Source organism: Bombina bombina, chromosome 1 (assembly GCF_027579735.1).
Source record: "Bombina bombina isolate aBomBom1 chromosome 1, aBomBom1.pri, whole genome shotgun sequence".
In the NCBI taxonomy this organism is placed as follows: domain Eukaryota; kingdom Metazoa; phylum Chordata; class Amphibia; order Anura; family Bombinatoridae; genus Bombina; species Bombina bombina.
Genome location: NC_069499.1, coordinates 523401229 through 523473317, shown reverse-complemented (window position 1 = coordinate 523473317; position 72089 = coordinate 523401229).

The window sequence follows — 72089 nt, the reverse complement described above, 5'->3', positions numbered from 1 at the left end:
ACATGCTTAAACAAGGATTACCCCAACAATTCCTCTACAATGCCCAGAATGCCCACAGCCAGCTCCATGTTTTCTTCTGTGAGCTTTCTGAAGTTCTCAATTTAAACAGTAAAACTGTTTTACTCTAATAAAATAAACCTTACAGTTACAAAAATTTTCAAAAAACATTTTGCAAGCATGAATTCAAAGTGTTGCAGTTGCAATTATTGACTTTTTGCAGTGCTAGCAGTTTTCATTTTCTGTCTGAGATGCCATGTAATGGACACTTAACACAACTGTGGCCTCAATCCCAGTCTTTCAGATATCGGTCAATATGGGAAGCATGTTTTTTAGGTTATAAAAATCCAAAATTGAATAGGCAACGAAAAGCCCATAGCTGTGAACAATAGAACATTTCTCAAAATAATGTGTGTGGTTGTTAAATACTTGTTATCAGGATCCAAACTGGGAATTTAACTGAAACTCACATATACAATGGCACTTTCAAATCTCTTAAGGTTACATTATAGGGTGAGATTACATATGCGGCGCAAGCTTCAGTGCAACTGCTCAAACCCACGCTGCCCTTAATTTCACCTCGCATTGGGGTATCCCATAAACCCCGTCAGCTGTTCATAAAGTGCTGTAAGTCAGATAAACTAGCAATGTCCAGAAATGAGCGTAAATACAAATATCTTCAGTCGCCAGTGAGTTACGGCACTTTAGAAACTGCCAGCACCTAAGAAAATTAAAAAAATAAATAAATCTTCAGTAAAAGTCTAACCCGACTCCCAAAAATAAACCCGACACGTAAAACCCCTATATCCACAATCCCCCCACATCACAACTAATAATAAAAGTATTAAAAACCGACAACCATCCGCCAAACCCACACAACGCAATAATCTTAATAAAACTATTAAACCCTAAACCGCCAACCCCCTACAAAGCAAATAACTAATTAAATTACTAAACCCCCTAACCTAAATCCCCCTAAATTAACCCCAATTATCTAAATTAAAAATACTAAGTTACAAACAATTAAAATAAAAAAGATGAAGCAGACTCTCCCCTTACTAGAGCAGACCTAAATGCTTTACCCTCCAAAAAGGATTTTTCAACCTTCATGCAGCAGGTTAGCCAACTAATCAGAGATGGCATGGCTGAAGTTAAGAAAGACATCACGGAATTAGGCAACAGAGTTGTACAACTTGAGGAATATGCTGAGGAGGTGTTGGAATCTACAAATTTGACCACACTGCAACTCCAGCATCAGACCACTGAGATTATACAATTGCAAAATCAAATTGAGGACCTAGACAACAGAGGTCGCAGACAGAATTTAAGGATAAGAGGGATACCAGAAACCATCTTGCCTGCAAATTTACAACAATATCTACAAGATTTGTTTCACTTCCTGCTTGATACAGACCCCGACACGGACATAATGTTAGACAGAGCTCACAGAGCATTAAGGCCGAAACCACAACCCTCGGCACCACCTAGGGACGTTATCCTGAAGTGTCATTATTTCCAAGACAAGGAAAACATCTTGGCAGCAGCAAGAAAAAAATCACCTGTTCGTTACTTAGACACCCCTCTTCAAATATATGCAGACCTAAGTCCCCTCACTTTATCAAAACGCCGGGATGTGGGATTTCTCACAGTGCACCTGAGAAGTTTAGGAGTACCCTATCGTTGGGGCTTCCCCTTCTCTCTGAGAGCTTTAAAAGACAATAAAGAGGCTGTTTATAAAGACCTGGAGGACTTAGACACTGTCTGTACGCAATTAAATATTGCAAAACCAAGGATACCCGCTGAATCTGGCAAAGGACAAGAAGATGGTCCAGTCCAGCATCTACCACCGAAAGCACAGAGACAAAAATGGACAACAGTCCAGAGGAAAGCGAAATCGATGGCTCTGAAACATACGTACAAAGATTCCAGCAACATCGCTCCGCTATGAAGCTACTGATAGCAGTGTTCACAGGACTCTCCTCAATATAGAGAAGACCCAAGGTTATTATTGGACATGATAAGGTATAAATAGACCATTAGTCTAAAATGGTAGCGGCAGATTGTTTGTAGAGCCTTGGCTGTCTTTATCTCTCTTTCTACCAACAGGCTTTTACTACATGATTCCAGAAACTGTTACATAAATTTTGGACATTACTTTTCTTTTTTAAATTGGCAGGAGTAGCAGCAGTTGGTTTGCTGTCTCCTCCCACTTGTAGAATATGAGATTAGTCTATAATGGGATAGACTATATTGTTAGGTTTACTGTTCAGTTTATAGTTAGTAAGTTATTTAATATTTATGTGTTCTTTTTGTTCCATTTACAGAAATTTCTCCTAAATTGCTTAAGTTATTTCTTACAATCACAGAGCTTTTCTCAGAGTCCTCCGGGCTGGGGAGCGATACAGGCGTTTCCAAAAGATGTCATCAAGCCACAAGGTAAGACTACACACCCACATTTGATAAGACACAATGCATAGAAATATAACCATAGTTTCCCAGAACGCAAAGGGTCTCAACTCCCCCTCAAAAAGATCTATTGCCCTGAGGTGGTTTGCTAAGCAAAAAAGCTCAGTCATATTTGTTCAGGAAACCCACTTTTCAAAAACCTTGGAGCCTAAATTCTCGTCAAGGGACTTCCCAACAGGATACTTTAATTCCAACGAAAAAAAAAAATGGGGTGGGTATACTGTTACACCACAACACACCTTTTCAGCTGATCAACACAGTAGGGGACAGAGAGGGTAGAATACTCATAGTAATAGGATTGATATATAATAGACCAGTGACATTTGTCAATATATACGCACCCAACTCAGGTAGGACACCCTTCTTTAGAAGACTACTCTCCCTGGTCCTAGAACATAGAAAGGGTGTGTTGATTTTAGGAGGGGATCTCAATGTAACCATGGACCCCCTCCTGGACACAACTTCCATTAATACTAGTGCAGCTCATAAACCTCCAGACTTGGTTTATAGATGTTTCCGACAACTTGGATTGATAGATATTTGGAGGGTACAGCATCCCTTGCAAAAGAATTATACATTTTACTCACACCCGTGGGCTTCATACTCGCGGCTGGATTATCTGTACATAGATCAATCCAGCTTATCCTTTGTGACAGACTCAGATATCCAACCAACCACATGGGCGGATCATTCATCTCTATTTCCATACATTGGCCAGAAACCCCAGTAAGCCCTTTTATTTGGAGGTTAGATGAATATCTCCTGAACCACCCACTAACAAATAAAGCTTTAACCACCTCAATCACAGAATACTTCCAGTTTAACATGAACACAGAGGTATCATCACTCAACATTTGGGAGGCACATAAGGCAGTGTTCCGAGGGGAGTGCATCAAACATAAAGCTTATATGAAGAAAACATACAACATGACAGTAGACTCCTTACTCTCTAGATTACGAGAACTAGAAATAGAATATAAACAACGACCAAAAGACCCTAACCTTTTAACGCTAATAACTAAAGCCAGAGCAGACCTTAACAATATACTTACAAGGGAGGCACAGAAGTCAGCACTTAAACTAAGAAAAACTTTCTTTTACGAGGGAAACAGAGTGGGATCACTACTGGCAAGGGCTCTGAGCGCCAAAACTGGTCAAACACATGTACACAAAATACAAAAACAGTCTGGGACGGATATCCATGACAGCAAGGAAATAGCAGACAGTTTCAGGGACTTTTACGCAAGACTTTACAATCTAGAACAATTAGACATGCCGTCACATATCAGAGGCATGGAACAATATATACAAACTGCCAATCTGAACCCCCTGACAGAATCTCAGAAAAGAGATCTGGACATGCCATTCACACAAAAAGAAATCCTGACAGTTATCTCCCATCTCCCAACAGGGAAAAGTCCGGGTCCAGATGGGTTCACTAACTCATATTACAAAACTTTCAAGCACATTTTGGCCCCTCACTTATTGTCCTTATTCCAGGCCATAGATAGTGACTTAAAATTCTCACCCGAAATGTTAACGGCGCACATTGCGGTTATATTAAAGCCAGATAAACCACAGGATCAAATGGGTAGCTACAGACCTATCTCCTTGCTCAATTCGGACATAAAGATTTTTAGCAAACTTATAGCAAATCGTATAAACTTAGTATTGAACGATATCATACACACTGATCAGGTGGGCTTCACACCTCGTCGTGAAGCACGAGACAACACAATATGAGCGTTAACACTATCGTCATATGCAAAATTTCACAACATACCGGCAGTAATAATGACAACGGATGCAGAAAAGGCGTTCAATAGGACAAATTGGCAATTCCTTAAAAAAACATTAGAAATATTTGGATTCGGCCCCAAAATGATAGATAGAGTCTGTAGCCTTTACACTTGCCCACAGGCCAGAGTAAGAGTAAATAGCATGCTATCAGACCCATTTTCGATCCAAAACGGCATGAGACAGGGGTGCCCACTGTCCCCCATCTTGTTTATATTGATTATGGAGGTACTCACAGCTCACATACGTGCCAACAAATATATACATGGTATAACTATAGGGCCTAACGAATTTAAAATCGCAATGTACATGGATGATGTTCTCTTCTCTGTCACCACCCCCAATAGCACCATCCCAATGATACTCAGGGAAATTGAGAAATTCTGCACTTTTTCAAATTTTTTAATAAATCAAACTAAGTCAGAAGTACTGAATATATCACTGAGTCCACCAGAATTCCAAAAACTTTCAAGGGTTTGTCCCTTGCGTCTACAGTCAGAGTCAGTCAGATATCTAGGTATCTACCTTTCCCCGAGTCCCTCAACCCTCTTCAAGAAAAACTTTGAGTCCCTATTCAATAATATATCAAGAGATCTGAACACTTGGGCCACTAAAACAATCTCATGGTGGGGTAGAATTCACTCTATTAAAATGACAATACTACCTAAAATCCTATACCTACTAAAAGCCTTGCCAATCCACCTTCCCTATGAGTTCTTGACACGGGTACAAAGACAGATAAACACCTATGTATGGGGCAAGATAAAACCCAGGGTTAATAGAAGCACCCTACACAGATCTACAACTATGGGTGGGGTGGGATTACCAAGAATTGAGGAGTATTATCATGCAGTGACTCTCCAGAGAATTCTGGACTGGCATGGTTCATCATCTCATAAAGCATGGGTGTCTTTTGATTCCCATATCCTACAGATTCCATTTGTGGGAGCAGTGTGTTGGGTCCCCTCGGATTTAAGACCACCACAATGCGGACAATTAAATGTACATAAACACTTCTTTAAGGAATGGGAGAAGATAAAGACCTTATATCCTCATATTTCATCCATTAGATCCCCACTGTTCCCTATAGTTCTCAACACAGAAATGGTGGGGGGTCTGGATAGGGGATTTAGAAGACTTAAGGAATGGGGATACACAATTCCATTATGTAGATTTATTGAGGAGGGGAGATTACTGAGCAGACACAGGTTAGAGACCTCTGCAGAAGGACGATACATACACTGGCTTAAGTATGCACAACTTCAGCATTTCCTACAGACATCACCACACAAGAAGGAGTTCCTCCGCTCTTTGACCCCCTTCGAACAGTTGTGTAACAGTGAAAAGACAATTCAGAGCCCTTTGTCAGTATCACGCCACCTTTTGCTAGAACCTCAAAATACCACATTACCAAACTTCAAAACGAGGTGGGCGCATGACCTTCATGCGGAGATAGATAGGAAAGACTGGCACAATGTGTTCCAAAGGACTAAAAAATCCTCTACCTCCCCACAAATACTCGAAATGAACTATAAACTTTTGTCTCGTTGGTACTTAACTCCAACTAGACTGAACAAAATATACCCTGACTCTTCGCGTATGTGTTGGAGGGGATGCGGGGGACAGGGATGCTTACTACATATATGGTAGGATTGTCCTGTAATTAAAAAACTATGGAAGGAAGTGGAAGTATACCTCCAAAGACTGGTGGGCGACACATTTAAATTAACAGCCAGAATAGCATTATTAAACGACACTACCCACATTACATGTAAGCTGAGATCTCTTAAGTACAGATAGGATTGAATGGAGCTCGTTCATTAATAGCTAGAGCATGGAAGACACCCTTCCCCCCAACTAAGGAGTCGTGGATCGAAAGAACCAATGAACTCATGGTACTAGAAGAGTATGGGTTCCTAAAATGGAACAAGCTCTCCTTCTTCTTAGACACCAGATTTTTATGGGAAAATTTACATTTACCATTTCAAGACACAACACATTGACAAGATCACTACGGTTGGTAGGACTACTGATACATGGGCCTGTCTGTGTGTCCCCCCCCCCGACTCCCGGATCCAGGATTATTCATAGGAGATTCAATGATAATAGGAGAATTAGTCTGTAGGAGATATTAGGTAAGAATGATAGTTTTAATATCTATCAGTGAATGGTTTTAGACTGGAACGCAAGTTAATAGTTAAAATTGACTTTGTAATCTTTGCAGACTTAAGAGTGTACAACTATGCTGTACAATGATTGTTTGATTTTTCTTGTAAACTGAAAACATAATAAATAAAAAAAAAAAAAAAATAACATTACTTAAAAATAAAAAAACCTAAGATTAAATTAATCTAAGATTACAAAAATAAAAAAATTCTTACATTACATTAAATAATAAACCAAATTATCAAAAATAAAAAAAATAAAGCTAATCCCTATGATAATAAAAACGCCCCCCCCAAAATAAAAACATCCCCTAACTACCAATTGCCCTTAAAAGTGTTAAACAGAGAGAGTTAAATAGCTCTTTTACCTTAAAAAATACAAAACCCCCCTCTAATAGTAAATACCCCCCCACACACACCAAACCCCCCAAATTAAAAAAACTAACACTAAAAAATCCTAAACTACCCATTGCCCCTTAAGGGGCATTTGTATGGGCAATGAAGTTAGTTGTGAAGTCTTCTTCCAAGCAGCGATATCTTCTATCTTCTTCCAGGAAGAAGCTGGCGCAGAGCGTAGAGCGGAACTGAAGACTGGTGACTGCAGAACTAAAGACCGGCAACAGTGGAACTGAAGACCGGTGACTGCGGAGCCATGGAGTGTGGAGATCCTCTTCATACGATCACCACCGCACACTGAGGCTTAAATTCAAGGTAAGCGTTTAAATATGGGGTACCTTGCATTCCTAGAGGCTGATTAGTCTTCAAATTCAAATCAGCCAATAGAATGAGAGCTACAGAAATCCTATTTACTGTTCAAATCAGTCAAAGTTATCAACCACTAAACCTCCAGCCTCTCACATCACCGCTACTAAATAAACCCATTAACCCCTAAAATCCCACCCCCCCACATCGCAAAACACTAAATTAAACTATTAACCCATAAACACCCCCATAACTTTAATTAAAAATTACAATATAACTATCTTAACATAAATAAAAACTTACCTGTGAAATAAAAATAAAGCTAACATTAAACTATAAATTAACCTAACATAACTATTCTAATAAAATAAAAAATACTACCAATTAAAAAATCTAAATGACAAATTTAAAAAACCTAACACTATGAAAAAATAAAAAAATCTAAAATTAACAAAAATAATAAACACTAAATTACGAAAAATAAAAAACACTAAACTTACAAAAAATAATAAATGAAATGATCAATAATAAAAACAATTACACCTAATCTAATAGCCCTATAAAAATGAAAAAGCCCCCCCAAAAATACCCCCTCTAGCCTACAATAAACTACCAATAGCCCTTAAAAGGGCCTTTTGTAGGGCATTGCCCTAAGTCAAACAGCTCTTTTACCTGTAAAACAGTTGTGTAACAGTGAAAAGACAATTCAGAGCCCTTTGTCAGTATCACGCCACCTTTTGCTAGAACCTCAAAATACCACATTACCAAACTTCACAACGAGGTGGGCGCATGACCTTCATGCAGAGATAGATAGGAAAGACTGGCACAATGTGTTCCAAAGGACTAAAAAATCCTCTACCTCCCCACAAATACTCGAAATGAACTATAAACTTTTGTCTCGTTGGTACTTAACTCCAACTAGACTGAACAAAATATACCCTGACTCTTCGCGTATGTGTTGGAGGGGATGCGGGGGACAGGGATGCTTACTACATATATGGTAGGATTGTCCTGTAATTAAAAAACTATGGAAGGAAGTGGAAGTATACCTCCAAAGACTGGTGGGCGACACATTTAAATTAACAGCCAGAATAGCATTATTAAACGACGCTACCCACATTACATGTAAGCTGAGATCTCTTAAGTACAGATAGGATTGAATGGAGCTCGTTCATTAATAGCTAGAGCATGGAAGACACCCTTCCCCCCAACTAAGGAGTCGTGGATCGAAAGAACCAATGAACTCATGGTACTAGAAGAGTATGGGTTCCTAAAATGGAACAAGCTCTCCTTCTTCTTAGACACCAGATTTTTATGGGAAAATTTACATTTACCATTTCAAGACACAACACATTGACAAGATCACTACGGTTGGTAGGACTACTGATACATGGGCCTGTCTGTGTCCCCCCCCCCCCGACTCCCGGATCCAGGATTATTCATAGGAGATTCAATGATAATAGGAGAATTAGTCTGTAGGAGATATTAGGTAAGAATGATAGTTTTAATATCTATCAGTGAATGGTTTTAGACTGGAACGCAAGTTAATAGTTAAAATTGACTTTGTAATCTTTGCAGACTTAAGAGTGTACAACTATGCTGTACAATGATTGTTTGATTTTTCTTGTAAACTGAAAACATAATAAATAAAAAAAAAAAAAATAACATTACTTAAAAATAAAAAAACCTAAGATTAAATTAATCTAAGATTACAAAAATAAAAAAATTCTTACATTACATTAAATAATAAACCAAATTATCAAAAATAAAAAAAATAAAGCTAATCCCTATGATAATAAAAACGCCCCCCCAAAATAAAAACATCCCCTAACTACCAATTGCCCTTAAAAGTGTTAAACAGAGAGAGTTAAATAGCTCTTTTACCTTAAAAAATACAAAACCCCCCTCTAATAGTAAATACCCCCCCACACACACCAAACCCCCCAAATTAAAAAAACTAACACTAAAAAATCCTAAACTACCCATTGCCCCTTAAGGGGCATTTGTATGGGCAATGAAGTTAGTTGTGAAGTCTTCTTCCAAGCAGCGATATCTTCTATCTTCTTCCAGGAAGAAGCTGGCGCAGAGCGTAGAGCGGAACTGAAGACTGGTGACTGCAGAACTAAAGACCGGCAACAGTGGAACTGAAGACCGGTGACTGCGGAGCCATGGAGTTTGGAGATCCTCTTCATACGATCACCACCGCACACTGAGGCTTAAATTCAAGGTAAGCGTTTAAATATGGGGTACCTTGCATTCCTAGAGGCTGATTAGTCTTCAAATTCAAATCAGCCAATAGAATGAGAGCTACAGAAATCCTATTTACTGTTCAAATCAGTCAAAGTTATCAACCACTAAACCTCCAGCCTCTCACATCACCGCTACTAAATAAACCCATTAACCCCTAAAATCCCACCACCCCACATCGCAAAACACTAAATTAAACTATTAACCCATAAACACCCCCATAACTTTAATTAAAAATTACAATATAACTATCTTAACATAAATAAAAACTTACCTGTGAAATAAAAATAAAGCTAACATTAAACTATAAATTAACCTAACATAACTATTCTAATAAAATAAAAAATACTACCAATTAAAAAATCTAAATGACAAATTTAAAAAACCTAACACTATGAAAAAATAAAAAAATCTAAAATTAACAAAAATAATAAACACTAAATTACGAAAAATAAAAAACACTAAACTTACAAAAAATAATAAATGAAATGATCAATAATAAAAACAATTACACCTAATCTAATAGCCCTATAAAAATGAAAAAGCCCCCCCAAAAATACCCCCTCTAGCCTACAATAAACTACCAATAGCCCTTAAAAGGGCCTTTTGTAGGGCATTGCCCTAAGTCAAACAGCTCTTTTACCTGTAAAAAAATACAAAGTCCCCCAAAAAAAACAACTTTAAAAAAACCCTAAGCTACCCATTGCCCCTAAAGGGGCATTTGTATGGGCATTTGTAAGGGTATTCAGTTCTTTTTCATTGCCCTTAAAAGGGCATTCAGCTCTTTTAAAAAAGCCCTAATCTAAAAAAAAAAAAAAAAAGAAAAAAAAAACCCATAACACTAACCCCAGAATTTCTACTCACGGTTTCTGAAGTCTGGACATCCATCTACATCCAGGCAGCGAGAAGTCTTTATCCAGGCGGCAATATTTCCACCACCGTACACAAGTTAAATGCAAGGTAGCCGTTTCAAAATGGCATACCTTGCATTCTTATTGGATGATTTGATTCTTCAAATTCAGATCAGCCATTAGGATGAAAGCTTCTGAACTCCTATTGGCTGTTCAAAATAGCCAATAGGATGAGAGCTACTAAAATACTATTGGCTGTTCAAATCAGCCAATAGGATTTCAGTAGCTCTCATCCTATTGACTGATTTGAATTTGAAGAATCAAATTAGCCAATAAAAATGTAAGGTACGCCATTTTGAAATGACAACTTTGCTTTTAACTTCAGTGTACGGCGGTGACCATATGAAGGGTAGAGAGAGAAAGAGAGAGAGAGAGTGATGTATTTTTGAATAAATCTAACATATTCTGCTATGTGCAAAACATTGGAATGTGAGCGCTAGTAAGGTTTTTTTTTCCCACTTTTTGTGGTCCATTGAAGTCTATGGGGGAATACATTAATGCAATTTTAATATTTAAAGTTCAGCTTTTTTGTGCACATTGGGATAGCGCATGAGTGAAAACATTTTACTTTTAACTTTTCATATGAGCGCTTCCCGACACGAGCAAAAAGCCAAAGTCTAGCGGGGTTAATGTGCAAGCAGGAGCACAAACTACCACTCCACGCATAATTTTTCCCTATATGTTTAAGATTTATGTGATTTATATGAATATTATTGTAAGTGAGGTCTCTCTCCAGCTTATTCTGGCACAACAGTATTTCGCCTGACACTGGAAATGCAGGCCAAGCCAGGAAAAATGTTAGCTGTTTGTTTAAGTTTTTTTCAATATTTCAAATTATTGATTGAAAAAGCACAGTTTTCCAATTTGGTGATATATACTTCTGAAATTAAGAACACTATGGATTAGATTACAAGTGACATACTAACATTTGCACACAAGCTATATCAGGCTTCTGCACTCAACGGAAAGAGCACTCTTATTGCAAGATGAAAGTAAAAGCGATTGCAAGAGTGTAATAGTATTTTATGGTTGTCTGCTTGGCACGACTGAAAAGCTTGATTAAAGCTAGTGGGTTAAAAAAATGCACTAAACAAAAATAAATACATTTAAAATGACAGTTACACTTATATAAGCACTGATAAATTCATATAAAATCTTTAAAAAGTTATAAAGGCTCAAAGGTATATGATTTACAACAAAGTGGCTGCAAACTGTATATATACATACATATACATGTCTAAATATGTGTATTATGGGTATATAGATGATATATAGATAGATAGGTGTATATATTTGTGTACATATTTATTTATGTGTTTTCTGTACTATACTTACTGTACACGTTTCACATTTCAATGTTCTTCACATACCGGATCTTTTTTATATTTGAAGAAGATTGGAATATAAAGCAGAATGTGCTTCGGGTTTTGCGCTTTTAGGTCTAACGAGTTGTCAGGTTAACGCATATGAAAAATGTGTTATCGTAAGGCATATTATGTAAATATTACATATAAAATATTAAAAATATTAATAATTATTAAACAAATTATAGACACTGATTTTTTTTTTAATAATTCATAGAATATATATATAAGTATGTATATATATATTTACAGTATCTATGATAATTTTTAATAATTATTATTATTTTTTAATATTTTATATTTAATATTTCAATAACGTGCCTTAAGATAACTAATTGTTTCAATGTTCTTCAAATAGATTTTTTTTTATTATTATTTTTTTTTATTATTATTATTGAATATATATATATATATGGTAATGTAAAAAAATAATATATATATATATATATATAATATATATAATATATATATAGCTATATATTTACAATAAAAATAACATTTTCTGTATCTCTGAAGAACACTGGAATGTGAATTGTTAATAGCTCCTGTCAGTTTTACGCACGAGCAATAAGTGTTAGGTTTTTTTTTTCTTCTGCACTTGCCATTGAAGTATATGGGGAGAATAAGTTAACACAGTAACAATATTTGAAGTCCTTTGGTAAGCGCATATTGGGTTTTGCTCACACAAACCCTTTTTATTTTAAACTTCTATTATGCACGCTACCCAATGCACGCAAAAAGCTTACTTCTAGCAAAGTTTGCGCTTCAATGGGTGCCTTGTAATCTAGTCCGATGGGTTTTTTTATTAGAAAGAAATAGTCAAAACTTATCTTATCTTCTGAAATAGTATTTTAACTGTTCTCAAACTTTAAACAGCGAAACCTCTCCATTACAATAATGAGGCCATAAAAATATTATGAAAACTGGATTGTGCCTTTGTAACTATGTTTTCAAATGGGATCTTACCTTAATGACTGGGATTTTAATAATGTAGCCACAAAAAATGTAAACCACACTTTAGTGAAAGAGTTTTGTTTAGATAGATATATAGATACATGCTCCTAAATCTTGACCATATTTGTCAAACACTGCATTCAGTGATTTCAATAAGTGCACCACATCCCCTCCCCCAAATCTGCTGCCCTACATAGGTTTCCAGGGACAGTGGACTTGAACTATGTGGGGGTTTTAAAATGTATGTGATAGGTCTTAAGTGTCCCCTGGCACCCAAGGAGTTACTTTACCTAATTAGTACTTTTATCCCCACCATTCTCTCCAATGTTAATAGTCTCCCTCCCTCCTCTCTCTCCTTCCCTTTTCTCTATTTTCTCCCTCATCTGCCATCTCTCTCCCTTCTCTCCCACCCCTCCCTTTTTCTCTTCCCTCCTCTCCCTCCTCTCCCTCATCTCCTTTAACTTACTTTGGAAATACCAAGAAACAAGTCATGGTTCACCCTGACCAAAAAAATATTATGGCTATAAAAGGCCTAAAACCTGAAGTTTGTGAGAAGTCTAGGGACAGAAACCTAAATATGCCACTGATTAATATATCTGTTTCCACATGGGAACAATCTCCTTTCTCCACAAGAGAAGAAATAAATAAGAGTTGGAAATTATTAACAGGCCATGCAGCCATATTGTCTGAATTAATAAAACACTCACGGGTGTCTTAACAAAAAAACCACACATATGAGAAGTGCTACATAAATTCATGTAAATGCTCTAAATAGATAAATTAAATTAAACGTACGGTATATGTATTTGTATAAAGACTCTGTTCAAAGAGCGTCTTTCATGTCACCAAATAGTTACAGCTCTGTTAGCATAACAAAAACAAATATATATATATATATATAATGAACAGACAAATATTTAAAAATGTATGAATTAAATAGGATACTTAGTCCCAATAGATCAACTTGATCTTCAGTTGAGTAAACTCAATCCTCAAATGCTGCTCCTTCTCAGTACTCTGGTGTTTCCTCACAGGCTCAAAAAGATATGTGTAACGATTTAATCTGTAGAACAGAATAAATGGAGCGCACAAGAAGATCTAAGTGCAGAGTTAAAAGTACATTTTATTTCATTACCTAAAAACGTAAGTATATGCACTCACAAAGGTACCTTCAAACATATGAGGTATGTTGTAGCAATCAATATATGCTCTGTCCCCTTAAGAAACGTCCAGCCCAGGTTCACACTTAATCCTTTTATTTGTCAGGCTCCTTATATCAGGCTCTTTCTATTCCTTAATCGGATAGTGTGGTCCTTTTAGGGCAAATCATGCAAGTTAAATACTACAGGGGTAGCAGAGAACAAACAAACTTAGGAGATCCTGTGAGATCAAAGCATAGAAAACTCGTATAGCCGGCTCAAGTCTGACAGTGCGATATTCACATTCACGTCTCCTCGTAGCAAACAGTGGGTGTGGCCTAACACATTTTGCGGGCTCCTCCCCGCTTCATCAGAGGCTGTGCTTCACGAGTGTCTTAGACAAACAAATTTGTGACTAATCATGCTGCAGAAGTTTTCCATTTGCTTGCTGTAGAACTCTATTATAACAATAGGTCAGGAAGAGCTATCAGAACTCATGATGATCCATCCAAAACCTGGGCTTACTACACATCATTTATAATGTTCTTAGTTCATAACTTCTTTAATGCAATTTATATTCATTTATAATATGGGCTAGATTAAAAGTGGCACGCTAATTGTTGCACTTAAGTAATATTGACTTTTTGCACTTGTGTCAGGGTTTTTCCCCTGCTTTGTTTGCCATGTGCTGCTGGCAGCCATTTTACTCCCGTCTCTTGCTGAGTCTGGTGCAGAGTGTGTTATGCTGCTCATTTCCTGCATGCTCTCTTATGGCCAGACTGGTATACATCATCCATGTGAGACAGGTTGCAGTCTCAGAATTGTGATGTCATCACTTATTATTTTAAGGGCTTCTGTTCAGTTGTTTTGCCCTTGCGTTGTCTGAGACCAGTTTGTAAGTTCCAGTTCCTGTGTATTACCTGGCTGTCTGACGTCCCTCCTGGTTCCTGATCCGTGGCTTGTTCCTGACTCTGCTGTTCTCCTTGTTACTGATTCCGGCTCACCTGAATATTCGCTTTGGCTCTTGACTCGGCTCGTCTGACTATTCGCTTTGGCTCCTGACTCAGCTCGTCTGACTACCAGCTCTGGCTTTGACTCCTGGCTTGTTGTTTGACTTGTGGACATTTTATTATTTTTTGTTATTAATAAAGGTGTGATTATTTTTACAATTCTCGTCTCAGTCTGATTCCTGGAACCCTGACAACTTGTTAGGGATAGGGCACATATTACAAGTTAAAAGTAAATACTATCACAAGAGCGCAATCGCATTTTATGCTCGGCGGGTTACTGCAACTGAAATGCTTGTGTAAAACATAGTGCAATAAAAAAAAAGTTCCACTAAACACAACATAAATACATTTAAAAATACAGTTACACTCATATAAACACTATCTGCTAAAAATTATTCATGGAAATCTCACTGGAAGTGACATAATAAGATATCTCTATGGTAACCACCATAGTAACACTAATTGTAGCGAAATATATAGTGCAAGCTTCTATCAAAAAAATACATTATGTAACATATAAGCATTATGTAACATATAAGCAGTGCTAAATAATATGTATCAACATAATCAAATATTGCATATATAACAGAGTTACTGGGTATCAATATCAATCAACAATTTGTCTTTTAATATAATAATGCTTTTAGGATTGAGTTGTATGACCGTCATCAGTATATACTCAAAGTATCCCCAAATAGCTATAACGAAATACATTACGCAGTGCAGCTCCTACCTTAACAATCACCCTGTTAGAGAAACAGACAGGCAGTTTATAGTAGACATGTGTGCGATCGAAAAATTTGTCGTAAAAAAAGCCGGTTCAGACATTTGTAATAATTCAGTTCATACATTTGTAATAATTCGGTATGTGTCGGTAATTCGGTTTCGGGATTTATTCGTGTTGTTCCAAATTTTTAAATTTGGATTCATTCGAAACCATAACCAAATTATTATTAATGTCGGACTGAATCGTTATTACGGACTGAATCTTTAATTCTAACTAATGTTCTGGCGATTGCCAAAAAAAATTATGTTTAACTGCTGCCGCCACACATGCGACCACTAAATAAAGCTATTAACCCCTAAATTGCTGTCCCCACACATCATTAACGCTACCTAAACCTATTGACCCTTAATCACAGTTCCCCGACATCGCGGACACAAACTAAACCTATTAACCCCTAAACTGCACCCCCCAGATCACCAACACTACCTAAACCTATTAACCCCTAAACCGCCGTTCCCAAAAATCGCCAACACTAAATAAATCACTAAATAAAGTATTAACCCCTAAACCGCCATTCCAATCGCCAACACTAACTAAAACTATTAACCCCTAAACCACATTTCCCTGACATCGCTGACACTAACTAAACCTATTAACTCCTAAACCGCACCCCCCACATCGCCAACACTAACTAAACCTATTAATTAACCCCTCAACCACTGGCCCCGTACATCACAACAACCTAAATTAAACTATATTAACCCCTAAACCTAACCCTAAACCTAACCGTAACCCTGAACCAAACCCTAACCCTAACACTCCCTAACTTTAACATAATTTAAATAGACCAAGATTAAAGTGCTGCTATTACATGTTTTCCAAAACCTGCGTTACCGGGCAATATGGTTGCATTAAGCACCATACCGCACACACATACCAACGCTGCTTTGAGCTGGTTTTACATGCTCGTGCACGATTTCCCCATAGACATCAATGGGGAGAGCCGGCTAAAAAAAAGCCTAACATCTGCAATAAAGGAGCGTAAATCTCTGTAACGTAGCCCCATTGATTCCTATGAGGAAAGTAAATTTATGCTTACTTTACTTTGAAGTCGTTCTCATGGCAGGCAGAAGTCTTCATCCAGACGGCATCTTCTATCTTCATCCTTCCGACGTGGAGCGGGTCCATCTTTAAGACATCCGGCCTGGAGCATCCTCTTCTTTCGCTGTCTACTAAAGAATGAAATTTCCTTTAAATGACGTCATCCAAGATGGCATCCCTTGAATTCCTATTGGCTGATAGAATTCTATCAGCCAATCGGAATTCAAGGGTAAAAAATCCAATCAGCCAATAGAATTGAGCCCGCCTGGTGGACGACTTCTTGCTGCTTGGATGAAGACTTCTCCCAGCTTCATTAAGGACTTCTTGCCGCTTGGATGAAGACTTCTCTCGGCTTGATGAGGATGGATGTCCGGTCTTCAAAAACTGTAAGTGGATCTTCGGGGGTTAGTGTTAGGTTTTATTAAGAGTTTATTGGGTGGGTTTTATTTTTAGCTTAGGGTTTGGGCACAGAAAAATAGATAAATGCCCTTTTAAGGGCAATGCCCATCCAAATGCCCTTTTCAGGGCAATGGGGAGTGATATTATTTGGGGGGTTTGGTTGTGTAGGTGGTGGGTTTTACTGTTGGGGGGTTGTTTGTATTTTTTTACAGGTAAAAGAGCTGATTTCTTTGGGGCAATTCCCCCGCAAAAGGCCCTTTTAAGGGCTATTGGCAGTTTAGTTTAGGCTAGGGTTTTTTTTTATTTTGGAGGGGGCTTTTTTATTTTGATAGGGCTATTAGATTAAGTGTAATTAGTTTAAATATTTGATAATTTTTTTTTAATTTTGTGTAATTTAGTGTTTATTTTTTTTTGTAATTTAGTTAATTGTATTTAATTAATGTAATTAATTTAATTTTAGTATAATGTTAGGTGTTAGTGTGAGACAGGTTAGGTTTTATTTTACAGGTAAATTTGTATTTATTTTAACTAGATAGATAGTAAATAGTTAATAACTATTTACTAACTAGTCTACCTATTTAAAATAAATACAAACTTAGCTGTGAAATAAAAATAAAACCTAAGATAGCTACAATGTAACTATTAGTTATATTGTAGCTAGCTTAGAGTTTATTTTATAGGTAAGTATTTAGTTTTAAATAGGAATTATTTAGGTAATGATAGCAATTTTTATTTAGATTTATTTTAATTATATTAAAGTTAGGGGTGTTAGGGTAAGGGATAGATTTAGGGTTAGGTTTAGGGGTTAATAACTTTAGTATAGTGGTGGCGGCGACGTTGGGGGTGGCAGATTAGGGGTTAATAAGTGTAGGTAGGTGGCGGCGATGTCGGGGCGGCCGATTAGGGGTTAATAACTGTAATGTAGGTTGCTGTGATGTTAGGGGCGGCAGTTTAGGGGTTAATAATTTTTAACTAGTGTTTGCGATGCGGGAGTGTGGCAGTTTAAGGGTTGATATGTTTATTATAGTGGTGATGATGTCCGGAGCGGCAGATTAGGGGTTAATATTTTTATTATAATGTTTGCCATGTGGGAGGGCCTTGGTTTAGGGGTTAATAGGTAGTTTATGAGTGTTAGTGTACTTTGTAGCAGTTTAGTATGAGTTTTATGCTACAGCTTTGTAGAAGTAAAACCCATAACTACTGACTTAGATGTCGGTACGAATCCTGTCAGTATAGGCTGTACCGCTCACTTTTTGACCTCCCAGGCAAAACTCGTAATACCAACACCATGGAAGTCCCATTGAAAAAGGACTTTTTGAAAAGGTGCGGTAGTTACGTTGCGTTACAGCCAAAAAAGTGTGCGGTACAGATATACCTACAAGACTCGTAATAGCAGCGGTAGTGAAAAAGCAGCGTTATGAGTCATAAAGCAAAACACGTAATGTGGCCATAAATAAATACCTATATAAAACTAAATACCATTTTACCTGTGAAATAAAAATAAAAATGAAGCTAGCTACAATATAACTAATAGTTTTATTGTAGCTAGCTTAGGTTTTATTTTTATTTGACAGGTAAGTTTGTATTTATTTTAACTAGGTAGACTAGATAGTAAATAGTTGACTATTTACTAACTACCTAGTTATTAAAATAAATACAAACTTATCTGTGAAATAAAAGTAAAACCTAAGCTGCCTTACACTAATAGCTAACATTACAAAATAAAAAAAAACTACCATTACAAAAAATAAAAAAAATACCATTACAAAAAATAACACATGAAAGTATCCAAAACAATAAAAATGATTCCTATTCTAATACCCCGGAAAAAAAACACCCCAAAATAAAAAAAACTAATCTATAATAAACTACCAAGGGCCTTTTGTAGCCCATAAAAAGGCCTTTTGTAGGGCATTGCCATAAAGAAATCAGCTATTTTTCTAAAAAAGAACACCCCCTAACAGTATAAACCCCCCCCAAGCCCACAAAATAAAAATAAAGTTAAACCTAATCTACCCATTGCCCTGAAAAGGTCATTTGTATGGGCATTGCCCTTAAAAGGGCATTCAGCTCTTTCACTGCCCATTAAAAATAAAAAAGGCTATTCTAAAAAAAACACCCCAAAGTGAAAAAAATACATTACACAAAATGACAAACAAATTAACCAAAATAATAACAATTATTCCTATTCTAATAACCATTTAAAAAAACAACAACCCAAAATAAAAGAAACCGAATATATAATTAACTACCAATAGCCCTTAAAAGGGTCTTTTGTAGGGAATTGCCTTAAAGTTTACAGCTCTTTTGCTAAACAAAAATACAAAGACCCCCTAACATTACAAACCCCCACCCCCCCAAACCCACAAAATTAAAAAAAATATATCTAAAAAACCTAATCTACCCATTGCCCTGAAAAGGGCATTTATATGGGCATTGCCCTTAAAAGGGCATTCAGCTCTTTAACTGCCCTTAAAAGGGCATTTAGCTCTTTTAAGAGTGCCCACTACCCTAATCTAAAAAAAAAACACCCCGAAAAACCTTAAAAAAACCTAACACTAACCCCTCTTTAGGTAGATGACTCCATCTTCATCCATCGCGGGACCAGCATCTTCTTCATCCCTGTGAAGTAGGAGTGGTCTATGCGCGGGTGACTCCATCTTAATCCATCGAGGATCCGGCATCTTCTTCATCCCTGAGGAGGCGGAGGTCCAGGCGGAAGTTCATCTATCTGACATGGAGGTCCTCTTCATGCGATCGTCTGCTACACACTGAGGATTTAAATGCAAGGTACCCTTTATACTGGGGGTACCATTGCATTCCTATTAGCTGAAAATTTTGAATCAGCCAATAGGAATAAGAGCTGCTTAAATCCTATTGGCTGTTCATATCAGTATTCAAGCAGCTCTCATTCCTATTGGCAGAATGCCCTTTTAAGGGCATTAAAAGAGCTGAATGCCCTTTTAAGGGCAATGCCCATACAAATGCCCTTTTCAGGGCAGTGGGTAGATTCGTTTTTTATTTTGTGGGTTTGGAGGGGTGGGGGTTTGTAAAGTTAGTGGGTCTTTGTATTTTTGATTAGCAAAAGAGCTGTAAACTTTAGGGCAATGGCCTATAAAAGGCCCTTTTAAGGGCTATTGGTAGTTTATTATAGATTAGGTATCTTTTATTTTGGGTGTTTTTTTAAAACTGGGTATTAGAATAGGAATAATTGTTATTATTTTTGATAATTCATTTGTTATTTTGTGCAATGTTTTTTTTCTTTTTGGGGTGTTTTTTTGTTTTGTTTTTAGAATAGCCATTTTTTTATTTTTAATGGGCAGCAAAAGAGCTGAATGCCCTCATATGGGCAATGCCCATACAAATGCCCTTTCAGGGCAATTGGTAGATTAGGTTTAACTTTATTTTGTAGGCATGTAAAGCCTGCCAGTACCAAAATGAAAGGCTTTCTGTTTTTTTTTTTTAAATATATATATTCAGTGATGGATCCCCCCTTAGCCCCAACATCCCTTATCCCCCCCCAAACATCTCTCTAACCCTCTTCCAGCTACCTATTTGCACCCATCTTGGGTACTGGCAGCTGTCTGCCAGTGCCCAGTTTGCCATATAATTAGTTATCCCCCAGCGATGGGCTGTCCACCCGCCTCCCTACAATGGCTCCCACCCACCAACAATTGGCACCACTACTGGCTGATGCAGAGAGGGACACAGAGTGGGTGGGTAAAAAATGTATTGTAGGTGTGTGCGCTACTGCCGACATGGAGACCCAAGTATGGTATGGGGGTGTCAGAGCTTTGTTGGAGGAACATGGGTGGAGGGTGTGTGAGAGACTTGACACCCTTATTGCCAGGATTCAAGCAGCACGACCAAGCCGCGACAACGCCGCAGAGGAACGTAGAGCAGCTCAGGAGCCACAGTGTAACGCAGCACCTACGGAACTCCAGACGGGCTCCTCATCACTGGCAGCGGTAGGTGTGGGCCCCAGGATGGAGCTTCACTGTCCTTCTGCCGCCACATACAGCTTGTACGCATTGGGAGGAACTGCAGTATGACCACTGGCACATGGAGGCAAGCGCTTTAGAGCACTGTAGTGCCCACACATTATTAAGCAAGCTTCTCTGTGCCATCAGCTCTGCACACTTGTTACAGCGTTTCTGCTTTGAGCACTGTACCTTGGACGGGATGGTCTTGCAATATGAAGATTCTCGGCTCTATGTTCCCAGCCTCAAGACCGGAATAGGGTGATAACTTTATTAACTTTATAGCAGCTGACATTGAATAATCCACATACATGACGGCCAATATCTGATAAAGTGTGGATTTTATGTCTGAACCCTCCTCATGTTTCTAATACATATTAATACATATAGAACTAAAGAGGTTTTATCACGTGTTTTCTTATCTACTCATATTGCTATTATTATTGTTTCCCCTAATACCTTATGTCGCACTACTGACTATTGCTGCCCTTTACTATCTCATTTTCCATAGGAAGCTATTTGGGGTTTCTTTAAATGTTTGGGTTATCTTTTTCACATGTTCATTGATGCTTGTATACATGCTTACTGGTTAGTGTCTGAATCTATGGCAGGAAGTGATGTCCTGAGTATTCCACCTCTTTTATGCTAGGCCTTGACAATATATTAATGTCTGACTTAAATGATTTGTGGGTTAAACCTATGAGCTATAATTTCAGGGTCCTGCCAAGCTGATATATGAGCACTTTATGTGGAGCCCTTGCTGGTTGGGATCATAGTGTTTATGCTGGTGAACTGCTCAATTTTACTCTGTAAACAGACACTCACCATAGCTCACATTTCTATAGCCCTTATTATATGTTTCTTGGGGCTCTTCTCCACATACACCTGTATTCAGCCAGCTCCCTTAAAATTTAGAACTTTGATAGCCCTCCCCTGATACTATATGATGTGCTGAGAAAAGCACTAGCATTACATATAAGCTAGGCTACATGGCTCACTCCAAATAGAGGACTCCATCACCAGCCCTGAAGCTGCCCCCCCTCCCCCCCTTTTTTGCTCCTTTCCACTGTGTGGTAAGGGATACATAGTTTATCCTCCACACTCTCTATTTGACAGAGTTAGGCAGTCTCTGTCCTGTCCATGAAGCCCATGTTAGGATTTGTGCCTGTATTCATGATAAGAATGGTTCTCCGGATCTCACAAGTTAAAAAAGTATTATAATCATTGTTTTGTGCTCCAAAGTTAGCAACCTGTATATCCCTAAAATTTTGGTATAGACACTAGCTCATACATGTGTTTCATGTCTATGATTGACCAATTAAGAGGGTGCCTCAGCGGTAGAGGGTCTAAGGAAATTTTATAAATGTTTTTACGCTTTTCACAAGAATTAGCTGGACCCCTCTGCGGTTGGTCTTATCCCTTTACCTACTAATTTTCAGGTTCAATGGTGAAGCAGTGTCTGCAGCTTTGTTTCTCTGTTATAATGATTAGTGTATATATATCTAATATTGCTATGCTTGAGTCCAACGCCTCCTTCAATTTATTACTAGTTTCCCGGACCTACCCACGGCCCTAGCGACATATGAAGGAGCTTATAAAGTGTAGGCATTAACTGGGCCTGCACTACCCAAGATCCCTCAGAATAGTAAACTGAATCTATTGGGGTCCAAAAGTGGCCTCAGCTGCTTTGGGGGGAAAAAAGAGGGTGCTTTAGGTTTGCTCCCTAGTCCCTGTTCATTTGAACTATGTCCCAACTTGGGAACGCTATGTAACTGATGTGAAATGTGATCTATCCCTGAATATGATCTTATGTTTACTTGTCTACGATATTTCAATATGTATTTACTGTATGCCAAGAGTTCGATTGAGCAAACTGTTTGTTGATTTGAAATTTTTTTTTTCCCTCAATAAAAAAAAAAAAATTTTATAAAAAAAAAAAAAAAATGTATTGTAGTGATGCGTCAATATTAAGGCATTACTGCAATACCTTGAAAGCGGCTGGAAATGATCACAATCGCTTCCACAGTTTGAAACCACAGAGGACATGCCAGGCACATCCTTGGTCACTAACTGACACCCCATGTAGGACGTGCCTATATATATATATGTTGTACAGTAGAGCTGGGCATAGAGATAAGGGTATACAATGACAAATATTTGTGATAAAAACATGACAGACTAAAAAAATTTAGTACAGGAGGAGGAAGGCCCTGCTCCAAAGAGCTCACAGTCTACAGGATACAGAGACATAAGATTTGGGGTAGTTTGTGAAGTGGATTGTAATTGGAGGAGTGAGTCAAGGTACTTCAAGTTTTATTTTCGGTAGTATGAAAAACAGAGGAGAGATGTTAAGCCTCTCTGAATAGGTTTTCAAACAGCGTATGAAGGAATACAAGGCTGGAGACAGTCTGATGGAGCTGGCTAAAGAGTACAAGAGGACAGGAGCAGCTTGTGAGAAGTCTTGGAGGCAAGAGAGGGATGTAGAGATTATAGAAGTGGAGAGATGAAGATCAGAGTTTAATCAAAGAGGACAGCTTTGGGAGTGTTTGAAGATGAGAGAGGAAAGATAGTTGAGAGTGAGGCTGTTGGGTGTTTTATTGGTTAAGATAAATGTGTTGAATTGTATTATAGAGTGTATATGTAGCTAGTTTAAAAACTGGCAGAGGAGAGCAGCTGATCCACCTAAGTCACTGTAGATCAGTGACTTAGGTGGATGAGTCTAGCTGAATGATATATTGGAGGGGGAGAGGCGGTGTTTGGGAATGCCATTTAGAAGTAGGTTGCAGTAGTTAATATGTGACCAACATTAGGGAATTAATTAGTATTTTTGTAGTTTCTTGAGTAAGGAAAGATAGAATTTTGGAAATGTTGCATAGGTATGTATGGCAGGATTTGGTAAGAGCTAGAATATTTGGAATGAATGTGAGTTCATAGTCAAGTGTGACCCCAAGACAGCAGACTTGAGTTTAGGTGCTGAAATTAGGGTCTTGAACTGTAAGAGAAATATCAGGTGTTGGATGAGAGAGGGGTAATAAGAAACAGCTCAGTTGTAGACAGATTGAGTTGGAGGTAATGCAAGACATCCAAGAAGAAATTGTAGAGAAACAGTTGGTAATCTGGTTGAGTAAAGTGGGAGAGATATCAGTAGAGGAACGATAGATTGTGGTATCATCAGCATATAAGTGGCACTGAAACTCAAATGAGGGTATTAGTTTAGAGAGAAAAATGCAAAGGACCCATGACAGAGCCTTGTGGTACTCTTACTGAGAAGGGCAAATGATCAGAGGATATGCTGTTAAAGTAAATTGTAAATTAGCTGGTTGAGAGATAGGAAGCAAACTAGGAGAGGGCTGTGTCTCGGACGCCAAAAGAATATAGGATTTGTAAGATGAGAGGATAGTCAAAAGCACTGAAATCAGCAAAAATCCAGAACAATTATTAAGGAGACGTGTTCATTTGCTTTAGCTGGTAGCATATCATTTGTTAGTTTAGTAAGAACCATTTCTGTTGAAACTCCTGAGGACAGGGGTAAACCAAAGTGCAGAGAAGACCAAGCACTTTATAGATTTCACCAGACTGCTACATGGATGAGTTTATCTGGGCAGATATTCTTTGAATTACAAACAGGAAGATGTATACAAGAGTTAAACCTATATAGTATTGTTTATCTAGATTATATTAGTTCACATTAATTAAATAATATATATTATATGCTGAATTTTACACTTTAAAATGTCAGACCAAAGTAAAATGATTAAAGATTATTGTTTTATATGATATTGTGCACAATATCCATATATTTTTATTTTATATATTATAAATCTAGTATTCTAGCAGGCTATTCTTTCATTTTACAGTATCTATGGAAATACATTCCTTAATATTGTAAAATGCTAATATCTTAGACAAGTTATATTTTTCCATAATTATATTAATAACAAGGTGACAATAAAGTAAAATACATTTTAATTATAGCTAGTCACTGAAAAAAAGAAGACATTTTAAAATTAATTAAGTTCTGAAGGAGTTGTTCTTCAAAATTATCATGTAATGAAATGTAGTATATTTTCCAGCAAAAACATATTCTCCCCTTAATTTCTAAAGATAAAGTTATCATCTACTTCATCAATCTGTTTTTGAATTAAACATAAACTAAATTAAATATAAAAGGAATAGATTTTAATGTGTTTAGTTTTTAACTGGCAATTAAACTCTTTAAGTACAAAATGTTTTTTATACTGTTTGTTTATCTATCTATCTATCTATCTATCCGTCTGTCTGTCTGTCTATCTATCCATCAATCTATCAATCTATCTAGTTTTAGATCTACCATCTATATTTCTATCTATCTCTCCACATCTCTATAATCTATCTCTCAACCATCACTCTAACTCTCTATTATCTCTCTCTTATCTCTCTATGATTGGAACAGCCAATAGAATGCGAGCTCAATCCTATTGGCTGATTGGATCAGCCAATCGGATTGAACTTCAATCCTATTGGCTGATTGCATCAGCCAATAGGATTTTTCCTACCTTAATTCCGATTGGCTGATAGGATTCTATCAGCCAATCGGAATTCAAGCGACGCCATATTGGATGACGTCATATTGGATGACGTCATTTAAAGAACCAGTCATTCAGTCATCGGCCGTTGGATGAAGAGGATGCTCCACATCGGATGTCTTGAAGATGGACCCGCTCCACTCCGGAAGGATGAAGATAGAAGATGCCAGAAGATGAAGACTTCTGCCGGTCTCGATGTCCTCTTCTGGCTGGATAGGATGAAGACTTCGGACCCTCTGGAGGACCACTTGTGCCCGGCTGGGTGAAGACGTCTCAAGGTAGGGTGATCTTCAAGTGGGTAGTGTTAGTATTTTTAAGGGGGGATTGGGTGGGTTTTAGAGTAGGGTTGGGTGTGTGGGGGTGGGTTTTAATGTTGGGGGGTATTGTATTTTTTTTTATAGGTGAAAGAGCTGATTACTTTGGGGCAATGCCCTGCAAAAGGCCCTTTTAAGGGCTATTTGTAATTTAGTATAGGATAGGGCATTTTATTATTTTGGGGGGCTTTTTTATTTTAGTTATTTCCTAATTTAGTTTATTTAATTTAATTGTAATTAATTGTGGGTAGTTTAGGTAATTAGTTTAATGATAGTGGAGTGTTAGGTGTAATTGTAACTTAGGTTAGGGTTTATTTTACAGGTAATTTTGTACTTATTTTAGCTAGCTAGTTATTAAATAGTTAATAACTATTTAATAACTATTGTACCTAGTTAAAATAAATACAAACTTGCCTGTAAAATAAATATAAATCATAAGATAGATACAATGTAACTATTAGTTATATTGTAGCTAGCTTAGGGTTTATTTTGTCAGTAAGTATTTAGTTTTAAATATAATTAATGTATTTAATTATGTTAAATTTATGTTGTTTAATTTCAATTATATTTAAGTTAGGGGGGTTAGACTTAGGTTTAGGGTTTAATAACTTTATTATAGTGGCGGCAACATTGGCGGCGGCAGATTAGGGGTTAATAAATTTAATATAGTTGTGTTGGCATTGGGGGGGCAGATTAGGGGTTAATAAATATAATGTAGGTATCGGCGATGTTGGGGGCAGTCGATTAGGGGTTCATAAGTATAATGTAGGTGTCAGCGATAGCGGGGGCGGCAGATTAGGGGTTAATAAGTGTAAGATTAGGGGTGTTTAGACTCGGGGTTCATGTTAGAGTGTTAGGTGCAGACATAAATTTAATTTTCCCATAGGAAACAATGGGGCTGCGTTAGGAGCTGAACGCTGCTTTTTTGCGTTTTTTTTTTCAGCCAGCTCAGCCCCATTGTTTCCTATGAGGAAATCGTGTACAAGAACATATTGCCAGCTTACCGCTACCGTTAGCAATGATGGTATTGAGGTGAGATGTGGAGTAAAAGTTTGCTCAACGCTCACTTTTCTGAGGCTAACTCCAGCTTGAAGAAAACTTGAGTCGTAATACCAGCGTTGGCTTAAGGGAGCGATAAGAAAAAAAGGAGCGTTAGCACCGCACGGCCTTATCGACAAAAACTCGTAATCTGGCCGCAAGATTACAAAAATTATAAACAAAATTATCCAAAATTATAAAAATTAAACCTAATTTTATACCCCTATAAAAACAAAAAAGCCTCCCCAAAAGATAAACACCCACTAATCTAACAATAAACTACCAATAGCCCTTAGAAGTGCCTTTTGTAGGGCATTGCCCTGAAGCAATCAGCTCTTTTATCTAAAAATTGTCAAAGTATCCCCTAACAGTAAACCCCCCACCCAAATAACTCAACAAAATAAAAAAAAATAAGTTTTTAAAAAACCTAAGCTACTGCCCATAAAAAAAAATCACTAATCAAAAAAAAAAAAAACACCCCAAAAAAAAAACTAACCCCTTTTATATTGAGGTACTGTTGCATTCCTATTGGCTGAAATATTAAAATCAGCCAATAGGATGAGAGCTGCTTAAATCCTATTGGCTGTTCAAATAAGCCAATAGGCTGAATGTGCACTTTAACTGAAATATATATATATATATATATATATATATATATATATATATATATACTGATTGTCATTGGCTCACTCATGTGTTCAGTTAGCAACCAGTAGTGCATTGCTGCTCCTTCAACAAATGATACCAAATGAACCTAGAACAATTTATAATAGAAGTTAATTAGAAAATTGCTTAAAATGTCATGCTCTATCTGAATCATGAAAGAAATAATTTGGGTTTCATATCCCTTTAACACACCATAACGCAAAAGACAAGAAGGTTTTTGTGAAACTTGTAATGGCAGCGCTATAGAGAGTGCGATACTGCTCATTTATTTGCGTTATTTACGCACCGTGTTTAGCGCACAACTTGTAATCTTGGTGTTTGTCTTTTGATGATACAAACAAAACAAGCATATAAATTAGTCCTATTGCTCATTTGATTTCTAGTCAGGATTTGAAGTATCTGAATTAGCTTTATTTTAATGAGGCTACTGAAGCAATTTATTTTAATTGTGGTATATTATGACTAGTTCTAGATTTACGTTTTTAAATAAGTGTGTCTTACAATTAAACATACAGGGCCAGATTACAAGTGGAGCGCTAACAGTTACATGTGAGCGTAAATTGTACAAAAAAGGCCCAAAAATATATGAGGTCTCCGGTATTAGAAAAAAAAAGGCAGGAAGGCTTTAACAATGTCTAAATATGTATATGTAAAGGTATATAAATATATATATATATATATATATATATATATATATATATATATATATATATATATATATATATATTTATTTTTATATGTGTGTACAAATGCATTAATGTATTTATATGTGTATATATGTATTTACAAACATAGATAAACACATAAATACATATGTCCACTGAAATATATATATATGTAAATATTTCACATTCCAATGTTTTGCACATAGGTGAATATGTACTATGTATTTCTAAATATATGTTTCTATATATATAACCGTATATATCTATACTTATATATAATCATGTATATATAGGTATAGGTATATATTGTGCCAAAAAAACATCAGATATATGTTGAAATATATATTTAGGAATAAATAGAAAATTTTCTGCTACATGTAAGTCCTTGTGCTGCATATGTGATACCGACTGGCGATGCCAGTTCTATGTTAGTTTATGGGAGTAAAAACTGCGGGCGCCATGTAAAATATTTGCACATAAATTGTCTGCTGCGTCTGGTATGTGATCGCTCCATTAAACTAAAATTTGACGATGATCGTTTTTGTGCATGTCTCTTGGTATGTGATTGAGCCCCTCATGTATTTGAACACAATGCTTTTTTGTGCAATATTTTTTTAAAATATTTTTTATAATATAGTGTTATTATGAGTGTAATTGTACTTTTCAATGTATTTTTGAATTGTTTTGTGACACTTTTTGCTTTGCAAAACAGTTAACCAGAGCTCTGAGGTCCCGCTATCCTGACGTGCATTAACTTCAATTGTGGTCAAGCATTTGCCTTTACTGTCAACTTGTAATATGAGTGCTACATCCAGCATGTTCATACAGTCGTGATAAACCCAATATCGCTTGCACGTTAGCACACCAGTTGTAATATGGCCATTAGTGTTTAATGTCCTTTTAAGACCTTCATATCTTGTTTGCACTGTACCTTTCTGTATGTGAAGTAGAGACATATTTATTACAGTATATTGTTTAATGAAATTAGCAGTTTAAACAGTTTATTGGGTGCCTATTCTTAAAAATGGTAAGCAAAGTATGCATTAAAATTTGTACTAATAGTATACATGAAAACATGAAGTTCTCTTGCACGTTTCATTTATTCTCTAAGGCCTAGATTTAGAGTTCGGCGGTAGCCGTCAAAACCAGCGTTAGAGGCTCCTAACGCTGGTTTTAGGCTACCGCCGGTATTTGGAGTCAGTGATTAAAGGGTCTAACGCTCACTTTACAGCCGCGACTTTTCCATACCGCAGATCCCCCTACGCCATTTGCGTAGCCTATCTTTTCAATGGGATCTTTCTAACGCTGGTATTTAGAGTCGTTTCTGCAGTGAGCGTTAGAGCTCTAACGACAAGATTCCAGCCGCCTGAAAAAAGCAGGAGTTAAGAGCTTTCTGGCTAACGCCGGTTTATAAAGCTCTTAACTACTGTACCCTAAACTACACTAACACCCATAAACTACCTATGTACCCCTAAACCGAGCTCCCCCCACATCGCCGCCACTCGATTAAAATTTTTAACCCCTAATCTGCCGACCGCCACCTACGTTATACTTATGTACCCCTAATCTGCTGCCCCTAACCCCGCCGACCCCTATATTATATTTATTAACCCCTAACTTGCCCCACACAACGTCGCCGCAAGCTACTTAAAATAATTAACCCCTAATCTTCCGACCGCAAATCGCCGCCACCTACGTTATCCCTATGTACCCCTAATCTTCTGCCCCTAACATCGCCGACCCCTATGTTATATTTATTAACCCCTAATCTGCCCCCCACAACGTCGCCGACACCTGCCTACACTTATTAACCCCTAATCTGCCGAGCGGACCTGAGCGCTACTATAATAAAGTTATTAACCCCTAATCCGCCTCACTAACCCTATCATAAATAGTATTAACCCCTAATCTGCCCTCCCTAACATCGCCGACACCTACCTTCAATTATTAACCCCTAATCTGCCGACCGGAGCTCACCGCTATTCTAATAAATGTATTAACCCCTAAAGCTAAGTCTAACCCTAACACTAACACCCCCCTAAGTTAAATATAATTTTTATCTAACGAAATAAATTAACTCTTATTAAATAAATGATTCCTATTTAAAGCTAAATACTTACCTGTAAAATAAATCCTAATATAGCTACAATATAAATTACATTTATATTATAGCTATTTTAGGATTAATATTTATTTTACAGGTAACTTTGTATTTATTTTAACCAGGTACAATAGCTATTAAATAGTTAAGAACTATTTAATAGTTACCTAGTTAAAATAATTACAAATTTACCTGTAAAATAAATCCTAACCTAAGATATAATTAAACCTAACACTACCCTATCAATAAAATAATTAAATAAACTACCTACAATTACCTACAATTAACCTAACACTACACTATCAATAAATTAATTAAACACAATTGCTACAAATAAATACAATTAAATAAACTATCTAAAGTACAAAAAATAAAAAAGAACTAAGTTACAGAAAATAAAAAAATATTTACAAACATAAGAAAAATATTACAACAATTTTAAACTAATTACACCTACTCTAAGCCCCCTAATAAAATAACAAAGACCCCCAAAATAAAAAATTCCTTACCCTATTCTAAATTTAAAAAGTTACAAGCTCTTTTACCTTACCAGCCCTGAACAGGGCCCTTTGCGGGGCATGCCCCAAGAATTTCAGCTCTTTTGCCTGTAAAAAAAAACATACAATACCCCCCCCCCCAACATTACAACCCACCACCCACATACCCCTAATCTAACCCAAACCCCCCTTAAATAAACCTAACACTAAGCCCCTGATGATCTTCCTACCTTGTCTTCACCATGCCAGGTTCACCGATCCGTCCTGGCTCCAAGATCCTCATCCAACCCAAGCAGGGGCTATACATCCACTGAAGAAGTCCAGAAGAGGGTCCAAAGTCTTCCTCCTATCCGGCAAGAAGAGGACATCCGGACCGGCAAACATCTTCTCCAAGCGGCATCTTCTATGTTCTTCCATCCGATGACGACCGGCTCCATCTTGAAGACCTCCAGCGCGGATCCATCCTCTTCTTCCGACGACTAGACGACGAATGACGGTTCCTTTAAGGGACGTCATCCAAGATGGCGTCCCTCGAATTCCGATTGGCTGATAGGATTCTATCAGCCAATCGGAATTAAGGTAGGAATTTTCTGATTGGCTGATGGAATCAGCCAATCAGAATCAAGTTCAATCCGATTGGCTGATCCAATCAGCCAATCAGATTGAGCTCGCATTCTATTGGCTGTTCCGATCAGCCAATACAATGCGAGCTCAATCTGATTGGCTGATTGGATCAGCCAATCGGATTGATCTTGATTCTGATTGGCTGATTCCATCAGCCAATCAGAAAATTCCTACCTTAATTCCGATTGGCTGATAGAATCCTATCAGCCAATCGGAATTCGAGGGACGCCATCTTGGATGACGTCCCTTAAAGGAACCGTCATTCGTCGTCTAGTCGTCGGAAGAAGAGGATGGATCCGCGCTGGAGGTCTTCAAGATGGAGCCGGTCGTCATCGGATGGAAGAACATAGAAGATGCCGCTTGGAGAAGATGTTTGCCGGTCCGGATGTCCTCTTCTTGCCGGATAGGAGGAAGACTTTGGACCCTCTTCTGGACTTCTTCAGTGGATGTCTAGCCCCTGCTTGGGTTGGATGAAGATCTTGGAGCCAGGACGGATCGGTGAACCTGGCATGGTGAAGACAAGGTAGGAAGATCATCAGGGGCTTAGTGTTAGGTTTATTTAAGGGGGGTTTGGGTTAGATTAGGGGTATGTGGGTGGTGGGTTGTAATGTTGGGGGGGGGGTATTGTATGTTTTTTTTTACAGGCAAAAGAGCTGAAATTCTTGGGGCATGCCCCGCAAAGGGCCCTGTTCAGGGCTGGTAAGGTAAAAGAGCTTGTAACTTTTTAAATTTAGAATAGGGTAAGGAATTTTTTATTTTGGGGGTCTTTGTTATTTTATTAGGGGGCTTAGAGTAGGTGTAATTAGTTTAAAATTGTTGTAATATTTTTCTTATGTTTGTAAATATTTTTTTATTTTCTGTAACTTAGTTCTTTTTTATTTTTTGTACTTTAGATAGTTTATTTAATTGTATTTATTTGTAGCAATTGTGTTTAATTAATTTATTGATAGTGTAGTGTTAGGTTAATTGTAGGTAATTGTAGGTAGTTTATTTAATTATTTTATTGATAGGGTAGTGTTAGGTTTAATTATATCTTAGGTTAGGATTTATTTTACAGGTAAATTTGTAATTATTTTAACTAGGTAACTATTAAATAGTTCTTAACTATTTAATAGCTATTGTACCTGGTTAAAATAAATACAAAGTTACCTGTAAAATAAATATTAATCCTAAAATAGCTATAATATAAATGTAATTTATATTGTAGCTATATTATGATTTATTTTACAGGTAAGTATTTAGCTTTAAATAGGAATCAGTTATTTAATAAGAGTTAATTTATTTCGTTAGATAAAAATTATATTTAACTTAGGGGGGTGTTAGTGTTAGGGTTAGACTTAGCTTTAGGGGTTAATACATTTATTAGAATAGCGGTGAGCTCCGGTCGGCAGATTAGGGGTTAATAATTGAAGGTAGGTGTCGGCGATGTTAGGGAGGGCAGATTAGGGGTTAATACTATTTATGATAGGGTTAGTGAGGCGGATTAGGGGTTAATAACTTTATTATAGTAGCGCTCAGGTCCGGTCGGCAGATTAGGGGTTAATAAGTGTAGGTAGGTGTCGGCGACGTTGTGGGGGGCAGATTAGGGGTTAATAAATATAACATAGGGGTCGGCGATGTTAGGGCAGCAGATTAGGGGTACATAAGGATAACGTAGGTGGCGGCGGTTTACGGAGCGGCAGATTAGGGGTTAAAAGTGTAATGCAGGGGTCAGCGATAGCGGGGGCGGCAGAATAGGGGTTAATAAGTGTAAGGTTAGGGGTGTTTAGACTCGGGGTACATGTTAGAGTGTTAAGTGCAGACGTAGGAAGGGTTACCGCATAGCAAACAATGGGGCTGCGTTAGGAGCTGAACGCTGCTTTTTTGCAGGTGTTAGGTTTTTTTTCAGCTCAAACAGCCCCATTGTTTCCTATGGGAGAATCGTGCACGAGCACGTTTTTGAGGCCGGCCGCGTCCGTAAGCAACTCTGGTATCGAGAGTTGCATTTGCGGTAAAAATGCTCTACGCTCCTTTTTTGGAGCCTAACGCAGCATTTGTTTGAACTCTCGATACCAGAGTTAAATTTATGGTGCGGCCAGAAAAAAACCCGCGGAGCGTTAACAGCCCTTTTACCGCCGAACTCTAAATCTAGGCCTAAGCATGCTAGGCCTTCAGATCTCACACTTTTATCTCATCAAATTTAAGTTGAATAGTTTGTACACTTATTGCACAGATAGACGATTTGTGCAAAACTAGAGGCAAATGAAAGGTAAAGTATGATTAAATAAATGTAAAATAAACAGCCGGGTGCTCCTTGTCATATTTACTCTCCCCTGCAAGAGTCTCCAATACAGTCAGTGTCATTACTTTCTATGGGAGGTAGCTTGCCACTCACTGGGATTCAGCCCCCTTTTTCTAGAGAATTAAATGAGGTCTGCTCATTCAATGTTTGACCTGATTTTTCCACCCTATGCTGGGGAATTTTTGAAAATTGGATTCTCAGTATAATATAAAGAGCTTTTGTTACCTTTTTTCTCTCTTACTAAACATGCATTATTTAATACAACTTTCCTTAATGTAAAATCAAATAAATTGAAAGTATTAATACAGGACTTGTTCAAAGTCCTCCCTTTTTTTAATCATAACCAAGAATAGTATTGTGTATAATCACAAAATACAAGTGTGGTAGGTATATGCCCAGGTTGCTCCAATAGGTGCACACCTCCTCTTACTTATTCCCCTGCCCCTACATTCCTCATTCTTCCCCTTCCATTTTTTATCCCTTTACCTCCTCCCCCTTACCCTCTCACCCACATGATATCTTTCTAGTAACCTCAAATATGTGACTTTTTGAGCTATAGGTCAATTGCATAATTGACCTATTTTTGCATGTTGTGTTAATTTAACTGCTAAAATTATGCAAGTAAGTAACTGTCGGCTAGATTACGAGTTGTGCGCTAGGCTTAAAAAGCAATGTTAAGAGGTCCTAACGCTGCTTTTTAACGCCCGCTGATATTACGAGTCTTGCAGGTACAGGTGTACCGCTCACTTTTTTGCCCAGACCAGGAAATACCGCAAATCCACTTACGTAAATTGCGTATCCTCTTTTTTTAATGGGACTTGCATAGCGCCGGTATTACGAGTCCGCCAAAAAGTGAGCGGTACATCCTCTCCTGTCAAGACTGGTACCGCATTTTAAAGTCAGTAGTTAAGAGTTTTACACTACAATGCCTTAGCATAAAACTCTTAACTAAAGTGCTAAAAAGTACATAAACTACCTATTAACCCCTAAACCGAGGCCCTCTCGCATCGCAAACACTAAAAAAAAAAATGTTTAACCCCTAATCTGCCGAACCGGACACCGCCACCTACACTATACTTAAACCGCCACACTCCCGCATCGCAAACAATAGTTATACAATATTAACCCCAAATCTGCTAGCCCTAGCATCGCCGCCACCTACCTACATTTATTAACCCCTAATCTGCCACCCCCAACGTCACCGCCACTATATTAAAGTTTTTAACTCCTAAATCTAACCCTAAACCTAACACCCCCTAACTTAAATATAATTAAAAGAAATCAAAATAAATATTCCTATCATTAACTAAAGTATTCCTATTTAAAACTAAATACCTGTAAAATAAACCCTAAGCTAGCTACAATATAACTAATAGTTACATTGTAGATAGCTTAGGATTTATTTTTATTTTACAGACAAGTTTGTATTTATTTTAACTTACCTTACAGGGAGAAGTCTTCATCCAACCGGACCGAAGTCCTCAACGAAGCCGGGAGAAGTCTTCATCCAAGCCGGGCGAAGTGGTCCTCCAGACGGGCAGAAGTCTTCATCCAGATGGCATCTTCTATCTTCATCCATCCAGCGCGGAGCGGGTCCATCTTCAAAACATCCAACGCGGAGCATCCTCTTCTGATGACGGCTAACACTGAATGAAGGTTCCTTTAAATGACATCATCCAAGATGGCGTCCCTTCAATTCCGATTGGCTGATAGAATTATATCAGCCAATCAGAATCAGAAAAAACCCCATTGGCTGATGCAATCAGCCAATAGGATTGAAGTTCAATCCTATTGGCTGATCCAATCAGCCAATAGGATTGAGCTGGTATTCTATTGGCTGTTCCAATCAGACAATAGAATGCCAGCTCAATACTATTGGCTGATTGCAACAGCCAATAGAATTTTTTCTACCTTAATTCCGATTGGCTGATAGAATTCTATCAGCCATTTGGAATTGAAGGGACACCATCTTGGATAACGTCATTTAAAGTGTTAACCGTCATCAGAGGAGAATACTCTGCATCATATGTCTTGAAGATGGACCCGCTCCGTGCCGGATGGATGAAGATAGAAGATGCCGTCTGGATGAAGACTTCTGCCCATCTGGAGGACCATTTCGCCTGGATTGGATGAAGACTTCTCTCGGCTTCGTTTTAGGACTTCGGTCCGGTTGGATGAAGACTTCTCCCAGTAAGGTGATCTTCAAGGGGTTAGTGTTAGGTTTTTTTAAGGGAGTATTGGGTGGGTTTTAGAGTAGGGTTTGTTGTGTTGGTGGTGGGTTTTAATATTGGGAGGGGGATTTGTAATATATTTTTAAAGGTAAAAGAGCTGATTTCTTTGGGCAATGCCCCGTAAAAGGCCCTTTTAAGGGCTATTTGTAATTTAGTGTAGGGTAGGGCTTTTTTTTTTTATTTGGGGGGGGGGTTATTTTGTTAGTGGGATTAGATTAGGTGTAATTAGTTTAAAAATCTTGTAATTTGTTTATTATTTTCTGTAATTTAGTGGGTTTTTTTTGTACTTTAGCTAATTTTATTTAATTGTATTTAATTTAGGGAAATAATTTAATTATAGTGTAGTGTTAGGTGTAATTGTAACTTAGGTTAGGTTTTATTTTACAGGTACTTTTGTATTTATTTTAGCTAGGTAGTTATTAAATAGTTAATAACTATTTAGTAACTATTCTACCTAGTTACAATAAATACAAACTTGCCTGTAAAATAAAAATAAATCCTAAGCTATCTACAATGTAACTATTAGTTATATTGTAGCTAGCTTAGGGTTTATTTTACAGGTAAGTATTTAGTTTTAAATAGGAATAATTTAGTTAATGATAGGAATTTTATTTAGACTTATTTAACTTATATTTAAGTTAGGGTTGTTAGGGTTAGACTTAGATTTAGGGGTTAATACATTTAGTATAGTGGAGGCGACGTTGGGGGTGGCAGATTAGGGGTTAATAATATTTAACTAATGTTTGTGAGGCGGGAGTGCGGCAGTTTAGGGGTTAATATGTTTATTATAGTGGTGGCGACGTTTGGGCGGCAGAAAAGGGGTTAATAAGTGTAGGTAGGTGGCGCCAACATTGGGGCGGCAGATTAGGGGCTAATAAATATAATGTAGGTGTCAGCAATGTTGGGGCAGCAGATTAGGGGGTTCATAAGTATAATGTAGGTGGCGGCGGTGTCCGGAGCGGCAAATAAGGGGTTAATAATATAATGTAGGTGTTGGCGATGTCGGGGTGGCAGATTAGGGTTAATAAGTGTAAGATTAGGGGTGTTTAGACTCGGGTTCATGTTAGGGTGTTAGGTGTAGACATAAATTGTATTTCCCCATAGGAATCAATGGGGCTGCGTTAAGGAGTTTTGCACTGCTTTTTTGTAGGTGTTAGACTTTTTTTCAGCCGGCTCTCCCGTTGAATTCTATGGGGAAACCGTGCACAAGCACGTACAACCAGCTCACCGCTGGTTTTGGAGTTCGGTAATGAGCAAAATTTTGCTCAACGTTCACTTCTTGTATGGTTTGTAAAAACCCGTAATACCAGCGCTGTCTGTAAGTGAGCGGTAAGCATAAACTGCTCGTTAGCACCGCACAGCCTCTAATGCAAAACTCGTAATCTAGGTGTGTGTGTGTCTACAACGCTTGTACCATTATGACAGGACCTGATATACCAAAAGTTTAAGGTGTTTCACATTTGCCTATACCAATAAACTCAATTATCTGCTGGGCATTTAAGAGGTGCAGATCAACAGGCTTGCCTCTATGAGCTCCATTTAACAAATGCTCGTGAAGACATACCCCATGATCTTGCATAACCAATTGTGCAAGAGAAGGCTTGGTCAATCATCATAATTATATCTGATACAATGATTTAACTCCACCACACTTGAGGTGGTAGAAGTGGTCTGCAGCTTCATAAATGGAGCACAAAAGCTTGATAATTCACACGCATTCATCTTGTGAATTAGATTCTAATTCTGCAACTGTATAGTTCAAAGTAAAGTCACTTAGCATTTTCCACAATAGGGGCTTTTGTATTTGGACAACAATTGTGTGTTTTCGATTGGTAGGCAATTAGGAGAGAACCCCACCCTTAGTTTCTATGATCTATTTAAAGTGATAGCTATCAGCTCTGCTAGTATTAGCTCAGTGGAACTCACTACAATAAGGATTGCATCTAAATAAGTATAGCAATAAGTACTTGAGTTATTTCAGGAGTTACTCAGAGTTAGTCAGTGAGTAGGTTAATTCTTGTAGTCATTTGATAGAGTATCTACATATATATTTAAAAATGTCTCAGATTCAGTGCAATATATGCCTTGCCCCGTTTGATCTTGCAGTATTCTGGAGATTCAGGGGCTTCCCACTGGTGTGTAAGCAGTTTTCTCTCTTATGGAAAGAAATAGCTTATCTTAAAGATACAATAAATAACATGTCTGTTTGCTCAAAGTAGCCTCCTAAGGAAGCTGCACCTCTACCCCAGAGACTAAGAAAAAAGAGATTGACAACTGTTGGCTCAGGAAGGGTAAGAACAGTAGAACAAAGGCATACCACTAATCCTCTGCTTCTGAAAAACTCTTATGCGGCTCTTACTGCTGGCACCTGTGAAGAAGAGAGCACAACTGCTAGTACTTCTGACAGTGTAACAGGGAGGTCTGAGTTTCTGGTGTCTGAATCTGCGAACAAGAAATCCAAGGTAAGAACTGCAAATGTAGATGTTAAAGGGACACTGAACCCAATTTTTTTCTTTTGTGATTGAGATAGAGCATGCAATTTTAAGCAACTTTCTAATTTACTCCTATTATCAAATTTTCTTCATTCTCTTGGTATCTTTATTTGAAAAGCAAGAATGTAATTTTAGATTCTGGCCCATTTTTGGTGAACAACCTGGGTTGTTCTTGTTGTTTGGTGAATAAATTCACCCACCAATAAACAAGTGCTGTCCAGGTTTTCTGAACCAAAAATTGTCTGTCTCTTTAGCTTAGATGCCTGTTTTTTCAAATAAAGATAGCAAGAGAATGAAGAAAAATTGATAATAGGAGTAAATTAGAAACTTACTTAAAATTGCATGCTCTATATGAATCATGAGAGAAAAAAATTGGGTTCAGTGTCCCTTTAATAGGTGACTCCATTTTAAGTAACGTACAGATAGATGATGATAAAGGAGATTTGAGAGAGTTTAGATGTCTTCCAGGTTCTACTGCTCACAGAGATTTAAATCGTATTTAAAGAATTGTTAAGGCAGCTAGAAAAGACAGTGAGTTAGATGAGTTTGTTCACCTAGGTACAAATGATCTGGCTAGCAATGATGTTGTTACTGTGCAAAAGGAGTTTTTTAAACTAGGAAGTAGTTTAGATCATGTGGCTGCATCTGTGTCCTTTTCTGCTGTTTTACCTGTGTATGGACAGGAAGTAGGAAAAATGCAGCGTAGTATAGAATTTAACTCTTGGTTAGAGAGGTGGTGCAGGGAGAGAAGATATGGTTTTGTTAGCCATCAAAGCCCTGTTTGACTTGATAGTAGCTTGTATAAAACGGATGGTTTGCATCTGGATATTAAAGGGACAGGAATATTATTGAGTAAAGAATGTAAAGACATACACCTAGATTTAGAGTTTTGCATTAGAAGGGGTGCGTTAGCTACGCGTGTCTTTTTCCCCTGCACCTTTTAAATAACGCTGGTATCTCTGAAGAGCTGGGTTAGGCTCCAAAAAGGGAGCGTAGAGCATAATTTACCACCACTGCAACTCTAAATACCAGCGTTGCTTATGGACACGGCCAGCTTCAAAAACGTGCTTGTGCACGATTTCCCCACAGGAAACAACGGGGCAGTTTAAGCTGAAAAAAAACACCTGCAAAAAAGCAGCGTTCAGCTCCTAACGCAGCCCCATTGTTTCCTATGGGGAAACACTTCCTAAGTCTGCACCTAACACCCTAACATGTACCCCGAGTCTAAGCACCCCTAACCTTACACTTATTAACGTCTAATCTGCCACCCCCACTATTGCTGACCCCTGCATTTTATTATTAACCCCTAATCTGCTGCTCCATACACCGCCACAACCTACATTATCCCTATGTACCCCTAATCTGCTGCCCCTAACATCGCTGACCCCTATATTTATTACCCCCTAATCTGCCCCCCCCCCCAACATCGCCACAACCTACCTACACTTATTAACCCCTAATCTGCTGACCGGACCTCGCCGCCACTATAATAAATGTATTAACCCCTAAACCGCCTCACTCCCACCTCAAAAACCCTATAATAAATAGTATTAACCCATAATCTGCCCACCCTAACATCACCGACACCTAACTTCAAGTATTAACCCCTAATCTGCCGACTGGACCTCGCCGCTACTATAATAAATGTATTAACCCTTAAAGCTAAGTCTAATCCTAACACTAACACCCCCCTAAGTTAAATATAATTTTTATCTAACGAAATAAATAAACTCTTATTAAATAAACTAATCCTATTTAAAGCTAAATACTTCCCTGTAAAATAAACCCTATTATAGCTACAATATAACTAATAATTATATTGTAGCTATTTTAGGATTTATATTTATTTTACAGGCAACTTTGTATTTATTTTAACTAGGTACAATAGCTATTAAATAGTTAATAACTATTTAATAGCTACCTAGTTAAAATAATTACAAAATTACCTGTAAAATAAATCCTAGCCTAAGTTACAATTAAACCTAACACTACACTATCAATAAATTAATTAACTAAACTATCTACAATTATCTACAATTAAATCAACTAAACTAAATTACAAAAAAAATCAAACACTAAATTACAAAAAATAAAAAAAATTGCAAGAATTTTAAACTAATTACACCTACTCTAAGCCCCCTAAAAACATAACAAAGCCCCCCAAAATAAAAAAAAATGCCCTACCCTATTCTAAAATAAAAAGTTAACAGCTCGTTTACCTTACCAGCCCTTAAAAGGGCCTTTTGCGGGGCATGCCCCAAAGAAGCAGCTCTTTTGCATTTAAATAAACATACAATACCCCCCCCACATTACAACCCACCACCCACATACCCCTAATCTAACCCAAACACCCCTTAAAAACCTAACACTAAGCCCCTGAAGATCTCCCTACTTTATCTTCACCACGCCGGGTATCACCGATCCGTCCAGAAGAGGGTCCAATGTCTTCATCCTATCCGGCAAGAAGAGGACATCCGGACCGGTAGAAATGTTCATCCAGGCGGCGTCTTCTATCTTCATCCATCCGGCGCGGAGCGGGACCATCTTGAAGCAGCCGACGCGGATCCATCCTCTTCTTCCGGCAACTCCCAACGAATGAAGGTTCCTTTAAATGACGTCATCCAAGATGGTGTCCCTTGAATTCCGATTGGCTGATAGGATTCTATCAGCCAATCGGAATTAAGGTATAAAAAATCTGATTGGCTGATTGAATCAGCCAATAAGATTCAAGTTCAATCCAATTGGCTGATCCAATCAGCCAATCAGATTGAGCTTGCATTCTATTGGCTTATAGGAACAGCCAATAGAATGCGAGCTCAATATGATTGGCTGAATGGATCAGCCAATCTGATTGGCTGATTTAATCAGCCAATCAGATTTTTCCTACCTTAATTCCGATTGGCTGATAGAATCCTATCAGCCAATCGGAATTCGAGGGACGCCATCTTGGATGACGTCACTTAAAGGAACCTTCATTCATCGGGAGTCGCCGGAAGAAGAGGATGGATCCGCGTCGGTTATTTCAAGATGGTCCCGCTCCGCACCGGATGGATGAAGATAGAAGACGCCGCCTGGATGAACATGTCTACCGGTCCGGATGTCCTCTTCTTGCTGGATAGGATGAAGTCTTCGGACCCTCTTCTGGACCTCTTCTTGCTGGATAGGATGAAGACTTCGGACCCTCTTCTGGACGGATCGGTGATACCCGGCGTGGTGAAGATAAGGTAGGGAGATCTTCAGGGGCTTAGTGTTACGTTTTTTAAGGGGTGTTTGGGTTAGATTAGAGGTATGTGGGTGGTGGGTTGTAATGTTGGGGGGTATTGTATGTTTATTTAAATGCAAAAGAGCTGTTTTCTTTGGGGCATGCCCCGCAAAAGGCCCTTTTAAGGGCTGGTAAGGTAAAAGAGCTGTTAACTTTTTATTTTAGAATAGGGTAGGGCATTTTTTATTTTGGGGGGCTTTGTTATTTTTTTAGGGGGCTTAGAGTAGGTGTAATTTAAAATTCTTGTAATTCTTTTTTTATCTTTTATAATTGTTTGTTTTTTGTAATTTAGTTTAGTTGACTTAATTGTAGATAATTGTAGATAGTTTAGTTAATTAATTTATTGATAGTGTAGTGTTAGGTTTAATTGTAACTTAGGTTAGGATTTTTTTTACAGGTAATTTTGCAATTATTTTAACTAGGTAGCTATTAAATAGTTATTAACTATTTAATAGCTATTGTACATAGTTAAAATAAATACAAAGTTGCCTGTAAAAACACAATTTATGATTACCTGATAAATGTATTTCTCTTGTGGTGTATCCAGTCCATGGATCATCCATTACTTGTGGGATATTCTCATTCCCAACAGGAAGTTGCAAGAGGACACCCACAGCAGAGCTGTTATATAGCTCCTCCCCTAACTGCCATATCCAGTCATTCGACCGAAAACACGCAGAGAAAGAAGAAACCATAGGGTGCAGTGGTGACTGTAGTTTAAATGAAAATTACCTGCCTTAAAATGACAGGGTGGGCCGTGGACTGGATAAACCACAAGAGAAATAAATTTATCAGGTAAGCATAAATTGTGTTTTCTCTTGTAAGATGTATCCAGTCCACGGATCATCCATTACTTGTGGGATACCAATACCAAAGCTAAAGTACACGGATGAAGGGAGGGACAAGGCAGGTACTTAAACGGAAGGTACCACTGCCTGTGAAACCTTTCTCCCAAAAATAGCCTCTGAAGAAGCAAAAGTATCAAATTTGTAGAATTTTGAAAAAGTATGAAGTGAAGACCAAGTTGCCGCCTTACAAATCTGTTCAACAGAAGCCTCATTTTTAAAGGCCCAAGTAGAAGCCACAGCTCTAGTAGAATGAGCTGTAATCCTTTCAGGAGGCTGCTGGCCAGCAGTCTCATAGGCTAAGCGGATTATGCTTCTTAGCCAAAAAGAAAGAGAGGTTGCCGAAGCTTTTTGACCTCTCCTCTGTCCAGAGTAAACAACAAACAAAGCAGATGTTTGACAAAAATCTTTAGTAGCTTGTAAGTAAAACTTTAAAGCAAGAACCACGTCCAGATTGTGTAATAGATGTTCCTTCTTTGAAGAAGGATTAGGACACAAGGATGGAACAACAATCTCTTGATTGATATTCTTGTTAGATACCACCTTAGGTAAAAACCCAGGTTTGGTTCGCAGGACTACCTTATCCGTATGGAAGTACAGATAAGGAGAATCACATTGTAAAGCAGATAACTCGGAGACTCCACGAGCCGAGGAAATAGCTACCAAAAAAAGAACTTTCCAAGATAAAAGTTTGATATCTATGGAATGAAGAGGTTCAAACGGAACTCCTTGAAGAACCTTAAGAACCAAATTTAAGCTCCATGGGGGAGCAACAGGTTTAAACACAGGCTTGATTCTAACCAAAGCCTGACAAAATGCCTGAACGTCTGGAACATCTGCCAGGCGCTTGTGCAAAAGAATAGACAGAGCAGAAATCTGTCCTTTTAAGGAACTAGCTGACAATCTTTTTTCCAAACCATCTTGGAGAAAAGATAATATCCTGGGAATCCTAACCCTTGGATTCACACCAATAAAGATATGTACGCCATATTTTATGGTAAATTTTCCTGGTGACAGGCTTTCATGCCTGTATTAAGGTATCAATGACTGACTCGGAGAAGCCACGCTTTGATAAAATCAAGCGTTCAATCTCCAGGCAGTCAGTCTCAGAGAAATTAGATTTGGATGGTTGAAAGGACCCTAAAGTAGAAGGTCCTGTCTCAGAGGCAGAGTCCATGGTGGAAAGGATGACATGTCCACCAGATCTGCATACCAGGTCCTGCGTGGCCACGCAGGCGCTATCAAAATCACTGATGCTCTCACCTGCTTGACCTTGGCAATCAGTCAAGGGAGCAGAGGAAACGGTGGAAACACATAAGCCAGGTTGAAAGACCAGGGCACTGCTAGAGCATCTATTAGCGTTGCCTTGGGATCCCTGGTCCTGGATCCGTAACAAGGAAGCTTGGCGTTCTAGTGAGACGCCATGAGATCCAGTTCTGGTTTGCCCCAACGATGAATCAATTGTGCAAACACCTTCGGATGGAGTTCCCACTCTCCCGGATAAAAAGTCTGATGACTTAAAAAATCCGCCTCCCAGTTCTCTACACCTGGGATATGGATAGCTGATAGGTGTCAAGAGTGAGTCTCTGCCCAGCGAATTATCTTTGAGACTTCTAACATCGCTAGGGAACTTCTTGTTCCCCCTTGATGGTTGATGTAAGCCACAGTCGTGATGTTGTCTGACTGAAATCTGATGTACCTCAGAGTTGCTAACTGAGGCCAAGCCTGAAGAGCATTGAATATCGCTCTTCCAGAATATTTATTGGAAGGAGTGTCTCCTCCTGAGCCCACGATCCCTGAGCCTTCAGGGAGTTCCAGGCTGCACCCCAACCTAGAAGGCTGGCATCTGTTGTTACAATTGTCCAATCTGGCCTGCGAAAGGTCATACCTTTGGACAGATGGAACCCGAGATAGCCACCAGAGAAGAGAATCCCTGGTCTCTTGATCCAGATTTAGTAGAGGGGACAAATCTGTGTAATCCCCGTTCCACTGACTGAGCATGCATAGTTGCAGCGGTCTGAGATGTATGCGTGCAAACGGCACTATGTCCATTGCCGCTACCATTAAGTCGATTACTTCCATGTACTGAGCCACCGAAGGGCGCGGAATGGAATGAAGAACACGGTAGGAATTTAGAAGCTTTGATAACCTGGACTCCGTCAGGTAAATTTTTATTTCTACGGAATCTATCAGAGTCCCTAGGAAGGAAACTCTTGTGAGTGGGGATAGATAACTCTTTTCCTCGTTCACTTTCCAACCATGCGATCTCAGAAATGCCAGTACTACGTCCGTATGAGACTTGGCAATTTGGAAGTTTGACGCCTGTATCATGATGTCGTCTAAATAAGGGGCCACTGCTATGCCCCGCGGCCTTAGGACCGCCAGAAGCGACCCTAAAACCTTTGTAAAGATTCTTGGGGCTGTAGCTAATCCAAAGGGAAGAGCTACAAACTGGTAATGCCTGTCTAGAAAGACAAACCTAAGAAACTGATGATGATCTTTGTTATCGGAATGTGAAGATAATCATCCTTTAAATCCACTGTAGTCATATATTGACCCTCCTGGATCATAGATAGGATGGTACGAATAGTTTCCATCTTGAATGATGGAACTCTGAGGAATTTGTTCAAGATCTTTAGATCCAAAATTGGTCTGAAGGTTCCCTCTTTTTTGGGAACCACAAACAGATTTGAGTAAAAACCCTGTCCCTGTTCCTCCTTTGGAACTGGATGGATCACTCCCATAACTAGGAGGTCTCATACACAGTGTAAGAATGCCTCTCTCTTTATCTGGTTTGCAGATAATTGTGAAAGGTGAAATCTCCCTTTTGGGGGGGAAGCTTTGAAGTCCAGAAGATATCCCTGGGATATAATTTCCAACACCCAGGGATCCTGGACATCTCTTGCCCACGCCTGGGCGAAGAGCGAAAGTCTGCCCCCTACTAGATCCGTTACTGGATAGGGGGCCGTTCCTTCATGCTGTCTTAGAGGCAGCAGCAGGCTTTTTGGCCTGCTTACCTTTCTCCCAGGTCTGGTTTGGTCTCCAGACCGTCTTGGACTGAGCAAAAGTTCCCTCTTGTTTGCATTAGAGGAAATTGATGCCGCACTTGCCTTGAAGTTTCGAAAGGCACGAAAATTAGACTGTTTGGCCCTTGATTTGGACCTGTCCTGAGGAAGGGCATGACCCTTTCCTCCAGTGATATCAGCAATAATATCCTTCAAACCAGGCCCGAATAGGGTCTGCCCCTTGAAGGGATTGTTAAGCAGCTTAGATTTTGAAGTCACGTCAGCTGACCATGATTTAAGCTATAGCGCCCTGCGTGCCTGTATAGCAAAACCAGAATTCTTAGCCGTTAGTTTAGTCAAATGAACAATGGCATCAGAAAACAAAGGAATTGGCTAGCTTAAGTGCTCTAAGCTTGCCAAGTATGTCATCCAATGGAGTCGCTACCTGTAAAGCCTCTTCCAGAGACTCAAACTAGAACGCCGCAGCAGCAGTGACTGGAGCAATGCATGCAAGGGGCTGTAGGATAAAACCATATTGAATAAACATTTTCTTAAGGTAACCTTCTAATTTTTTATCCATTGGATCTAAAAAAGCACAACTGTCCTCGACAGGGATAGTAGTACGCTTTGCTAAAGTAGAAACTGCTCCCTCCACCTTAGGAACTGTCTGTCATAAGTCCCGTGTGGTGGCGTCTATTGGAAACATTTTTCTAAAAATAGGAGACGAAGAGAACGTCACACCTGGTCTATCCCATTCCTTATTAATAATTTCTGTAAACCTTTTAGGTATTGGAAAAACATCAGTACACACCGGTACTGCATAGTATTTATCCAGTCTACACAATTTCTCTGGCACTGCAATTGTATCACAGTCATTCAGAGCAGCTAAAATCTCCCTGAGAAACACGCGGAGGTGTTCAAGCTTAAATTTACATCACCCACAGACTGAAGCTCTCCTTCCTCAGTTTCTGCATAATGTGAGGCAGTATCAGACATGGTTCTTAAAGCGTCATTATGCTCTGCATTTCGTCTAACCCCAGAGCAATCTCAATTACCTCTAAATTCAGGTAGTCTGGCTAATACCGCTGACAGTGTATTATCCATGACTGCTGCCATGTCTTGTAAAGTAATCGCTATGGGCGCCCTAGATGTACTTGGCACCATTTGAGCGGGAGTCCCTTGAGCGGGAGTCAAAGGATCTGACACATGGGGAAAGTTAGTCGGCATAACTTCCCCCTCGTCAGATTCCTCTGGTGATAATTATTTTAAAAGACAGAATATGATCTTTATTGCTTAAAGTGAAATCAGTACATTTGGTACACATTCTAAGAGGGGGTTCCACCATGGCTTTTAAACATAATGAACAAGGAGTTTCCTCTATGTCAGACATGTTTGTACAGACTAGGAATGAGACTAGCAAGCTTGGAAAACACTTTAAATCGGGTTAACAAGCAAATATAAAAAACGGTACTGTGCCTTTAAGAGAAACAAATTTTGTCAAAATTTGAAAAACAGTGAAAAAAGGCAGTAAATCAAACGAAATTTTTACAGTGTATGTAATAAGTTAACAGAGCATTGCACCCACTTGCAAATGGATGATTAACCCAACCCCTTAATTCAAAAAACAGATCAAAAAAACGATATAGACATTTTTTAACAGTCACAACAAACTGCCACAGCCTTGCTGTGGGCCTACCTTCCCCAATAAACGACTTTGGAAAGCCTTTGAGCCCTTTAGAGATGTCCTATAGCATTCAGGGGACTCCTGAGGGAAGCTGGATGTCACAGTTTGTAATTTTAACTGCAACAACTGTAACTTTTATACTACAACAGTGGAAAGCCTCAGGAAACTGTTTCTAGGCAAAATTTAAGCCAGCCATGTGGAAAAAACTAGGCCCCAATAAAGTTTTATCACCAAAGCATATATAAAAACGATTAAACATGCCAGCAAACGTTTTATATTGCAATTTTATAAGGGTATTACCCCTGAGAGTAAGCATGATACCAGTCGCTATTAAATCATTGTATTCAGGCTTAACTTACATTAATCCGGTATCAGCAGCATTTTCTAGCATTTTCCATTTCTAGAAAAAATTGTAACTACACATACCTCATAGCAGAGTTACCTCTCTCCTCAGACATATGTGAGAACAGCAATGGATCTTAGTTACAACCTGCTAAGATCATAGAAAACTCAGGCAGATTCGTCTTCTATTTACTGCCTGGGATAAAATAGTACAACTCCGGTACCATTTAAAATAACAAACTTTTGATTGAAGATAAAAAACTAACTATATTTCACCACTCTCTCTTACTATCTCCATGCGTGTTGAGAGTTGCAAGAGAATGACTGGATATGGCAGTTAGGGGAGGAGCTATATAACAGCTCTGCTGTGGGTGTCCTCTTGCAACTTCCTGTTGGGAATGAGAATATCCCACAAGTAATGGATGATCCGTGGACTGGATACACCTTACAAGAGAAATAAATATAAATCCTAAAATAGCTACAATATAATTATTAGTTATATTGTAGCTATATTAGGGTTTATTTACAGGTAAGTATTTAGCTTTAAATATGATTAATTTATTTAATAAGAGTTAATTTATTTCGTTAGATAAAAATTATATTTAACTTAGGGGGTGTTAGTGTTAGGGTTAGACTTAGCTTTAGGGTTAATACATTTATTATAGTAGCGGCGAGGACCGGTCGGCAGATTAGGGGTTAATACTTGAAGTTAGGTGTCAGCGATGTTAGGGAGGGCAGATTAGGGGTTAATACTATTTATTATAGGGTTTTTGAGGTGGGAGTGAGGCGGTTTAGGGGTTAATACATTTATTATAGTGGCGGCGAGGTCCGGTCGGCAGATTAGGGGTTAATAAGTGTAGTTAGGTAGCGGCGACATTGGGGGGGCAGATTAGGGGGTAATAAATATAATATAGGGGTCGGCGATGTTAGGGGCAGCAGATTAGGGGTAAATAGGGATAATGTAGGTTGTGGCGGTGTGCGTTCGGCAGATATGGGGTTTTTAGAGTGGCGACGATGTGGGGGGACCTTGGCTTAGGGGTGCATTGGTAGTTTATGGGTGTTAGTGTACTTTAGAGCACAGTAGTTAAGAGCTTTATGATCCGGCGTTAGCCCATAAAGCTCTTAACTCCTGGCTTTTTTCTGCGGCTGGAGTCTTGTTGTTAGAGTTCTAATGCTCACTTCAGCCAAGACTCTAAATACCAGCGTTAGAAAGATCTCATTGAAAAGATAGGATACGCAATTGATGTAAGGGGATCTGCGGTATGGAAAAGTTGCGGCTGGAAAGTGAGCGTTAGATCCTTTCCTGACTGACTCTAAATACCAGCGGGCGGCCAAAACCAGCGTTAGTACCCCCTAACGCTGGTTTGGACGGCTAAGGCAGAACTCTAAATCTAGGTGATTATTAGTAGCAATTTAAACTAAAGAAGGGGGACAGTGTTAACATACCCATCTGTCCCCCAAAGCATGACAAAACAGTCAACCACATTTTACATTCTAGTTTATGTAAAAAAAAAACACTACTTTTAGGAATAAGACTTTGAATAATGTAGGCAGGGGATGTATTGACCACATGAAAGGATTGGAGAATTCTAGAAATGTTCTTCGTGCAATGTGCACAAATGCCTGCAGTTTAGTAAGTAAATTACCTTAACTTACTGCAATAATGATTCAAGATAAGTTGGAGTTAATGGCTATACCAGAGACATGGTACAGTCATACCTGGTTACATCTTTTAAAAAAAAATAAAATAAATAAAGTTGGAAAAAAGGGGGGGGGTTGCGCTGTACGTGAAAAAAATATTAAAGTAACTTAAATTGTTGAAACAAATTACATTGTAGAAAGTGGTAAATATAGAAACTGAAGGGACACAGGTGTTTAGAATAAAGGTAGTATATAGACCACCATTACAGGATGAAGCATCAGATAATTTTTTTAATTGATGAAATAGCCAAAATGACAATGAAGGGCAATGTTATTGTAGTAGGGGACTTTAATATGCATGATATAGTCTGGGAAGTTCCTGTTGCCAAATCAACTAGAAGTAAATATATTCTGGAATCTTTACAAGGGGAATCCCTTAAAGGGCCACTAAACCCAAAATCTTTCTTTCACGATTCAGATAGAGAATACAAATTTAAACAACATTACAATTTACTTATATTATTTATTTTGCTTCATTTTTTAGATATCCTTAGTTGAAGAAAAAGCAATGCACATGGTGAGCCAATCACACGAGACTTCTATGTGCAGCAACCAATCAGCAGCTACTGAGCATATCTAGATATGCTTTTCAGCAAAGAATATCAAGAGAATAAAACAAATTAGATAATATAAGTAAATTAGAAATATTTTTAAAATTGCATTCTCTTTCTAAATCATGAAAGAAAAAATGTGGGTTTCATGGCCCTTTAAGCAACTAATAAAAGAACCAACACATAAATGAACTATATTAGATTTAATACTTACAAACAGTGATATAGTATCTGAAATGTTTGTGTAATCTAGTGGTTATCAATCTGTATGGTTTAATATTCATGCAAAGGTATTGTGCCACCATAGCAAAACAAACGTTTTAGACTTTAGAACAACTGATTTTTCTTACATGGGCAGATACTTAAATAAATCTCTAAAAGGAATGGCACGGATTACAGGAGGACAATATTCTAAAGACAGACAGCTAGATTACGAGTTATGCACGCTATAGGGAAATTAAAGAACGCAACAAAAGTTGCGTTATTTAACCCTCTATAGCGCAGTCTTTACAAGTTTTCAAACAGCCGGCTTGTGCGTGCGATATAGTGGTTTTAAGCTCCATACCTCACACAATTCAAGCGCTGTTTTGACATGCTTGTACATGCTTTCCCCATAAACATCAATGGGGAGAAGGTGTCAGAAAAAAACCTTTGATGTCTATGGGGAAAAAAAAGTTACGTTTAAATCTAACACCCTAACATAAACCTCACGTCTAAACACCCCTAATCTACCACCCCCAACATCGCCGACACCTACATAATGTTATTAACCCCTAATCTGCCGTTCCCAATATCGCTGCCACCGAAATAAATCTATTAACCCATAATCTGTTGCTCCTGATATCGCTGCCACTATACTAAAGTTATTAACCCCTATTCCCCTGCACCCCAACATCGCCCACACTATAATAAATCTATTAACACCCATTCCGCTGCTCTTCGACATCGCCGCAACTAAATAAAGCTATTAACCCCTAAACCTCTGGCCTCCCACATAACTACCACTAAATAAATCTATTAACTCCTAAACCTAACCCTAAACCTAACCCTAAACCTAACCCTAAAGTAACCCTAACCGTAACCCTAATCCTAACACCCCCTAACTTTAACATAATTAAAAGAGCTAAATTAAAGTTACAATTATTAACTAACTACCTATTTAAAACTAACATACCTGTCAAATAAAACCTAAGCTGCCTTACACTAAAACCTAACATTACAAAATAAAAACCCTACCATTACAAAAAATAAAAAACACTAAAATTTCAAAAAATAAAAAAACCTACCATTAAAAAAAAATAACAAACGAAATTATCCAAAATAATACAAATTATTCCTATTATAATACCCTTTAAAAAATAAAAAAATAATAAAAAAATAGTCTAGTCTAAAATAAACTACCAAGGGCCCTTAATAGGGCCTTTTTGTGGGCCTTTAAAAGGGCCTTTTCTAGGGCATTGCCCTAAAGTTAACAGCTCTTTTGCTTCAAAACAAGCACCCCCTAACAGTATACAACCCCCCATCCCCCAAACCCACAAAATAAAAATAAAGTAAAACTTAATCTACCCATTGCCCTGAAAAGGGCATTTGTTATTGGCATTGCCCTTAAAATGGCATTTGGCTCTTTTTCCTGCTCTTAAAAGGGCATTTAGCTCTTTTATAAAATGCCAAAGCCCTAATCTAAAAATAAAAATCCACCCAAAAACGGAAAAAAAACATTACACAAAATAACAAAAAATTATCAAAAATAATAAAAATTATTCCTATTCTAATACCCATTTAAAAAAAAAAAAAAACACCCCAAAATAAAAAACCTAATCTAGAATAAACTACCAATAGCCCTTAAAAGATCCTTTTGTAGAGCATTGACCTAAGTTAAACAGATCTTTTACCTGAAAAAATAAAATCAAAGACCCACTAACATTATAAACCCCCACCCCCCCCAAACCCACAAAATAAAAAAAACTGTCTAAAAAAAACTAAGCTACCCATTGCCCTGAAAAGGGCATTTGTATGAACATTGCCCTTTTAAGGGCTATTGGTAGTTTATTCTAGATTAGGTTTTTTATTTTTAAGGGTATTAGAATAGGAATATTTTTTATTTTTTTAGATAATTTCGTATGTTATTTTTTGTAATAGTAGGCTTTTTTATTTTTTTTAAATGTTAGTGTTTTTTATTTTTTGTAAAGGTAGGTTTTTTATTTTTGTAATGTTAAGTTTTAGTTTAAGGCAGCTTAGGTTTCATTTCACAGGTAAGTTTGTATTTATTTTAACTAGGTAGTTGGAAAATAGTTAATAACTATTTACTAATTAGTCTACCTAGTTAAAATAAATACAAACTTACCTGTGAAATAAAAATAAAACCTAAGCTAGCTACAATATAACTATTGGTTATATTGTAGTTAGCTTAGAGTTTATTTCACAGGTAAGAATGTATTTAGTTATAAATAGGTATTATTTAGTTAATAATTGTAAGTTTAATTTAGCTCTATTTTAATTATCTTAAAGTTAGGGGGTGTTAGGGTTAGGGTTATGTTAAGGTTAGGTTTAGGGGTTACTAGTTTAAAATAGTTTATTGCAATGTGGGGAGCTTTTAGTTTAGGGGTTAATAGGTTTATTTAGTATATTTCATTGTGGGGAGCTTTCGGTTTAGGGGTTAATAGGTTTATTATAATGGCGGCGGAATTAGGGTTAATTACTTTAGTATAGTAGGGGAGATGTGGGTGGATGGCAGATTAGGGGTTAATAATATTTAAATAGTGTTTGAAATGCAGGAGGGCGGTGGTTTAGAGGTTAATAACTTTAGTATAGTGGTGTCGATGTTGGGGAGCGGCAGAATAGGGGTTAATCATTTTTTATAGTGGCAGCGTTGTCGGGAGCGGCAGATTAGGGGTCAATAAGTTTAATATAGTGTTTGTGATGCTGGATGGCCTCAGTTTAGTGGTTAATAGGTAATTTATGGGTGTTTAGTGTACTTTGTGACAGTTTAGTTATGAGTTTTATGTAACAGTTTTGTAGCGTAAAACTCATAATTACTGCTTTGAGATTGTGAAACGGATTGTGTCGGTATAGGCTGCAACGCAAGCTTTTTAACCTCACTGCAAAACTCGTAATGGCAGCGGTATGGAAGTCCCATGAAAAAAACACCATTTTGCATTACAGGCTAAAAGGAGTGTGGTATATCTATACTGACAAGACTTGTAATGGCTGCAGTTTTTTTCAGCGTTAAAACACAAATGCAAAACTTTTAATTTAGGTGTGTATTAGGCTTGTTTGTAAAAGTAAAAGAAAACCAATATGTTTTATAAAAGAAGTAACTAATGCAGTTAATATAAAAAAGACAGTCTATAAAAAACTCAAACTCACTGGCTCCAAAAAGGATAAGGAAAAATGTAGAACCCATTAAAAGATGACAAAGCAGTTAATCAGAAAGGCTAAAGCTGATGCAGAAGAGAAAATAGCACGATCTGTAAAAAACGGTGACAGAATCTTCTTTAGATATATCAGTGAAAAGAGAAAAACTAACGGAAGGATAGTAAGTCTCAAGAATGAGGATAGAGTAGTGGAAGAAGATAAACAAATAGCAAACTCTTTAAATGATTACTTTTGTTCAGTATTTACAACAGATGGTAAAGATAGTGAGATTCTATGAAGGGATATTACTGTAAATGATCATGTGAGTAGTAATTTTAGTCCTTTTACAGAAGAAGAGGTTTCAAGGGCTTTATCAAAAATAAAAGTAAATAAGTCTGTGGCTCCAAGAGTTCTAAGAGGACTTTTATCCGTAAAAGCTACTCCATTAGGGGATTTATTTAATCAGTCACTTCTAACAGGAGTTGTTCCAAAAGACTGGAAAATTGCCAATGTAGTCCCTCTTCATAAAAAGGGTAGTAGGGAAGTTTGTGCTAACTATAGGCCAGTCAGTTGGACCTCAATTGCAGGGAAATTAATGGAAACTCTTTAAAAGGAAAGACTTGTGTCTTTCCTTCCGACAAACAACTTAGAAAACAAAGGACAGAATGGTTTCACTGTTGGAAGATCATGTCAGACTAATCTAATTGATTTCTTTGACCATTAATAGACCAGGGAGGAGCCGTAGATATTGCATATATAGACTTTAGCAAAACATTTGACACCGTCCCACACAACAAACTTAATCACAAAATGTATTGCCTTGGAGTAGATGCTAAGATTGTTAAGTGGGTAGAATGCTGGCTTAAAAATAGACGACAGAGGGTTTCAATTAATGGAGTACATTCAAAAGATGCGTCAGTTACTAGTGGTATTCCCCAAGAGTTAGTTCTTGGGCCTGTTTTGTTTAACATGTTCATAATTGATATTGGAAGTGGGCTTAAGGGGAAGGTTTGCTTGTTTGCTGATGATACAAACATTTGTAACAGAGCTGATGTTCCAGGAGGGGCTGATCAAATGTGATACCAGGACTCTGATAAGAGTTGGGAATTAGGTTCAAGTTCCACTCAGTCTCACAAAATGGCGGAATTAATAAAATAATCCCTGTTCTGCTCATAGACTGAGGGCCCAAAAGGGAATAGCAGCAATGTGTTGCAGAGATTGCAAACTGTCTCTTTAAATATTGGTGCTTTGAGCTGTAACCACTCCAAATAGCAAAGTATTACAGTCACTCCCAGTGTAGCAAAGTTATCAACAGACAGGATAAAATAAATCAATCACACTCAATATTGCAGATTATTTGTATTCCAGTTAATATGGATATCAGGAACAATGGTGCAGTCTCTTTATATACAGATGAAGCAAGTTCAGGAATAATTACAGGAATGTCTAGAGAATGCAGGCAATATATAAATCAAGTCTTGCAAGGCAAAATGTGCAGGGTATTGGAGAACAAGTTTAAAGTAATCTCACCTCAGGAGTTCCAGTCCGTTTTGCAGCTACAGTGTGTTGAGAGACAGAGAGAGGTGCTGTGAAATCCGTTTCTGTGTAACAGCTTGCAGACTGAGTCAGGAAGTGTTGGAGAGCAGGAGGAGGTGCCAGTAAGGAAGGTAAGACTTACAATTCCAGCAGGGTATCCAGGAATATGCCTGTGAAAGGACAGGTAAAGTTTACCTTAACAGAAGCTCTTACTTCAGACTGCCAGGGCAGAGAGAGCTTAATGCTGCAGCAGTAGTTATTTCCAGGTTACAGCTGACAAGGAGAGAAGGTAAATAAAGTGGAGGCTTAGCTGAACTACTTAGACAGTAGTTAATGTGATCCAGGTATCAGAAGACAATACTAAGCAAAGAGAAGTTGGGGGAGGAGACTTTTATAGGGTTCAGATGCAGGATTTAAAGGGACATACATGACATCAAATAAACAGTGATATTAAAAAACTAGAGGACTGGTCAAATAAATGAAATGCTACCTCTATTTCTAGTCTATATACTTTTAGGGGTGATTCCCTAACATACCTACTATACCTAGAACGAGCCCGGGAGCCTACAAAAGTGCTGCCCCAGTAGATCCAATGCTGCGATAGAAATAACCATACAGCGGCGCAGATAACTGCTATCTTCTTCTAAGTCAAGTCTGAGATATTACTGCAAGCTCCGATAGCGCAACTCGTTACTTGGGACCTAGAGCTCATCCAGAGTACCGAAGGGGAATATCCTGCCATCAGGTACTATATACATATTAGTGGCTCAGTTACACTGAGAGGCATGAACCGCCATTTTGGATTGCATAAATGTATAGGTACAGGCAGCTGGGTTACTAAGCTGAGTAATTTATCTACTACTTTGGAATTATCTTTTATTCACACATTGGAGTTCCATAGTATAATGGAGATGACCCAATCAACATTAGAGGTAGCGCTATGTAAAATGCTTGATCAATACTTCATGAATCTCAATAAGTTACTTGCCAGCTGTTTCGGAGCTAACCTAAGCTCTACACCTACCAGTAAAAGTGAGACAATTCTCCTGTCGCCCCAAGAGACTCACTCAATTGACCAGAGAAGCAATCTGGACACTACATTAGATTTGAGTGACTCAAGAGATGTCAGAGAAGAGCCAGGCATCTTTGCACTCCCTTCAAGCAGTTCTTGAGTGACTCAAGAGATGTCAGAGAAGAGCCAGGCATCTTTGCACTCCCTTCAAGCAGTTCCACAGCACTCTGCCTATATGCTACAGAAGAGCAGCCAACAAAAGTAACTCCTCTCTCCCCTCTAAAAAGTAGAACTTTTATACAAAAGCTGGAGCTAGCCACGCATCTAGACTGGGGTGAAGTCAGAAATTGGCCATATCGTTGTCTAACATGCTTCTTATTATACACACATTCTGAGATGGGGGAACACCGGAGTCATAACAGTGGAACTGCACATGCAAAGATTATGCTTTGTTCCAAAACATTGGGACAATCTTGGGATCCGGGAGGGCCCCTATGTTATTGTCTAGCATGTTGGATTCCTGTAGCCCCACACTTATATATCTTATGAGACTCTTAATCGATATTTACTACCTTTCTTGGTTATGATAGTTATATTTATACTTAGATATGCAAGTTAGTTATTTATGCTGCTGGCTCTATATTATATGCATATATGGATGTACTATTTTCTACATATATGATGTGTAATGTGCACGTGGGTATTATTTTCCTATAGCGATATTCAGTTTTACAATATTTTTTAGATTCTGAAAGTCCAAAAAAAAGTACAGTCCTCTCATCTTTAAAATGTCCTTAAGTTAAACTATAAGAGATGGTAGGGATACAGTAGTATATATTAATATATATGACACTGTATATTAATCCTTCATGTTCTCACACGTAAAAGTGACTAGAAAGTAGTAGGAATAAGGTTTTCCTCTCATATACTCTACTCAGAATATAACTATATGTTCTTTCTATACTCATTTTAGACCTGGATTAGAGCTATTCACTACTTATTCACCTATAATAAACTGTATTGATAACACTTGCCTCTGTTAGTGAACATAAATCCATTTCTATACTGTTTCAATAGTGTATTCTAGCCCCCACCATGAAGGAAAACATTTAATTTTATAGTTGTGATTTTTTTTAGTGAACCCCCCTAAAATTAGTGTTGATTGATATTACGCTTTCAGAGGCCGAGACAGCTGGTTGTACAACTCTAAGCTTTAGATCTTAGCGGAGGTCTTATTCATTTTTACATCTATCTCCTTTTCAATGGATAAGAAATTGGGGTCTATTTATGAAGCAGCGGATGCTGCATCTGACCCACTCCACTTCAGTTCCATCTGAAGCGGAAGTTAAGAAGCAGTGGTCCTAAGACCGCTGCTCCTTAACTGATCCACCACCTCTGAGGTGACTGACAGCAATCCGCCCGATTGAATACAATCGGGCTGATTGACACCCCCTGCTAGCGGCCAGTTGACTGCGAATCTGCAGGGGGTGGTATTGCACCAGCAGTTCACCAGAACTGCTGGTGCAATGATAAATGCCGACAGCCTATGCTGTGGGCATTTATCAATGTGCGGCATACATGATCCACTATATCGGATCATGTCCGTCCGCACATTAATAAATGGACCCCTATATGAGACAAGAGAATCCTTAACCTGGGACAGAATGTGGGGTGTTGCTCTCCAGTGATACATATATATAGAAGAGTACTGGATTGAAGTTAGCAGTAACTTTAAGCCGCTTATCTATATAATAATACGATAGCAATCAATTTTAACTAATTATTGCAATACTGCTGCAAACAATATGCTCCACAATTCTAATCTATATCATATGCCCCTAGTTGTTATGTTGGTTGTTATATTATTTATCTCATATAGCTTTAAGCCCTTATAAGGCCAGTTAACTCAATACATGATAGTTAGTGTTTGTTATAGCAAACCCAAGAGTGAACTTCTTTGTTAATGGACCCCCACTAATTTGTTAATGCTTAATGGTATATTTTCTGAAGTTCTAGTTGGATTGTTTATTCTGTTAAAATATAGCAAATGTTAGTCTCAAATGTAGGGAATTCAATTTTCTTTTCTGTTCTGAGCTGATATGTAGGCTCTGTTTATTAATGTTAGCGCTTATCACTTTAGACTACATTGAATAGAGGTCTATCTTTTTGTAGGATTTCTAATGATTTTTAACAGTCCTGACTTTCCCTATTTATTTTTAATCCTAGAATGTTGCTTATCCAAATGGTACAATATGTATTTTCAGTCTACTTCCACTCATTATGACAGCTATATAGTCAGAGTAAAAAGTCTCCTTTACAACAAAGTCTTATACGATTTTTTGTCTCCATATGTATTTTCATGGGTTCCTGATGTGATTCCCTATAAATATATTTAACTCTTAGACTTTGAGGTCTAAAATCACTCACACTTAAGCTATTCTATATATCTTCCGTCTGGCTTCATATGCTTATATATCTTTAAAATAGAGTCAAAGTGCAGTGCACTAACCTATGCCGCCATATTTTACTAACTAATTGGTCTCCCCCCCATTCATATAGTTCTCTGGTACCTTAGATTTGGCAGAGAGTTATTTTGCGATGTATCTTGTAACCACCGCAGTTATCAATATTTTATTTCTTTAAACTCAACAATGTTTTCAGCTATATTCATGGATAACCTTTTCTTTTCTTATATCCTTAACTATATTATATCCAGTATTATCAACAACTTTGTTCTCTTCATATATTCAGTAATATTCCTACCTATTGAAGTTTGTGAACAGTTTCACTAGTTGATTTATTGGCCAATCAGATCAAAAAACAAAAAAAAACAAGAGGCTTCTTATAAGACCCAAGAGAGGTCTACTTTATTTCATGATAACCTTCATTACTAGTTTCATCCGATCTACGTATGAGGTACAAGAGTGGCCTCCTGAGCACATAGGAAGGTTTAGATTTATTTATTTTGGCAAGCTATTTTATTATTGCATGCTAACACTGTTTTCTGTTATTGAAATGTATTGTGATCTTACACTTGTTTGCCTTACATTAAACCTCAATTTAAAAAAAAAAAAATACCAAGAGCAAAATTATGCATATAGGATCCAATAACCCTAAGGCCAATTATAGTATCAATGGTACATTACTGACTATAACTAAAGAAGAAAGGGACTTGGGAATTATTATTTCAGATGATTTAAAATTTACACAATGCAGTAGTGCAGCCAGTAAGGCCAGTCGAATACTTGGTTGCATTGGGAGAGGTATTAGTAACAGAAATAGCAAGGTTCTTATGCCACTTTAAAGATCATTAGTTAGACCAAATCTGAAATACTGTGTACAGTTCTTCAGAAAGATATAAATAAATTAGAAGCTGCCCAAAAGAGGGCTATTAAAATGGTACATGGTCTAAAATATAAAACGTACAAAGAAAGACTCTATGATCTAAATATGTATAGTTTAGAGGATAGAAGGGAAAGAGGTGACGTGATAGAAACTTAAAATATATGAAGGGACTTAATAAAGTAGAAGCTGAAAGCATTTTCTACAAAAAATAAATGCCAAGACAAGGGGTCACATTCTAAATTTAGAGGGTAGCAGATTCAGGAGAAATTTGAGGAAGCATTTTTTTACAGAAAGGGTGGTGGATTCATGGAATAAACTTCCATTTGAGGTGGTAAACACAAAGACTGTAAAGGAATTAAAAAATGCATGGGACATGCATAAGGCTATCCTAAGGAAAAAGTAACATGTAATATGGGTTGACTTGATGGGCCTTTTTGGGTCTTATCTACCGTCAAATTCTATGTTTCTATGATAACTGCATGTTTTGTGTTGAGAAATGGTACATTGTTGTTTGAAATGCATATTATCTGGTCAACGTCTTTTTTCCTGCGACCCTAAGCACTTACAGCATCACTTATACGATGCCAGATACTTGTTTGCAATGATGGGAAGTTTCCTTCACACGACAACCGAATAAGTACTCATAAGAGTCCAGGACCATATTAACAATAACCAGGTTCTGCTGGTGTGAGAGGTGTGGATTCTTGGATTTGGTTGTATGCGAATCTGGTCCTGAACTGGCCATATTTATTTTTGGAATAAGAAATATATAAGGATGTCAAACCTCCAGAATAGTAAATTTTCTGACTCAATTACATAAAGTTTCCTTTATATAGTGCTAAATTAACTTCCCACGACAAATGTGATGTCTCTGACACCTGCAGTCATGTGGGACAAAACTGACTGACAAGTTCTAATAACATAATAGTACATTCGCTAGTAGCGAAGCGTCAGATGTATCAATCATTCGCCTTTGCTTGTTGCAGATTAGACACAACAATTGTTTAGCTATTTTTTATTACATATGGCTAGCGGGCATCATCTTGCTAACTGCGAGTTCTAGCGAGTAGATAAGACATGCTGTCAGCGAGCAAAGTGACGCTTTAGTACATGGAGCCCTATGTCTTTATATCCTTTGCTGTTTATATACAATCTGAGAAATTTTAATAAAGGTTTGTTTTTTTTAAAAAAGAGCTAGTATTGATCTTGTTAGACACAACTGCAAAGAGATTGCAGATTTGAGCCATATCTAGGTTACCTTGCCAGAGGATTCAGGTACTGGAAATTCTTTATTGGATCATTCACGTTAAACATAGTGATGTCGCAAATTGTTCGCCGGCGAATAGTTCCTGGCGAACATAGCTTGTTCGCGTTCGCCCCGGCAGGCGAACATATGCGATGTTCGATCCGCCCCCTATTCATCATCATTGAGTAAACTTTGACCCTGTATCTCACAGTCTGCAGACACATTTCAGCCAATCAGCAGCAGACACTCCCCCCCAGACCCTCCCAGCTCCTGGACAGCAGCCATTTTAGATTCATTCGGAAGCTGCATTGTTAGTGAGAGGAGGGACAGTGTAGCTGCTGCTGATTTCATAGGGAAATTGATAGCTAGGCTAGTGTATTCAGTGTCCACTACAGTCCTGAAGGACTCATCTAATCTCTGCTGTAAGGACAGCACCCCAAAAAGTCCTTTTAGGGCTAGAACATCTTTTTTTTTGCCTGTGTAATTTTGACTGTGAAACATCAGTCTGCTAGTGTAATCTAATTGCAGTTGCCTGCCTGCAGTTCCACCACTCATATCTGTTGTAACAGTAGTGTAAATTTTTAAAAAAAAACTTGTTTGACTGTGAAACATCAGTCTGCTAGTGTAATCTAATAGCAGTTGCCTGCCTGCCAGTGTGTGTGCTAGGCCCACTTGCCAACTAGTGCCACCACTCATATCTGTTGTAACAGTAGTGTAAATTAAAAAAAAAAAACTTTTTTGACTGTGAAACATCAGTCTGCTAGTGTAATCTAATTGCAGTTGCCTGCCTGCCAGCGTGTGTGCCAGGCCCACTTGCTAAGTGCCACCACTCATATCTGTTGTAACAGTAGTGTCATTTTTTTTTTTTTAATAAAAGCTTTATTGAGTGAACATGCTTTACAAAATGTAGATATACATTACATGGATCAAGTTGTATACATCAAGGATTAATTATAAGTCTGGAGCTTCCAACCTTATACAACTGCTAATAGCTCCGATAAGTATGTTTCTTATGCTCACAACATATAAAGGATAGGTAATTATTTATAATTAGTAACATTTGCTTATATCCTATGTTAATTACTTTTTTGATAGGCCAGCTGTACCAAGCTAATTCTGCTTTAAGTAAGAATACTCGTATTCCCTGACTCATAGAACACGAGTTGACTGATAGCACCGCTAGCCTATCCAAATGTCCACCATAATAGTGGATCTGAAAGTAAAAAGGGAAACAGAAGATGCTATACAAGCGCCCAGAGGGAAGAGAAGAAAGAAGAGAGAGAGAAAGAGAGAGGAGAAAAAAAAAAAAAAGGAAGAGGGGGGGGGGGGAAGAGGGGGGGGACAGGGCCTTGGTTATGGGTGGGGTTTTAAATAAGGGCAGGCAATAGCCTACTACATCTATGTATTCCGTGCCTTAACAGTTTCTATTTCTAAATTGATTTGCCCTCCCAGAGCAGTAACATATATTCGTGAGTGGCCAGCTTGCCCGCTTTGTAGTAGTGATATCTTTCCAAATTCAGCAAGTCTCTCACCCCACTCCTCCACTCCCCCACACTAGGAACTTGTGCTGACTTCCAGTATTTCGGGACAAGGCTCTTAGCACAGTTCAACATAAGCACGAATAATCTTTGCTTTGCCTCTTCAGAGATCTTGGGGAGTCTATGCAGTAGCAGATAATGCGGATCTGGGAGTATAATGATGGTCAGTACTTTGCTACATTCTGCAAACACCCCCTCCCATAATGGCTTTACAACGGGGCACGTCCACCAAATGTGGAGCAACGTACCCCCCTCTCCACAGTCTCTCCAGCATCCCCCTCCCGTATGAGGGTAGATCTTTTTTAGCCTGTGGGTGGTAAGATACCACCTGCTTAGAAACATGAAATGCATCTCCTGCAGATGGGCCAATACCGAAGCTTTCTTTGCATTACCAAAAATTTTTAGCCACTCCTTAGTAGTCAATTCACTGTCGAGTTCCTTATGCCATGCATCCACATAAGAAGGCAAGGTGCTCTTTTCTCTAACCAGCAGCATCTTATAAAGCCTCGATATCAGATGGGTTTGTGCCCCTTCTGTGGTGCAGAGCACCTCGAAGGGGGTTTTCTGTCTAGAGAATGACGCTTTGTCTTTAATACTGTCATAGTAATGATGGAATTGTGCAGTCCGAAACCATGATCCAAACAGCCACTCGTCCCACTCAACTAGCTCTGCCTGTGGTCTGACCTTCCCCTGATGAATTGTGTTAGAAATGGCTGAGTCAGCTAGTGTATAACATAAGCTTCGGCTGTATGGTCTGCTAGCCACACCATTGTCTGGGTTATCTCGGACAGGAGTGACTGGAGCTTCCATTGTTGAGATTTTGCTTTCTACTTTTATAAGCTCGTCCCATATTCTGAAGACATCTCCCATCATGGGATATTGCTTTATCTTACCAGGACGCTTGGGGGATGTAACCCAGGCCAGTGAACCCACATTACTCCTTTGCAAAATATAATTGTCTAGTCCTACCCAGGCTTTACTGGAAGCATTGTGACACCATTCCACCAATCGCTGCAGACCTATAGCCTTGCCATAAGTGGGTAAGTGGGGGACTCCCAGTCCTCCTCTGTCTCTTGGAAGATACAGCGATCTTCTGTTCACTCTAGGCTTGATCCCACTCCAGATATATGTTTCAATAGCTACCTGCACCTGATGCAATATATGTGATGCAATAAAAAGTGGAACTGCCTGCATGATATACAGAACTCTAGGTAGAATATTCATCTTGGCGACGTGTATGCGTCCAATCCAAGATATGGTTTTGTTTTTCCATGCATTCGTGTCTCGGATAATGTCGTCCCTAATACTTTTGTAATTTATATCAGCAATTTCTTTAATCGTCGGTGCAAGCGTGATGCCAAGGTACTTCAAGCGCCCTGGAGCTATCTGAAGTGGGCCCTGCATCTGCAATGTGTCAATGACACTCTGTTGTTCCGTAATGTTGAGGATCTCCGATTTGGCCAAATTAAGCAAGAAGTCGGACACTTTCCCGTATTCCTCGAACTCAAAGATGGCAGCTTGGAGAGAAGAAGTCGTGTTGGTCAACGTCAGCAGAATATCATCTGCGTTCATCGCCAGTTTATGTTTTGTGTTACTTATTTTAATGCCCTGGATGGCTGGATTGGCACGGATCTTGCAAGCCAGCACCTCTACCACCAGTGCAAACAGTAGCAGTGAAAGGGGACACCCCTGTCTGGTGCCGTTCGTGATTTGCAATGGCTCAGAAAGGGTACCATTAACCTTCACTCTCGCCGAAGGCGACGAGTACAAGGAGAATTTTTTTTGAGTAAAACCTGGTCCGAATCCAAATTTACCAAGTGTGTGCCTCATAAACATCCAATTAACCCGATCGAAGGCTTTCTCCGCATCCGTTGACACTAATGCCAACGGTGCGGATTCTGCCCAGGCATGTGAGATCAATTGAATAACCCGCGAGGTATTATCCCTTGCCTCTCTGGATGGGATAAAGCCAGTCTGGTCCACAGATATCAAACGTGGCAAATATTTTCTGAGCCGGTTAGCGATAAGCTTCGCTAGAACCTTAGCATCTGAGTTGAGGAGAGATATTGGCCTATAGTTCCCAGCTATCTCAGTAGACTTACCAGGCTTGGGAATTACCGTGATGAATGCCTCAAGCATTGTACTGGGCAAGACCGGATTCTCTGTGAGAAGATTAAACATTTTGAGCAAGTGAGGTGTCAGCACATCCAGAAATGACTTATAATATTTTATGCCAAAGCCATCCGGGCCAGGGCTCTTACCCGTAGGAAGGTCTTTAACTGCCAGCGCTATTTCTTCCGCTGTGAATGGCCTCTCCAATAGATCTGCCTCCTCTTTGGTTAGTGTAGGGGTGTCAACCCTTTCGAGATAGTCTGTTATCTCTTGTTCCACTACAGTGATCACTTCTCTTCTTGGTTCCCGACCACTGGGCTGGCGAATGTTATATAGAGCCTCATAAAAGTCCCTAAACACATTTGCAATTGATTGCCCGTCTTTTTGCATATTACCGTTTTTATCAGCAATTTCATAGACATATGTTTTAAGTCTCTGCCGTGCAATGGCCCGAGCCAGTAGTTTCCCGGCTTTGTTGCCTTGTTCAAAAAACCGTTGCCTGAGATTCAAAGCTTTAGCCTGATTCTCTGCTTGTAGATGTGACAAAATTGCTGCTCTAGCCTCAGCTAAGTCTTGCTTTAAAGTTTCACTCCTGGGCGAATCTTTGTGTGCTTGTTCCGCTATTAAGACTTTAAATAAGAGAGTGTCATATTGTTCTCTCTTTTTACGATTTTGTGCTGCTTTATGTCTGATCAAGATGCCTCGGACCACACATTTATGAGCCTCCCACACCGTGGTATGGCACACCGAACCATCTGAGTTAAGCCTAAAGTATTCTTCGATACCATTCCTCAGCTCCTGAGTAAGTATAGGGCTATCAAGCATGGTGTCATCCAGTCACCATAAAAAAGGTGTAGTCGGTATTTCAGGCCAGCCAATAGAACATTTCACTGGCGCATGATCCGACCATGTGATCGGTCCAATGCTGCTGCTGGCTATCAAAGAGAGCCCCGCTGAGTCAGTAAATAGATAATCAATTCTTGTGTACTTCCCATGTGGATGTAAATAGAAAGTATAATTTCTGGCAGTAGGATGAAATGTGTGCCAAATATCATGTAAAACCATTTCCCTCAAGGTTTTATTGAGATGTTTTAGTACCTTGAGGGGGACGCTGGAAAGACCACCCGAGGCATCCAACCCAGGGTGGAGTGAGGCATTAAAGTCCCCGCCCACAAAAAGGGTTCCTTTCTGTAGCTCCATAATTTTACGTGTCACTTTCCTAAGGAACATGTCCTGTGAGGAATTCGGCGAATAGATATTAACTAATGTGACATGTTTGTTAAAGATTGTCCCTGTCAATATCAGATATCTGCCTTCAGGATCTCTGTGAATTTGGTCCAATCTAAAAGGTACCCTTGAGTGAATTAGAATACCCACCCCATTCTTTTTTGAAGGCCCTGAAGCAAAATAAGCTGTTGGGTAGCGGTGACTATACCATTTGGGCTCGCTATGTCTGGAAAAGTGAGTTTCTTGTATGAGGATTATATCCCTGCCCATTTTATGGAGGTCTCTTGTGACAATGGAGTGCTTCCCTGGGCTATTAAATCCTTTCACATTTATGGTAATGAGATCTATGGGGCTAGGCCCTCTATTTCTCTGAGGTGGGGACATTGTAATGATTCTAGTTAAGGGAAGGTGAGAAGGGGCAGGAGGTGGGGAAAAAAACAAAAAAACAAAGGGGGTTTTCTGTGCAGTTGTTAGAGGAACAGTAAAGTGTAGGTAATACTTTGTGAGACTATCCTCTAGACTTAGGATTTTATAGGCAGGGTGAGACAGGTACGTGTCTAAACCATCAAAATCCACCAAAAAATCTTCCTCCAGAAATTAAAGTGAAATTAGAGAGAAAGAAATAGCAATCTAAAAATCTAACCAGATATAAAGTTAACTAGGGGTAGTAGCCCCAGTACTCTCAGTTCTTGATAAATACATTTAAATAAAACAAAACATTTGTAGGTAAGTGCAACCTGAAACTTAAACCTGTTAGTGAAATTGCATAACGTGAAAAAGAAAAACTTAAACATTTTCAGACAATATAAACCTTGCCCTATGCCCCATTGTCATGGCTATTCATAGTAAGTGCCTGTGCTCATTCCCTGAGTTCTAAATAGCTACATATGAAGCCCCTACTATAATGGAGACTAATGACTGTGATAGCAGCTACATTCATTCAACCCTTTCCTCTGAGCTTACAGTTTTAAGCTATAAAGGCCAGTACTATTCTGCCTAATGAAAGTTATATTAGCTAGTCCCTCCAATGGGCTTTCCAAAAACTTTATAGCACATCCCAAGAGAATGACTTACCAATTCTTGATAGCTCCCGTGTGCCATTTCTCCTTTCTGACCTGTATATAAAACCCATTTGAACCGGGTAGTTGGAGATGCATTATAAACAAACAATACAACATTACATATCTCTTTACGATAGACTAAACCATTCAGGAGTGTGCATACAGTAACTTTAAATGAACAATGCAACAGTACAGACCCCTTTTAAACTAATTATATCGTTCAAGAGTATGTATAAGATAGCTTTGAGTGCTCTTACATGGCTACCTTTTCTTCATTTCTACCTGCCCTTTGTATATAACAATATTGTCCATGTTATGCAGAGGCAAGGGCCTCCTGTTGCAGCTGGATGAAGTCTCCATGTATGAGATCCAGTGTAGATACCTTCATCCCCCCTGCACCCATATAGATATTAGAAAGTCAAAGTGATAAAGATAGTCTCCATCAATTAGTGGCGTACTCACTAGTCTAAGTATGACAGAGACTTTCATCATATCATAATGTTCTGTGATAGATGCAGGTGGGTGCATATTTCTTTTAATTCTGGCAGATTAGCATCTTATCATTGTAGATTGGGTACCATTAGGCCCTGCAGGATAATAACTATGTTTCTGTTCTTTGCCTCTGTACCTGGCACTGGGTAATCAGCTAAATCAGGCACTACTGCTAATGGTAAAAGTTAGCCTGACTGACATATGGGTAAGGGCATTTCTTTGGTAAACAAGAAGGTTAAGGAGTCTGACTGTGCATACAGCGCCCATATTCAGTCCTGACGATCTTCCTCTTCATGTGCTCCCTGTACTGGAGGAACAGGGCCCAATACCCGCTCTAGTGGCTGTATCTGCAGGCCTAAGATCTGGTTAAATGCTGGCAGATCGGCCGGGGATTTAAATATGGCTGTAGCTACATCCTTGGAGGCAATAAGGCTGGTGGGAAATCCCCACCTATACGGTATATTCTGAGCTTGAAGCACTGTTGTAACATACCGAAGATCCCTTCTTTTTTGAAGAGTGGTCGGACACAAGTCGGTAAACACTTTAATCCCTGAGCCTTCATATGCAACATGTTGCCTATTTCTGGCATGCTTTATGATCTCTTCTTTGTCACGATAGGATAGCAGTTTAACAATAATGTCCCTTGGTGGGGCTCTGGATGGAGGCTTGGGCCTGAGTGCTCTGTGTGCACGCTCAATCTGTAAATCTTCAGCCCTAGGAGTGTTCTTTATAAATTTAAACAGTCCCTGGATATACTGCATTATGTCTGGTGGGCTAATAGACTCAGGTACTCCTCTGAGGCGCAAATTGTTGCGCCTACTCCTGTTTTCCAGGTCTTCTACACTGTGTGCAGAATTATTAGGCAAATGAGTATTTTGACCACATCATCCTCTTTATGCATGTTGTCTTACTCCAAGCTGTATAGGCTCGAAAGCCTACTATAAATTAAGCATATTAGGTGATGTGCATCTCTGTAATGAGAAGGGGTGTGGTCTAATGACATCAACACCCTATATCAGGTGTGAATAATATTAAGCAACTTCCTTTCCTTTGGCAAAATGGGTCAAAAGAAGGACTTGACAGGCTCAGAAAAGTCAAAAATAGTGAGATATCTTGCAGAGGGATGCAGCACTCTTAAAATTGCAAAGCTTCTGAAGCGTGATCATCGAACAATCAAGCGTTTCATTCAAAATAGTCAACCGGGTCGCAAGAAGCGTGTGGAAAAACCAAGGCGCAAAATAACTGCCCATGAACTGAGAAAAGTCAAGCGTGCAGCTGCCAAGATGCCACTTGCCACCAGTTTGGCCATATTTCAGAGCTGCAACATCACTGGAGTGCCCAAAAGCACAAGGTGTGCAATACTCAGAGACATGGCCAAGGTAAGAAAGGCTGAAAGACGACCACCACTAAACAAGACACACAAGCTGAAATGTCAAGACTGGGCCAAGAAATATCTCAAGACTGATTTTTCTAAGGTTTTATGGACTGATGAAATGAGAGTGAGTCTTGATGGGCCAGATGGATGGGCCCGTGGCTGGATTGGTAAAGGGCAGAGAGCTCCAGTCCGACTCAGACGCCAGCAAGGTGGAGGTGGAGTACTGGTTTGGGCTGGTATCATCAAAGATGAGCTTGTGGGGCCTTTTCGGGTTGAGGATGGAGTCAAGCTCAACTCCCAGTCCTACTGCCAGTTTCTGGAAGACACCTTCTTCAAGCAGTGGTACAGGAAGAAGTCTGCATCCTTCAAGAAAAACATGATTTTCATGCAGGACAATGATCCATCACACGCGTCCAAGTACTCCACAGCGTGGCTGGCAAGAAAGGGTATAAAATAAGAAAATCTAATGACATGGCCTCCTTGTTCACCTGATCTGAACCCCATTGAGAACCTGTTGTCCATCATCAAATGCGAGATTTACAAGGAGGGAAAACAGTACACCTCTCTGAACAGTGTCTGGGAGGCTGTGGTTGCTGCTGCACGCAATGTTGATGGTGAACAGATCAAAACACTGACACAATCCATGGATGGCAGGCTTTTGAGTGTCCTTGCAAAGAAAGGTGGCTATATTGGTCACTGATTTGTTTTTGAATGTCAGAAATGCATATTTGTGAATGTTGAGATGTTATATTGGTTTCACTGGTAAAAATAAATAATTGAAATGGGTATATATTTGTTTTTTGTTAAGTTGCCTAATAATTATGCACAGTAATAGTCACCTGCACACACAGATATCCCCCTAAAATAGCTATAACTAAAAACAAACTAAAAACTACTTCCAAAAATATTCAGCTTTGATATTAATTAGTTTTTTGGGTTCATTGAGAACATGGTTGTTGTTCAATAATAAAATTAATCCTCAAAAATACAACTTGCCTAATAATTCTGCACTCCCTGTATTCTTTCAGTTAAACTGTGAATAGTAGTTTCTTGTGACTGGAGACAGCTAGACTGATGCTGCAAATCTGAGCGCAGAGTTTCTTGTGCATCTTCTATAACTACCACTCTGTGGTCTATTGCTGTAATGTTCTGTGTAAGTTCGCCAAACATTCTCTTAACATCAAGCATTGCTTCCCTTATATCATGTTTAGAAGATAGATGCTTTATGTCCTCTTTCGTGACATAGCTGTTCAATGAGTTCTCTGTCTGATGTATCTGCACCACAATTTCCTGGCCACCTGGCCTAGCTAAATCTTTTGCCATGCTTACTGCTGTTTCAGGCTGAATGAGGTAGCTTTCTAGGCTGGTTGATTGAGATCCCTTAACGGGTTTAGACACTCGCTTATTAGCCATGTTTCTGTGTGTAGTAAGGCAAGCTCTTATTGTTTTACCATTGAAAATGAAACCGCTACAGTCCTCTGATGGCAACCAGCAATTATACAATGTCAGTGACCTCTTCTTTATTAAAAATAGCCCAGCAGTTGTCAGTCCTTTCAAATCCCACTACTACGTGCTGTGTGAGGTATATTAATCTTCCTTCACTTAGGCAGTAATACCCACGATCCAATTCTATCCAGATCAGTGACAAGCAGTTCTAAAAGGCTATGTGTATGTATCAGGTAGGTGAACAAGGCCTTGCACTGATTACCTTATCGATCGTTCCAGTCTGCCACCGGACCGTGTCCCTCACAGGATCTCTGACAGATCATGCGCCTCATACGCTCACGGCTCGTCCGTTCACTGCGACTGCCGCCAAACCTATGACCGGCTTTGTTTGGCCAAATTGTGCTTTGCCCGGGCTCCAATTTATTACTGCCGAGTCCTCCTTCTCCCCAGCTCCTTTCTTTAGGGGCCGAGCAGTTTCTCCGTGTTAGCGCTAAGTAGTCAGCGTTCCGGTCTCTCCAGGGAGAATAGGCCTCAAGTGCGCCACCAGCCTGCCCGTCCTTTATTTCAATTTTGCCGCAATAGAAGAGTAATCATCAGTAGCTAGGGTAATCCGGCACTCGTTATGCTATGTATGGTGCTGTTTTCTATATAACAGGTTGCACTACTCTGTGTCTGAGAGTTTTGGAGCTTCAGAGCTCAATCAATGTGCGGCCATTAGGTGTCGTGGCCAGGCTCCGCCCCCAGTGTAAATTTAAAAAAAAAAAAAACTTTTTTGACTGTGAAACATCAGTCTGCTAGTGTAATCTACTTGCAGTTGCCTGCCTGCCAGCGTTTGTGCCAGGCCCACTTGCCAACTAGTGCCACCACTCATATCTGTTGTAACAGTAGTGTAAATTTTAAAAAAAACTTTTTGTACTGTGAAACATCAGTCTGCTAGTGTAATCTAATTGCAGTTGCCTGCCTGCCTGCCAGTGTGTGTGCCAGGCCCACTTACCAACTAGGGCCACCACTCATATCTGTTGTAACAGTAGTGTACATTTTTTAAAAAAACTTTTTTGACTGTGAAACATCAGTCTGCTAGTGTAATCTAATTGTAGTTGCCTGCCTACCAGCGTGTGTGCCAGGCCCACTTGCCAACTAGTGCCACCACTCATATCTGTTTTAACAGTAGTGTTTTTATTTAAAAAAAAAAAACTTTTTTGACTATGAAACATCAGTCTGCTAGTGTAATCAAATAGCAGTTGCCTGCCTGCCAGCGTGTGTGCCAGGCCCACTTGCCAACTAGTGCCACCACTCATATCTGTTGTAACAGTAGTGTAATTTTTTTTAAAAAAAACTTTTTTGACTGTGAAACATCAGTCTGCTAGTGTAATCTAATTGTAGTTGCCTGCCTACCAGCGTGTGTGCCAGGCCCACTTGCCAACTAGTGCCACCACTCATATCTGTTGTAACAGTAGTGTAAATTTTTAAAAAAACTTTTTTGACTGTGAAACATCAGTCTGCTAGTGTAATCTAATTGCTGTTGCCTGCCAGCATGTGTGCCAGCCCCACTTGGCAACTAGTGCAACCACTAATATCTGTTGTAACAGTAGTGTACATTTTTAAAAAAAAAACTTTTTTGACTGTGAAACATCAGTCTGCTAGTGTAATCTAATTGTAGTTGCCTTACTGCCAGCGTGTGTGCCAGGCCCACTTGCCAACTAGTGCCACCACTGATATCTGTTGTAACAGTAGTGTAAAGTTTTTAAAAAAAACTTTTTTGACTGTGAAACATCAGTCTGCTAGTGTAATCTAATAGCAGTTGCCTGCCTGCCAGCGTGTGTGCCAGGCCCACTTGCCAACTAGTGCCACCACTCATATCAGTTGTAACAGTAGTGTAATTTAAAAAAAAAATATTTTTTTGACTGTGAAACATCAGTCTGCTAGTGTAATATAATTGCAGTTGCCTGCCTGCCAGTGTGTGTGCCAGGCCCACTTGGCAACTAGTGCAACCACTAATATCTGTTGTAACAGTAGTGTAAATTTTTGTAAAAATTTTTTTTGACTGTGAAACATCAGTCTGCTAGTGTAATCTAATTGCAGTTGCCTGCCTGCCTGCCAGCGTGTGTCCCAGGCCCACTTGCCAACTAGTGCCACCACTCATATCTGTTGTAACAGTAGTGTAAATTTAAAAAAAAAAATTGACTGTGAAACATCAGTCTGCTAGTGTAATCTAATTGTAGTTGCCTGCCAGCGTGTCTCCCAGGCCCACTTGTAACTAGTGCCACCACTCATATCTGTTGTAACAGCAGTGTAATTTTTTTTTTAAAAAACTTTTTTGACTGTGAAACATCAGTCTGCTAGTGTAATCTAATTGCAGTTGCCTGCCTGCCAGCGTGTGTGCCAGGCCCACTTGTCAACTAGTGGCACCACTCATATCTGTTGTAACAGTAGTGTAAATTTAAAAAAAAAAAACTTTTTGGACTGTGAAACATCAGTCTGCTAGTGTAATCTAATTGCAGTTGCCTGCCTGCCAGCGTGTG